The following is a 72,089-nucleotide window of genomic DNA, read 5'->3' as shown; positions in this document are numbered from 1 at the left end:
CCATGGAATATTTTTTTTTATAAGAAACTAAACTGCTTGTCTGCTCGTTCATACGGAATACAGACCGTCAGAGCCCCATCTAGTGGAGAAATGGTGGATATCATTCCAGTAGTGTTTCACTTTATGGATTTGGTTTCTGGTTTCTGGTTTGGATTGTCTAGCAACTGAAATTAAGACGTTGGCAATAATGGTCACAGAACTCCATGTATGGGCACCGCTCCATGTAGAACTCCATATTTGGGAGTAGTGATGATGCAAGGATCAAGGCAACTCAACTTAAAACCAGCTCGCGCTGCATTAATCAGTGAGTTCAAACCTAAGAGAGACCAGGTTTTTATCGCTGCAAACATGATCTTAGAAAAACTTAAAACTGTAATATTTTCACTCTGTGTGAGTTGCTTCATCTGGACACTGCTGGACATTAAGAGTTCTAACACTAGAACACTGGTTACGGCTTGCAACAACTTTTCTTTGTCTCTGTTCAAGCAACTGACGGAAAGTAACAGTGCCAATGTGTTCTACTCTCCTCTCAGCATCTCCTCCGCTCTGGCCATGGTATTGTTGGGAGCCCGCGGAAACACAGCCACCGAGATGACAGAGGTCCTGCACTTCCACAAGTCTGTGGACGACGTCCACCCGGACTTCTCTAAACTCATGAGTGACCTAAACAAGCCAGGGAAGTCCTATGATCTCAGCCTGGCCAACCGCCTGTATGGAGAGAGGACCTACCGGTTTGACAAGGAGTTCTTGAGTGAGACCAGAAAACACTATGATGCACAGCTGGAGTCTGTGGACTTCAAGCACAATGCAGCGGGAGCCAGGTTGAACATCAACGGCTGGGTGGAGAAGCAGACGCAAGGTAAAATCAAGGACTTGCTTGCCTCAGGTGTGTTGACTGCAGACACCAGAATGGTCTTGGTCAATGCCATCTACTTCAAAGCCAAGTGGCTCAAGTCATTCCATGAGGACAGCACGAGGAATAATCAGTTCAGACTCAATAGGATTGAAAGCAAGCCGATGAAGATGATGTACCAGACATCCAAGTTCCCTCTTGCTTTCATCCCTGAGGTCAACTGTAAGGTCCTGGAGCTGCCCTACGTGGGGAAAGACCTCAGCATGCTCATCTTTCTGCCCAATGAGATCGAGGATGATACGACGGGCCTGGAGAAGCTAGAAAAGGAGCTAACCTATGAAAAGTTTGTGGACTGGACCAATCCAGGCATGATGGATCAGACAGAGGTTGACCTGGGACTTCCTCGATTCAGGATGGAGGAAACGTACGACATGAACAAAGTCTTGATCAAGATGGGAATGGTGGACGCCTTTTCCAAAGGACAGAGTGACTTCTCTGGGATGTCTCCATCCAACGATCTCACGCTTTCCAAGGTGATGCACAAGGCTTTTGTGGATGTGAATGAAGAGGGCACTGAGGCAGCGGCTGTCACTGCTGTCTTTATTACCATGATTTCCAGCAATGCCAAGAACGACGCTGTTCATTTTGTGGCTGACCACCCCTTTCTCTTCTTCATCCGGCACAACCCCACCATGAGCATCCTCTTTGCAGGCCGATACTGTTCTCCTCCTTGAGCTGGCTCTCAAAACTCAACTCTGGAACTGGTTACATGGACCACGGTTAGTGTATCGTTTCGCTCATTGGCTCATTCAATATGTCGTATTATCGCTTTGGCCAAAAGACATAGACGTACCACCAACAAACACATTTACAGTACAGTACAGTACAGTACAGTACAGTACAGTACAGTACAGTACAGTACAGTACAGTACCACTCACTTCAGAAGGGTCTGAATTTTGTATTGATATATAAAAAATACAAAATCTCCTTCTGCAACAGTACTCATTGCTGATTCACGCATGCGCACTGCTGTTGACTTCCTTTTTTGCGGCTCGAAAAGAATCGCTCGTATCTCCTCATCTAGGAAACTCTCCATGGTTTTGACCAGATGGGCAATGTTCATTCTTCATTTCTGACTTAAGGATGCCTCTCGTTTTGAATATTAACACTGCTAGAGAGAAAAGGGTGAAACCGATGGGATTTATGCAGCCACAACAGACGGGGGAACCATGGTACAAGATAGCAGTTGACTTGATGGGTCCACTGCCAAGAAGTAAGAAATGAAACGAGTACTTGTTTGTTGTTGTGGACCAGTTCACCAAATGGGTGGAGCTTTTCCCACTCAGGACAGCGACGACAAAGACTGTTAGTCAAAAGTTGGAGGATGAAGTTTTCTGCAGGTGGGGAACGCCTAAGGTGGCCCTTTCGGACAATGGACCGCAGTTTGCTTCCCATGGGTGGAAGCTAATGTGCAAGCGCTGGGGAGTCCAGCCCAAGTACATATCTCCCTATCACCCACAGGCTAACTGGACGGAGTCAATGAACCGAAATGAAACTCATGATTCAGTCCTATGTCGAAGAGGACCATACCAAAATAATGGGATGAACACTTTCCCAAGTTTGCTTTTGCTCTGCGCTCTGCTGTACAGGATAGCACTGGACACAGCCCAGCGCAACTGAACTTTGGACGCAACATTGCCTTGCCTATTGACAGAATACTCAGCGACGAGGAGGGCAACATGGAGGAGGATCCTGAGGGTTACATGTAGGATCTTCAGGAGCGGCTGAGGAGGTTCTACGATGGGGCAAAAACGTCCATGGATAAAGCGCAACAGAAGCAAAAGAAATATCATGATGCCCGCAGGCGTGAGGTCCATTATGATGTGGGGGAGGAAGTGCTCTTACGGACGCATCCGATATCCTGTAAAGGCAACAAATTCTCTGCCAAGCTGGCCCAGAAGTGGGCCGGGCCCTACCGGATCTGCAAACGGATCAATGACCTTAACTATGAACTCGAGGATGAGGCTCAGGAAAGCCTGGGCGTTCAGCATATCCTGAACCTTCGCCCTTATCACCGTCTGGAGGGACTGGACCTGCTGGGGGATGGCGTACCCCCCACTCAGGAGGAAGAGGAGGCACTGCCGGGGAGCGTGGATGAACCCCATTACTACTTCCGGGATCGGAAAAGACCGCATGGGGCCTCCAAGCCTGGTCCTGCAGTCTAAGGACTGAAGGACTATATATCAGTGGCGGTCCGTGCTGAAATGAACTAGGCCTTCAACCCTTCAAGACTCGGCCACACACACTGTCAGCACGGACAACCACACGTCCTGAAGTCCACAACCATAGCCTATAAAACGATCAATCAATAAGCTGCGTCGCATCGCGATCGCATGTATATAAATATTATATAAACATCCTTACCATGGCTGCCTGCATCATACCAATGGTCTACCCTGCAAGCTTTTCTTGAAGTCCTTCCTTCTCGAAAAATGCTTTGACTGTAAATCCACCACTAAATCTATTTCTTCTCCTCCTTCAGCCGTTTTCCGCGTTTGTTTGTGAGTTAAATCTATTTAGCTCCTCAATCAACCCACAAATGGGAACTCGCGCAGAAAGTTTGAAACACCCAGTTCTCTTTTCTCATTTGACAATATTTCCCCCCAATGATGGGATCCAAGCAAGACGTTAACGTCACCAAAGGCCAGCTAGCTGGCGCTCGTACTTGAAAGAAAACACCCAGCAGGGCAAACTCGAAATCTGATTGGCTAAGGAACCTGTTAATCTCTATATTGATCCCATTCATTTCAACAGCAAGGGGATTCACTGGAGTTTCTGCAGGCCTCCCGGTAGAGAATTTTACCCGGAGACAACACAAGGAAATAATCTCATTGGTTAAAAAAAACCCAAGGGCTGTTGTACCTGCACAGAATGGAAGCAGAGCATCCAGCCTGTCTGAGTGAAAAACAGTGCAGTGGCAGCGAAATAAATATAATATTATATATAATATTATAGATAGATAGAAACTTATTATAAAATATAAATTTCTGCATCAGGCAAGTGGGCCAGCAGAGAAGGCCTTGCTGGCCCTGACGGCCCACCACTGCTATATATGTATATTGAAAAAGAAAAAGAAAAAAAGGGAGCTTTATTGTTGATGTGTGGCAGCCAGGGTGTTTTTTGGAAAACTTTGTATAATGTGTTGATAGGCCACCATTGTATTGTGACCTTAGTGGGGGGGATGTGTATAACACTAAGGTATATACAGGGGGATTGTTCCTTTTAACTGTGTTGGCGGGCTGAGGCTCGGACGAGGAGTATTATGGGATATCTTGTGTTTACTTTCTGTTCTGGTGGGAAGGGAAGCGGTCGCGCTATTCAGAGGAAGAGATATATGATTTTGTTTGTTTACTACTAAATAAGTGCAAAACATCTTTGCCAACAAATATTGACAAGACTACTGGCTCTGAGGAGATTGCTCAATTGTGGCAGAAACATTATTAAATATGAACTGTTTCAACTGTGTTCAAAGCAACGCCTTTATAGTGGGCAACATTGACAACAGTGAGGATGTTACCATTTCCCCACAAGAAATATATGATGCAGTCAGAGTCCTTAAAGATAACAAGGCATGTGGTATGGACAAAATATCGGCTGAGCATTTAAAGTTTGCAGGCAGAAAACTCTGCTTCACTGGGTTTTCAATACATGGTGTTTTACCAAGTTCTATTTTATCGGTTTTATTAGTGCCATGTTGTTTGTCGCTGACAACCAGTTCGGTTTTAAACCTAAACATGGTACTGATATGTGTATTTTTGTACTTCAGCATTAGTGCATTTTTTTCCCTCAAAAATGTTAACCTTGTTTGGGTATTGATTAAAGAGTTAATTAATATTCAAAAACAACACCATGGATCTAGACAGTTTAATAGATTCAAAATAATAAAAGCAGTGCCATTGATTTGATTGAAAATGTACTTCACAGTATGCAGAATGCATTTCAAACGAAAGTACAGCTACAAAAACTGTTACTTGAGGATAGAACTAGAAAAGGCACAAAGACTTGTTTACATAAGGGTCCTTCATTTTCAATTAATCAGAACATTTAATGGCGTACAAATGTACACTTCTATGAAAAAAAGGAAATCATACAGTTAAAAAAGGGAAAAAGATATGTGCAGGGATGCTGGGGGGGGGGGGGGGGTCTTTAACTTTTTTGAATTGATCACACCAAAGGACACAGGATTGAGATGGCAGACGTGAAATGAGGCCTCTTATAGTAATTGATTATTATTGGTATGATGGAAATGGGTGTGGCCTCATGATGGTATAGTGTCTGTTGAACACTGAACAGACGTCATCTCAGTTTTAATACCTGTGACATGATCGACAATAACAACAATAATAAACTGTATTTATAGAGCACCTTTCATGACAAAAATGAGGCGCAAAGTGCTCTGCAGAACAAATAAAGAAAGGCAAAAACATAAAACAACATTTAAGCTTGATCTTATATTTTCACATGGTCCAAATGTATACAGGGTTGAAGTTGTTAATGTATGTTTTGTAAAAAAAAAAAATACTCAAAATCTACAAAGTAACTTGTAACTACAGTTTTCAAATAATTGTAGTGGAGTAAAAGTACAATATTTGCCTCTGAGATGTAGTGGAGTAGAAGTAAAAGTACTGGCAATTGGAAATACTCAAGTAAAGTACAAATACCTCAAAATTGTACTTAAGTACTGTACATTTTAGTTACTTTCCACCACTGTCATTTACTGCCCTAAACGAAAAACATCCAGTCCATAAACTCAATTCCAAATTGAGTGCCATGGAAACACTATGATTATTGGACTGGATACATCATGGTTGTGTATAGGAATCCTGTGTTCAGAAAACACACACGCACACAGGCACACAAACGCAAACATGCGCGGGTGCACACAAACAGTGACTCTCTGTTAATCAGGATTTAGACAAGAAGTATATTGATCAGGAGCCGGTCTTGGAGGTCTTGGAGGACGGCTGTGATGTGGTCTTTGGATTATTTCCTCAGCTCCTCATGTTTGTACTGGAATTTCTGTAAATGAAAAGAAACCATGTAATTAATAATCTAATATATAGACCTTAACTCAAAGACCGCCATCTAGTGGTGGCTCAGAGCGGCACACTCGCCAAACACATAACTCAATGGGCGAGGCTCTTAGATTGACAGCCATTCTGGCCGACAATTCCGAGTCAGGAAGTAAAAATCAGATATTTAACGGCTGCCGCAAATGCCTTTTAATCCACCCTTAACATACTTTATGTAAACTATAGGATCATATTGTTTAGAGAAAGGAGCCAAAATCAAGTTTGTTTTTGGTCTAAAGAGAAGAATCCTTTATTGTGTATAGGTATGTTTATAGGTGTTTATGTATGTACATATGTTTTGTTTTCCATATCAGAAATGCTTTTTTTGAGTGGTGTAAACCACTCCTACAACTGGCTTTTTGAGTGGTGTAAACCACTCCTACAACTGGCTTTTGTGTGCAGAAAAAAATGAGCATGGTTGCTATGTTCAAAATAATTTCTGACGTAATTAAATCACACCCGGGTGAACTGGATGACCGTAGCAACCATGGTCATTTTCTCTGCACAAAAAAAGCCAGTTGTGAAATCACATCCAGGTGTGATTTCATTACGTCAGATCAGAGCTGATCAGGCTATATAATACCTTACCATATATAATACCTCACATCGGACAAAAACTCCAGCTGAATCAAGTTCATGGTCACAAATCATCACATCAGAAGACGAGTCTACCTAGCCAAAGATCTTTAACGTCAGACATTACGTCAGACCACAGCTGATCATGCTATATAAAACCTTACACCACTCAGTTCACACGGGTGTGATTTTTTTTATAATTGATTGTGATGTTTTTTGTATCTTGTTTTGTTTATTTGTTTGTTTGTTAAACATTCTTGAAATGCCTGTAGGCCTATACCAAAAATCCTAATAAACAAGAATCTGAGATATTTACTAGTTTTCTTTCCCCAGTGTTATGACCACGGTTAGTCGACACAGTTGATCACCATAATCAATTGATATTATAATATTTTTAATCAAAAGGCGATTTTTAAGATTAGTCTTATATTTATCAGTTATGGATCTCATCCTTACCTTCTCCTCGTTGCGCATCCATGCAATATAGGGAGCGATTCTGGAGAACACATTGGGAAAAGTGAACTTTCCTGAGCGTGTAGTGCAGCCCTTATTCACGAAGCTGGCAGCACCAAAGACATACGTTTTGCCCTTCCACGGGCAGGTAAAAGCTCCCCCAGAGTCGCCCTATAGAGAGAAAGAGACAAGTGGATTTTTAGCTCTTCCATGGACATGTGACTTGACCTTTGACCTTTTGCTTGTAAAGCACCTGGCAAATATACACACTTTACAAAAGTAAAAAATCATATATACATTTTTCATGGTTTTCATGTTTATGTCAGAATAAGCCTACTCACTTGACAGCCACTGTCTTGTGGATCGACCCTTAGAGCACAGATTGTGTTCTTGCTCAATGCCCAGTTCCAGTAGTCCTCTCTGGTACAGGTCCCGCGGTCAACCACAGACAACTCAAGTTCCTTCAGCTTGGGAGATATTGGACCGCCAGCTGATGAAACACAAAAAAAAGAAAAAGAAAAAAACACGTAAAAAGCCTTAAGTACAATAGAGAGGATTATGTACAAAAATCCATTTAATATTATGGACGTTTTAGGCCAAGTTAATGGCAAAATAAATGTGTATCATGACTTTATGTATGTAGTTGCTGCATCAGATGAACCATCAAAGGCACTTTTAAAATAATTATACACATATATAGTAGGCAGCTAGGCCCTATCCAACCCACAGTAAATCATCCCCCATCCAACCAAATAGCATTTGGTGTTGCGGGGTAGAATCATGTCAGCAGGAGGCAGGGGGGCCAGCTTGACGGAATCCGTCAGAATGGCATCTGAGCTGAGGTACAGCAGGGCAAGGTCCGCTCTAAAGGAAGACAAGCATATCCATTGTAGGTGTTGGGTTGAGTGTAATCAATGCACTATTTACGACTGATTTATACTAAGAAGTAGGCTATAAATCAATCTCAGACCATTTTTGTTCATTTCAAGCTTTTCTGTATTGGTTTCTTGTCTATAAAGAGAGGAGAATAAGCAAGCACTCAGCTGAGTATAGTTCAAAGTAATAATGCACGGTTCTGGTAGAAACAGTCCATAGAAAAGAATACCAGCTCTCACTTTACACTATATCCAATAGGATTCTTGTTTATTTCCATTTTTCCCCCAGCAGCAAACAAAAAACGGACATTTCGGCCCTAAGGCCTTAATTCCTCAGCGTGAATAACGACACTGGTGTCAAAACTGGAAATTAACAAGAATCATAATATTGTCTATAAATTTGAAATAAAGGAACAAATGATAAAGATTCAACCATGCAGACACGGAAAAATTATCAAATAATGCAAATAAGAGTGTTGAAGTCTATGATAAATGATCCACCCACCCGTTTTTGTAATTATTGTACATGTTGTAGTTGGGATGGATTGTGTAGTCGAGGACCGTGATGAACTGCTCCGTGTCAGATACTGTGTTCAGGTCATGCTCACCAAGGACCACAGCCCACCTTGTGAAAGCACTTAAAAAGATGCACACAGTATATTTTTCAAGCTTAAGCCAAACGTTTGCAGAAGGTGTGACAATATTGAACTCAAATTCATTCATAAGGTGAATAAGTGTAGGTTGGTTACTGTATAATCCATTTGGTACTTACTTGTCCCGGTCTAAACAGTGAGCAGCAGTGAGCACCGTTCTTTTCCCGACCAGGATTCCTCCACAATGGTGGTACCACCAAAACCACCATTTGTACTGAAGAGAGACCTGCGAGAAACAAATATACAGTTCTAGTGAAATAAATGACACGTGTGTGTCTCTCTCTCTCTCTGTGTGTGTGTGTGTGTGTGTGTGTGTGTGTGTGTGTGTGTGTGTGTGTGTGTGTGTGTGTGTGTGTGTGTGTGTGTGTGTGTGTGTGTGTGTGTGTGTGTGTGTGTGTGTGTGTGTGTGTGGGGTGTGGTGTGTGTGTGCGGTGTGTGTGCGTGCGTGCGTGCGTGCGTGCGTGCGTGCGTGCGTGGGTGCGTGCATGCATGTGTGGGGGGGTTACGATTAGGATTATTAGGCATTTAACAATCTGAGAGCCCATCAGCAAATAAAGGAAAAACAGAGCCCTCTTTTCCTTTGTTAAATGCCAAAATAGTGTAATGTTCATTTCATGTGCGATAATTAAAATGATGCCTTTTCAGTATAGGCCATCACCATTACACATTTAAGTTGGCGATTAATTATTAATAATTGCATTTAACGATTTCATTGTGTTTTCGGCATTGAACATTGGACATTTGATGTGGATCAAAATACATTTTCAGATTGCCTTTTAGTGTTCGTAATCACAAATTGCACAGAGACGATTTGACAAATAACTTAAAGATGTTAAAGATATGGGCCATATGCCATGGTTTTGTACTTGTTCTGTTTTGTATGTGTCCATGAAGTTAACATTACTCAACATTAATAGAACCCTGGGTGTGGTTATAATATTCAAACATGTCTTCGCTGTGTACTTTTGGTTTCTTCCATTTCTTCCTGACCGCTGAAAGCCTTTGAGTCAAAAGGCCAAATCGAAATACACCCCTTTAGTGACACACGGAAATCATCCTGTGGGAACGGCTTCAGTTGCGGCGGGTCAGTAGGCTATATTACATGTCTATTAATTTAAGAATTGAGGTTTATATGGTATTTACACTGTAAAAATAATCATCAGTAAATTGTTTAACTCTGACTAAATGTTACCGCGTAGGGCCAAGAGTTGGGGCGAGCCTCCTGACCTCCTACAATCCTGCTGGTCTGGTTCATGTTATGCTCAGCAGTGTCCTCATACCAAGGACGATTCACTGAGGAGGAGACATGGGGAGAACAGAGAAAACCAAGAGCTGAGAACAGATTCTACAAATGTCTTCTAAATGCTAACAGTTTTCTGAAAAACCTATGTTTCTATGTTAGTGGTTCTCAAACTATTTCATGTCAAGGAGCCCCAGAATGAATATGCATTTACCCGCAGACCCCCGTCTCAAAATAGGTTGTTCCAGGGACCCCCCCCCCCCCCCCCCCCCCCCCCAGAAGCAAATATTTGAGTTAAAAAACGTTCACTGTAAAATAATATATTCAAAGATTTGCACACATTTACACGATTTTTCAAAAATAGCAGATCTACAAGCTCATAATGCGGCACTCGGTGCCACGCTATGCGCTTGTAGATCTGCTATTTTTCAACAGCTAAAGTTTAAAATAATGCATAAAGTGGTTAAAAGCTATAAGGTAAAAAAAAAAAGAAGACAAAAAGGCTATACGGTGGCACAGACATGCACGTCCTCAGGTCTAAATGAGTTTAAAAAGGGCAGTGGTGGAAAAAGTTGTTACTTATGTAGAAATACTAATGTAATGTAATGTAATGTAATGTAATGTAATGTACTAGTTTAAACAATAATTCAATTCAAATGTTGTGTCATAAGTCAGTGGTTCCCAAATCCCAAATGTCTTCATGTCAAGGACCCCCAAATTGACACTAATTAGCCCACGGACCCCCCCATTTGAAAAAGTATGCCAGGACCCCCATAAGAGAAGGTTTTTACGGCTCTAGCAGTGACTCTCAACCCATTTAATTTCAAGGACCTCCAGTTTGACATGCATTAAATGGGGGGTCCGTAACCCCCCATTTAATGGCATTTCTATCTCTGGGACCTCCAATTTATATCGTAAAATCAATGTTATTTCAACTCTGAGAGTGTACAAATGGAACCAAATGGACCCGTTAGATCATACGTAGATATAAAACACTGCAGCAAAAAAAAACATTATTATGAAACTTACAGACACACACACACACACACACACACACACACACACACACACACACACACACACACACACACACACACACACACACACACACACACACACACACAGAGTGAGAAAAGGAGGGAGTTAGACCAGTTACAATATTTGAGCCTCTTGCTTAATAAGTTAAAAGGTTTTTGGTGATTTTCTTTTTATTTGATTTTTTTTTTACCAGTCTGCTTGCGTGCATCTGTTTCTCCGGCTGTAGTCGGAACATCAGCCACGGTTTCTTCCAGGAGTTTGACTGGAGTTTGAAGCTCAATGTTTTCAGCAGGCACAGCCATGCTGAAAGCTAGAGCCAAACATCAGTGTTCAAGGGAGGGCTCTCTCCCACAGACAGGCTGAGACAGATAAGGCTTACAGACACAGAGCAACTTGTGAGTTTGCCAAGTTTGCCAAAATATGAATTCCATTGCATGGTCTCAGGGTTCCACTTGGAACCCCGATCAAGGACCAGTGGTCCCCCCAGCTAAATGATGGAGAGTTGGTAACCAGAATAGATATTTAACTCTTTAGAAATGTGAAATGAAACCGAATGGACCCGTAGGGGGTCCATTCGGTTTCATTTTACACTCTGAAGAGTTAAATTATTGTTAAACTGAATTACTTAATTTACAAGAAGTCTACACTATAGAATGTAGAAGAATTGTTATTTTGAGCAACATTTCGGTCTGTTTTGTTTAGTTTTTTTCATTATTTTAGCTGCAGGGCCACCTTGTATCTATCCCAGTACAAAATAATAATAAAATAAAGGCAAAAGCCACAAAGAAAGCTCTACATTGTCATAATAGGACACACCATACAAATCATTGCTTCCTTCAATAAGTGCACAATAAAATGAAAACAGTTTTTTAGAACTCCCTTTCACACAAACAAAACATTCTGCCTTTTTCCCCAAGCTTTTCATAAGAAATCTGCTAAAACAAAAATACCTTTCCTAAAACAAAAGTTTTTCATAATCATCTAACCAGAAAAGGTTAACACAACTAGTTGTCATTTTACAAAATAACAAGTGTCTTAATTCATAATGGGCAGTAAAACTAAAAATGAATTTCATTTTCAATGTCTTTCAAATCACACCCTAAATATAGAATAAACACACACAGGGCCCCATCTTGCGCCACCCCTTAAACCTTATCCCTAAACTTATTTGCCATTTTTTACTATTTTGAAAATCATTTTAAAATAGTTCAACTACTAGCCGATCTACATCTACACGTTGTGAACTTGTAGATCAGCTATTTGAATTTTAAAAGGTTTTTTAAAATAGTAAAACATGGCAAATAAGTGGATTAAGGGGTTAAGGGGTGGCGCAAGATCTAGCCCACAGTATAGAGAGTGTATCTAGAGTAGTTCAGTAGAACAGGAGTCTCTCCATGTCTCTCCAGATCTAGCCCACAGTATAGAGAGTGTATCTAGAGTAGTTCAGTAGAACAGGAGTCTCTCCATGTCTCCAGATCTAGCCCACAGTATAGAGAGTGTATCTAGAGTAGTTCAGTATAACAGGAGTCTCTCCATGTCTCTCCAGATCTAGCCCACAGTATAGAGAGTGTATCTAGAGTAGTTCAGTATAACAGGAGTCTCTCCATGTCTCTCCAGATCTAGCCCACAGTATAGAGAGTGTATCTAGAGTAGTTCAGTATAACAGGAGTCTCTCCATGTCTCTCCAGATCTAGCCCACAGTATAGAGAGTGTATCTAGAGTAGTTCAGTATAACAGGAGTCTCTCCATGTCTCTCCAGCGTTTTATTAAACAGAAAATACATTTTCCCAATTTTATCCAATTAGAATAAAATTATAATCATCAATTCAAAGTCAAAGTCAAATCATCAATTCAAAGTCAAATGCAGAACCATACACAGCCAGCAGGGCCTGCGATATCTCGATATAATAAAATAAAAAATAAACTAATTGTAACTTACAGAGACGGAAGTTTCACCAGCGATTGAACATTTCTTCGTCCACCAGATTGTTCAGTGCACTATGGCTCGTCCAGATTACCGACCGACGAGTTAGACTCACTGAATTAAAAATTAGAAAATTGTATTTATTCCACTACTATGCAAAACCACACCCCCATCATTTTTATTGGTGGACTTTCATTATGCTCTCTCTCTCTCTCTCTCTCCCTCTGTGTGTGTGTGTGTGTGTGTGTGTGTGTGTGTGTGTGTGTGTGTGTGTGTGTGTGTGTGTGTGTGTGTGTGTGTGTGTGTGTGCGTGTGTGTGTGTGTGTAAATAGAGTATAGGCCTACATGGCAATAGAACGTTGGTGATACTGCAGGCCAGGGACGTGCAGAGTGTTAAAGAGGCAGGGGCTGAAATCCCGTGTAAGAGGGTACTTTTGGACAAAAATAGCAGATCTACAAGCTCTCAACGCGTCGCAGCTATTTTCGGGGGGGGGGGGGGGGGGGGGGGTGTATACAACATGGAAAAAGGGCAATTCTCCTGAATGCTGCCTTCCAGTATGGCATGGAAAGGAGAGGGAGGGGCATTTGCATTTCTTTCACCATAGTAAATGCTGCATTCGTGGTCTGGTTAGGGGCAGTTGTTTTACAGAAGGGGTAAAAGGGCAGGGGCCGAAGCCCACTTTGATGTCTATGTGTGCACGTGCCTGATGCAGGCCCTATAGGCCTATAGCCCCAGAAGACCATTGAATGCTTTACAAACCATGAGTAGAACTTTGAATTCTCTTCTATAATTATGAGAGACCGGGAGCCAGTGGAGAGTGAAGAGTCGTTATCTTGTTTTCTGCTTTGGGAGACGTGTGAGCACAGCTCTGCTGTGCTCACACGCCTTCATGTGGGGAATTACAGTAGTCTCCTCTAAACCGGGGGTTTCCAAACTTTGTAGCTCCAGAGTCCAGACCCAAAAGAGACATTTTGTTGTCTACCTGCTATACGGACAGTGTAGTGAAAATAGCCGATCTACAAGCTCACAACGCGTCCCACAAATGTGTCCAGGACCCCCAAATTGACACTAATTAGCCCGCGGACCCCCATTTGAAAAGACATGCCAAGGACCCCCATAAGAGAAGATTTTTACGGCTCTAGCAGTGATTCTCAACCCGTTTAATTTCAAGGACCTCCAGGTTTGACATGCATTAGTCTACGGACCCCCATTTAATATCATTTCTATCTCTGGGATAGAGATAGAATTATATTGTAAAATCAATATTAATTTAACTCTGAGAGTGTACGAATGGAACCAATACACTCTCCGAGTTACAGACCCATAATGGTCCATTTGGTTCCAAACTATCATTTAGCTGGGGACCCCATGGAACTCCCTCAAGGACCCCATGGGGGTCCCCAGACCACACTTTGGGAACCACTGGTCTACCTGCTACGGACAGTATAGTGAAAATAGCCGATCTACAAGCTCACAACGCGTCCCACAAATGGGTCCCGGCCCAGTGTTTGGGCACAGGTGCTCTAGTCTAGTCTAAACCAGTCTAAACCAATGGTTCACAAACTTTTTAGGCCGAAAAGAGAACTTTGAGGGCAAATTTAGGGCAAACGTTTGGGAACCACTGCTCTTTAGAATCTAAAACGACTGGCGATGAAAGCATGTCTACTTTTATTCTGCATCTGGGTTGTAACAGGAATAAGAGTCAGATAGGTAAGAAAACAAAAACACATACAATTACAAACAAAAAGACAAGAACAAAAACAAATCAAATAATAGTTATGATGTATCTCGCTATCCCTCCTGGCACTCCCTCATGGCACATACATATACGTTTGTTTGTTTTTAGAGCTTGTCAACCTGTGGAGCTGATAGTAGTCTCCTGTAGCGTCTTTAGTTCAGTTATATGTTTAATCATAGGGCCTCATACTTGGTCAAGTTTTCCTGGTGTTCCCCTCAAACTGAATTGAACTTTCTCCAAATTTAGATACATCATGAAGTCTTTAAGCCATACAGATGCTTTAGGGGCCAGTGTTGATTTCCACTCCAATAGAATCCTTCTTGCTAATAAAGAAATAAAAGATAGATTCAGTTTTTTGGGGGGTCGCCAAATTATTTTAGGGGGTCCCCAAATTATTAAAAAAAAAAAAATTTATCACGATTTTTCAAAAATAGCAGACCTACAAGCTCGTAGCGCGCCACTCGGTGACATGAGCTTGTAGATCTGCTATTTTTCAATAGCTAAATTATAACAATGCTTAAAACACCAAAAGGGGTTCCCGCCCAAAATGGTTTAAGGTTATTGTAGCAGTCAATTTATATTGGGGGTCGGGAGGGGGCAGGGCGGGGGTCCCGAGACGTTGCCAAAGCATTTTCGGGGGTCCCCGGCCAAAAACGTTGAGAACCCCTGATCTAGTACAACCTCAAACAACACCATCTCTGCACAACTCTATGTTCCAGGCTTCGGCAAGGTGTTTAAAGATAGCTGTTGTAAGCAGGGACCTGACCAGAACGTGTGTGTCATGTTCGCTGGGGACATAATATGACATCTGTTACAGGAATCTGTGATGTCGGGGTATATTTTAGAAATACTGTCGATAGAAATACTGTATATACTGTCGATTTTGCCAACAAATAAAAACTAAACTAAAATATTAGGAAGGGACTAGTGGACAAGAGATCCACTATAAGTCATTTTACACTTGGTTGCATGCTGAAAATAGCTGATCAGCTATTTTCAGCATAATGTAAAATCAGTAATTTCAAGTCATCAAGATGACTAAATCAACTGTAGATTTAGTTGACTAAAGTCTTATGACATTTAGTCGACTAAAACTAGACTAACACTAAATCATTCCAGGTGACTAAAATGTGACTAAAACTAAATAAAAACCATTCAAGGGACTATTATGACTAAAACTAAAATCTAAATTTGCTGCCAAAAACAACATTGTGTGACTATACATAAACTATTAGCATCCAGGAATAGTTCTTCTGACATCGTCCCCTTCATGCACATGGCTCATGGAAGATAAGAGTAAAGACACTTTCTTTGCATTGATACAATGAAGCTGTTCCCCTCGTAATGTCACATGCCTTGAACAATTCATCATTATATGTAGCTAGCAATTTTGTATTTAGTTTAAAGAAAGAAAAACACTTCCTAAATGTGTTAGTCTTCTCTGCTGCCCCTTTCTTGTCAACACATTGACTATGTGACTTTTCACCATGTGAACCCGTCATCTTTTTTTAAAATAAACAGCTCCATTCATTCATTCATTCATTCATTCATTCATTATGATCTATGCGAAATTATATTATCCTTATCCCTTAAATTAAATCAATTATTTCCATGGATCATTTTATTATTTGATTGCCTTGTTTCCCCTAAAATGATGAAATTCTAGGCCTAGTACCCAACCCAAAAATCATGCTACCAGTATATGGCACTAGCAGTGGTTCTTTTGCTTGTAATCATATAGTTTGGGGGGCTATGAAATACAGTACAGAGTGCTATAGCAACTTTGTCAAATGGTGCCACAGTATTGAACCATTAGGTTCAACCATTAGGTGTCTAAACTAAACAACCAGTAGCCTCCAAATGATACATACAGAATTCTTTATGGCAACAGTGCTATACCATTTGTGTGTGCGTGCGTGCGTGCGTGGCTGAGGTGCATGGCTGAGGTGCGTGTCGTGTGCAATCAATAGACATAGTGGACAGTTACACTGTGGACAGACTAGAACTAGACACACTGGTTATGCGTTGACTGGGTAGGATAAAGCCAGAGTTATTCCATGCTTCTCTGAATGCCCTGTTGTCATTTTAAGATTAAAACATTATCTTGCGTCAAAGTACCAAAACTCCAGTTTCTCTGTTTGACTGTTTCTCTCTGTGTCAAGCACAATGAACAATGAAAGATCTTATGTGTTGGATGAGAAGTATGCCTGCATGTGTCACACTCCTTGTCCTCCTGTGCAACATTCAAGGACGTGTAACTGTGTACAGTAAGTAGCCTTGGGAGCCACGGGTTCCATGCAGGGGCATGAAGGACAGGAGCCTATCTCCCGTTTCCTTGGAGCCAATCCAAGCCCTCCTGCTGAGTGCCAAGCAGGGACGTGCACACACAGACGTCAAAGGGGGCTTGAGCCCCTGCCCTATTACCCGTCTGAAAAACAACTGTCCTCTCCAGACCACGAATGCAGCGTTTACTATGGTGGAAGAATGCAAATGCCACTCCTTTCCATGCCATATTGGAAGGCAGCGTTCAGGAGAATTGCTTTTTTCCCCGAAGTCTCCTGAACTTTGAACACAGCATTTTGTGTTGAACTAATTTGTTTAGAAATCCATGTCGTTACACCGCATCTCCACTAGCTAAAGAGTGCTGGGTTGCACCCTGAAAATAGCCGATCTACAAGCTCTCAACGCGTCGCGCTGCGACGCGTTGTGAGCTTGTAGATCTGCTATTTTCGTCCAAAAGTGCCCTCTTACGGGATTTCAATCCCTGCCTGTCTAACACTCTCTGCACGTGCCTGGTGCCAAGTAGGGAGACATCGTCTGCTACCATTTCTAGAGTCTTTGGTCTGACTCGGCTGGGGATTGAAGCTCTATGAAGATTTGTATATTAATAACCATTCAGTTTATTAGTTAAAGGACCACTGACTTTTCAACCTATCTTCATAATTGGTCCTCTCTAATGTTCATTATAAAATAGTAGTACCATTTCTTTCTACCGAGTCTGTGTCTCATAGGAGGGCTGCTGCAGTTCAGAAACCCGTCCACCAGTGACACTATTTAGATTGTTATTATCATGAGAACGATGGCTTCCATTCTCACATGGATTCCCCATCGATTATGTCACTGGTGGACGGATTTCTGAACTGCCCAAAGCCCTCCCATGAGACACAGACTGCGTAGGAAAAATAATGTGTTATTTTATCATGATAATTTAGTGAGGACCAATTATATGAAGGTAGATTGAAAAGTGGTGAAGTGGTCCTTAAGATTATGCTAGACTTGGACTGGATGCCAAATATCACCCTTCAATTGAACTGAAATTCCCATAATTGGCCCAGAACACGTCCATGGTCAAATGTTTGTATTAGACATCAAATGGTCCTTTATTTAACAATGGCAGGTAGGCTAAACCTTGGTATCTTATTTGATGCCAGCCTTTTTTTTAAATCCTATATCATCTCTGTTGGGTGGAAAACTCATGTCCCAAACTGTTACTGTGACACATTACAACTAGTATGATCAAACAAGTATGGCATACAAAACCCACACAAAGTCAGAATATGGAGATATCCACAGGCCTATCTTCATCTGACCCTTCATCAGTTTCAGTGAAGTCCATGTCATACAGCACATGGATCACTCTCTCCATTCAGTACAATGTCCAACACATCCTTTGCAGTGAAGCGAGGCTCTGATCCTTGCTTGTGGCATTCTGAAATGAAAATCAGGTGATAATATAGTTTTGCTGAATATTATGAGTATATTATGTTATTGTGTGTCTATGCTTGAACACTTGACCCACATTGATACCACATGAAGCAGTTCATTCAATCAATGCGAACATGACTGTGGCTCAAGAGGTAGAGCAGGTCGTCCAATGATCCATGGGTCGGCGGTTCGAATCCCGGCTCCTCCTGTCTACATGTCGAAGTGTCCTTGGGCAAGACACTGAACCCCAAATTGCTCCCGATGTGCTGGTTGGTACCTTGCATGGCTTCCGCCGCAATCGGTGTATGAATGTGTGTGTGAATGGGTGAATGTAATGCACAATCTATGTAAAGCGCCTTGGATAAAGGTGCTATATAAATGCACCATTTATGAAGCCAGAAATGGTAACGGGTACGGTCGCCCATTTTCCATCTCGCCCCACTACTCTACCTAGCTGTAAATAACAATGTTGGTTATTATATAAAAGGTATTATCATATTAATTTATCATTGTTAAGTTCACTCTGTATATCCACGGGCATAATAGCATGATGATGCCATTACAAAACATGGGCTACATGGAAGAAATGTGTTTAATAAAACGTAATTAACTGCTAGAAGGTCCTAAATTAACTTAACTAGACCTGTACGTACCCGTTGGCCACCGGCCTACTTGAGAGTGATGCAACTTGAGAACCTTACCTAATAATACCCGCTGTCAACTTGTCATAGCACCCGTTTTAACTATCTGTCTGTGTCCCACATGGATCTGTAATTTGTCTGTCTGCCTGTGTGCACCGTGTGAAGAGTGGAGTGGTTAAGTAATCAATTTGCAGGTGTGGGGTTGCCATGGCAATCAATTGGTTGAGGCAGAGGCTGGAAATTGCACAGGTGAGGGGATTTAGGCTGATTAGGCCCATAGGTTTGGGGGGGGGGGGGGGGGGGGGTGAATGTGAAGTCGGTGGGGCAAACGGTACTCGAGTTACGTGCATTACAACCGTACACACAAACACGCACGCACGCAGACACACACACACAGACTCACAGAGACGTGGCGCATTAGACCTGTATACTTGGGAACGATGCAACTTGGGAACCTATTGATATACGTTGTCATAGCACCCGTTTTAACTGTCAGTCGGTGTCCCACTAGTCAGGGGATATTAATAAAACCTGGGAATAAATCTCTTACCAAGAATTTTCTTCACCAATGTGTTTGTAAAGGTGTCTACTAACATATCCCATATTGGTTTATATTCAACCACCCTAGGGGAATTATTGACAGATGCTGAAAGTAGGGGTACCATACAACCATTATAAGCCAAAATGTTCTAAATTCCATTATGCTTTAAGTAGGCCTACCATGTGACGTGTCAAACTAGGGGGGTTTCTTCATTCTGAATCCATTCCAAGCATTAGTTTTGCACGAAAAACACTCCTTTGGCTAAAAATGGCTATAGCCGTCATCACAAATGTGATGAAGTCAGCACATTTGGGCATATTTGGGCAAGTGGCTATGGCCAAACTAGGGGGTCTATGGCCAAACTAGGGGTCAAACTAGGGGGTTTTCATGATTCTGAATCCATTCCAAGCATTAGTTTAGCACGAAAAACACTCCTTGGGCTTAAAAAGGCCATAGACGTCATCACAAATGTGATGAGGTCAAGTGTCTATGGCCGTTTTTAGCCTAAGGAGTGTTTTTCATGCAAAACAAATGCTTGGAATGGATTCAGAATGATGAAACCCCCCTAGTTTGACACGTCACATGCTATTTAAAGCATAATGAAATTTAGGGGAGGCATATGGTCCGACGGAGCATTGGTTCGACATGCGTCCGCACCTCGGACTAGCGCCTGTTCCCGTGCTTGCGGTTATGGTTAGGTTAGGGTTTGAGGTGGGTTGTCGTGTTTCGGACCAATGACTCGTCGGACCAAACACATGCACTCGAAATTTAGAACATTTTGCCATATATTGGCTGTTGATGGTACCCCAACTTTCAGCAGTTGTCAAAAATTCCCCTCGGGTGGTTGAACATAAACCAATGTGGGATATGTTAGTAGACACCTTTACAAACACATTGGTGAAGAAAATTCTTGGTAAGAAATGTATTCCCAGATTTGACTGGTAATACTGATAATATTCCCTGACTACACAGGGTGCCTGTGTGTGCAGACTGCAAACTGAAAAGTGTACTTGGCAATCAATTCAGCCAACTGGCAGAGCCTGATTGGTTGAGCCTCAATTGGCTGAGGCAGAGGCTGGAAATTGCACAGGTGAAAGGAGTTGGCCTCATTAGGCCCACTGGCAGAGCCTGGCCCAGGTGAAAGGAGTTGGCCTCATTAGGCCCACTGGCAGAGCCTGACCAGAGCCTTTTGTGGTGGTTCTGGAGAACCGTGGGTCCGACCGACTCGATACCTGGCACTGTACTCCCTGTGGGGGTGTGGAACGCGTGTGTTGAATGTGAAGTCGGTGGGTGAAACTGTTCTCGAGTTACGTACATTACAACCGTACACAAACACGTACGCACGTCCACGGGCACTGTCCCCTAGTTATTTAAAAATCACACCTGAAGTGAAGTGAGGGGCGCGCTTATCATCGTACATCATCATGAATCATCTCATACTGGCCGATCATGCTCCTTATAATTATATGCAGATCTAGGTGATGATCCAGTCTTCTCGATGTATGGCTATCAGGGTTTGATGAGGTCAGTGTTGTGATCTTCATATATGGAGAAGGCGCCATATATGGAAATGTGATGTCACGAGGCGTGATGTCATGATGTCACGAGGCGATGAGCTGGTCAGTGTCGTAATTTTCATATATGGAGAAAGCCATATATGGAGACGTGATGTCACGAGCCATGATGGACTGATAACCATATATGGAGGCAATTCATAGTAATCTGCAACCTACGGTTATTATTATCATTAGTGGTGGAAGAAGTACTAAAAAGTACAAAAGTAGTGTATCAAAACAAACCATGTGTCAAACACTTTCGAAAATAGCCAGTGGTTTAATATCTAAATTTGTATGTGCAAAGAAAATAATTGAACATATTGGTTCAAGGTTCCACACACTGGATGATGCTCCTTGAATATTACATTACCACCAGTGATGCCTCACACACCACACCACACGCACGCACGCACACACGCCTCCTTGCATGGCAAACTCTCAGATCAGGCACTGGTACTACGCTGTAGTGTACCTACATTCAAATCTGGTAAAGGTGCATTTAGTCACCACCACCTAAAGAAGGTATTCAAATACAAAAGTAACTAGAAAAAGTGCCCTTCCGGGCACAGGTCTCCACCAGGAGGATAGGAGTGTGTGTGATGTTTGGCAAAATGTTTAGGAGGATGGTTTTTTTTATTTGTTTTTGCAATAATTTTCTGCATTTTGTTGAGGAAATGCAGAGCCAGATCACTCATAGCATCTCTAAGGATAGAATTCTGGATGAGCAGGACATTTTGTACAAAACTGGCCACTCCTGAAAACTTTGGAAGGCAATCTTAGCCAATCAGTGTACAATCTGAGAAATCCAACAGACTCGTCTTGATCACATGACTAGAGATCATGTGTACCGATTGCCATTTCTTCATACGCCTTTGATGGCAATTGGATGATTTGAGGCATTTTGTTCCAAAAATGTGTTTCGCAAAAATCAACCTGTTGGTGGCGCTATAACAGGCCAATGTGAAAAGGGTGGGATATATTCCTCAGCCTAGTAAGAAAATGTGTGAAAGATTTCACGTAAATTGCATGCTGCGTTCATGATTTGAGGCTTTCGTTCAAAACGGGGCATTCTTGCAAACTGTGAAAGCCAATTATAGCCAATTAGGATGGAATATGAAATATCGGACAGATCCAACTTGAGCACATGACCATAGAGATACTGTGTAACGATTTGTGAGATTTTTGGACAGAATCTGGAGGAGTAATATAAAAAAAATGTGTTTTACAAAAGTCGGCCTCCTGGTGGCGCTATAAAAGGCAGATGCGGAAAATACAGGTCAAAGGTTTGTCCTTGGCCTCTAGGGAGTGTGCATGCAACGTTTGACGCAGATCGGTGCAGTTTTAGGTAAAAATGTGAAAAGCTGCCTCATGGTGGCGCTATAACAGGCCGTTCTGGAAAATGTGGGGCAGAGGTTCATCGTTGGCATCCAGGGAGTGTGTGTGCAAAGTTTGGCATCGACCGGGTTAACGGTGCCGGAGATTAGCTGGTAACGGACGGACGGAAGGACACACGGACGGACACACACACACACGGAGTGCAAAACATACTCTCTCCCCATGCCTTCGGCCTGGTGGAGACAATAAATAGCTATACAGACTAGAGTAAAGTTCCAAATCAACTGTTTGAAAACCTGAAAAAGGGGTAGGCTATACAAACTATACATATATTTTTATATTTTTTTAGTTAAACAAAAGAGTAGACGTAATAAGCTTAGGCTTCAGTCTATACCTTTTTTTTTCCCAGACTACAAAAAATTGTGATGAATTAAGAATGAAAAAACAAAACAAAAAACGAATAAACTCAAATAAAGTAACTTGGGAGTAGTTGCATGTTGCAAGGAGCTGCGCGTTAGTTGCATTGGTGTGGTTTGGGCTCTACTGCTCTTGACCTAATTTTCCCAACCTTTGGTTGTATTAAATAGAAATTTCACGAAATACCTTTCGTTTATGAAACCTACCCATAAACGAAAAGGTATTTCGTTCAATTTATACAACCGTGGTTACTAAAGTAACCTTTAACGTTTTTCAGAAAACTTAGGATTTAGAAGACACTTTTTAATCGCCCGCAGGTCTACATTTAAGCATGTGAGGGCTAACTGTACAAGTGGATGGGTGAGGTTTATACAGCCTTTTGTGAGCGAGTGGGTAGCTATAGTCATTTGAATCTCAGGGGTAAGCATTATTTATTAACAAATATAGAAACAAGTTATTGGAACATTGCATTCCACATTCAACATTCTTGATACTCCAATACAAAGGTAGAGTTGCACCTGAAACTTTCATAAGGCACCTTTAGCTGCCCAGATAAAAATGATTCCGTTGCACAGTCTGCACACTGGCCACACACGGTGCACAGTCTGCACACTGGCCACACACAACTTATAGAAATCATTGGCACAAATCAATAACACCAAACTAGGCAGTTGTGCACATGGATGTCTTTGATATAGTCAGAAAATACAACAGTTTCATAATAATTAATTTTATATCAGCCACACTTGCATCTTGGGGGCGGGAGAGGGGGGCATGCCAGTCAACTTAAGGCCATTGAAAGATAGTCAAATCATGTGTCCATTTCGTCAAGTTTTAATCTAATGTTGGGAGTGGAATATTACTAATTTACTACTATTCATTTTGTGACAAGGGTGTCTTAATACTGTTCATACTGGTATTGATGTGTGATGAGAAGTTGACAGATTGATGCGTCTATATCCCTGGTTAAGGAATAGATTCATATAGGCATCGTACTCTGCCAAAACGGCTTCAGTTGTTGGTCATGCCTCCCCCCACCTGCAAGATGTGTATGTGGCCGTCATAAAAAAATCACACCCGTGTGAACTGAGTGGTGTAAGGTCTGTCTGACGTAATGAAATCATGTCTGACGTAATGAAATCACACCCGGGTGTGATTTCATTACCTGGCTTTGTTTGTGCAGAAAAAATGAGCATGGTTGCTATGTTCACCCTGTTCACCCGGGTGTGATTTCATTACGTCATTACAACAGGGTGAACATAGCAACCATGCTCATTTTTTCTGCACAAAAAAGCCAGTTGTAGGAGTGGTTTACACCACTCAAAAATAATAAAAGTTATTGGCCCGCCACCACTTTACTACTGCTTACAACAGCAGAGCAAATAGAAATCACACAAGTATCCACTTCATTAAGTCCTTCAGTTACATAGGAATGCCTGAATTCCCTCATCATGTCACCTTGCGCCTTCCTTTTAGCAGCCATTTTGGCCATAGCAAATTGCTGAAGCCCTACTGCACACCAGGCCAAATTACACCAGAATGGAGGTTGCAAATTTAATGTGCAAACACGCAATCATATTTAAAGGCACAGAGGTGAAATTCCAGGAGAAAAAATATCACACAGGCTCGCACACAACACACGCACATTTTCCTTTCTAGCCACAAACTCCAGATTTTCCAAGACAAAGATTTTGGAAGCCTCGTCGTCTTCTTTTAATCCGTCTTCAACCCACTTGTTCCGTTCTTCTGCGCCGCTCTGAGTTTCCTCCTGTTGAGGTAGCCGGTTCGCTGGAGACGGTTCATCCTCGCACCGAAGAAGTTGACGAGGTAGTCCGGAACCAGCCTGGTAGTCAACCAACCCTGAGGAGAGCATGTATACAGTTAGAGGAAGCTCGGAACCAGCCTTGGTAGTCAACCAACCCTGAGGAGAGCATTTATACAGTTAGAGGAAGCTCGGAACCAGCCTTGGTAGTCAACCAACCCTGAGGAGAGTGAGGTTATTCACAATGTAAGAACATCACAGTGGTTTTCAACTTTTTTCATATCAATTTGTTTCTGCATTTAGCTTAGCATTAGTTTTGCACGAAAAACACTCCTTGGGCTAAAAACGGCCTTAGCCATCATCACAAATGTGATGAGATCAGCACAAATGTGATGAGGTCAGCACATTTGGGTGTTTCCGGCAGAACAGGCCTCTCATTCTGTGGACCCTAATGACCAAATGAATAGGAAAAAAAATCACACCCGTGTGAAGTGAGGGGCGCTAATATATTAAAGTCTAACTCAAGTTGATTAGGTGATGTAAAACAAACGGTGCCAACACAAACATTAAACACCATTAACAATAAAGAGACAATATGACGTAATGAGTTACATTATGACGTAAATTCTCTCTTCATTGACAATGGCGTTTACAAAACAAACATTGAACTAAAGACAAACATTAAACCTGTGTATAGGAGGGGCTAGCGCCCCTCAAAAACAAATAAAAAGTGCGGCATGACATCACAGGTTAAACTCTATTCCTTGAGTTTTTGGGCCTGTGGCCCCCCCGGCTATAAGCACTAATAAGGTTGAAGACGTCTGAATACACAAATCCGATCTAATTACTTGCAAATAACAGCTTGGAAAGCCAGTGCCAAGATCAAGGGATTTGCCCGCAGTCTGAACGAAGCCATACATTATAGGCCTCAGTAACAGCAGCGGTGTAGCAATAATATCATTGCGCCTACCATGACGGCGTGAGGGAAATATCCGTTGGTCTGGCTCTGTAGGCCCACGGTGGCCAGCTCGGCAGCCACATAGCGCTCTGGGGTGGGCTTGTCCAGGGTGGGCTTCTTGATGCGGGTCATCTTAGTGACCACGAAGAAAGGCAGAACACTCTGCAGAGAGGAGGAGACAACAAACGGGCGTAGTCAACAAGCTGAACTCAAGAGATTAATGACATTTTAAATGACATCTTATGAGAGAATTGTTCGCCAGCGATTGAAGCCGTCGAGCCTACTGGTCAAAGCTGGCACTGCAGCCGGGCCCGTGCATATAGCACGAGGAAACCCCGCACAGCTGGGGTTTAACATTGAGCGCTCGTTTGCACTTCCGCATTTGCCAACAAATGCGGAGGTAGAGCGTTCTTCCAAGCGCTTCAAAACCCACTGAATGAATAGCAGGGGGGGGGGGGGGGGGGGGGGGGCAGGACATACCAGACATAATATAGTAAAATGCTCAATTTACAGTTATGTTAATGTTGTAGGCATCGTTTGGAGGCTGTCCAACATAGGCGGCGGGTGTGTAAGGCTAGGGAAGGCTTAGCCTTCCCAAAAATTATGCTGGGTATTTTTCAAAATCTATATAATTATGTGCGCAATCAGCGCGCTATATTATATTACAGCCCCCTGTTGTCCCTGACGATCAGGGACGCTAAGCGCGAGCCAAGGTGACTTCACTATCATAGGCGGTTGCTGGGTATTTTTTTAATATATATAATATATGTGCAGCATTATATAGAAGGCTATTGTGTGTGTGTGTGTGTGTGTGTGTGTTGTCGCTGCCCCCTGGTGATCGCTGATCGGGTCATATGATTGGCTACTTGGTAACCTTTCTGTAAACCTCTCCCTTCCAGTCGCTTTGTCCAAAACAGCAAAACGGATATAGCTTACGCCCTACGGTCTTTTTCAAGGCAAAGATAAAGTAATTCAGAACTAAGAAGAAGCTGTGAGTCGGCTCGGCTGTCAGCACTCAGCAGCACCACCAGTGACCGCACGGTTCACAGTTCACACCACTGCAGCAACACTGACACGTTCAGCGGAGAGGCTGCTGTCTGTGTGCCGTCTGTGAAGAGCCATGAGCCAGGAGGGGCAGCAACACTGACACGTTCAGCGGAGTGGCTGCTGTCTCTGTGCCGTCTGTGAAGAGCCATGAGCCGGGAGGAGGGGCAGCAACACCGCCGGGTAATCTCCACACTGACTCGAGACTTGAGAAAAAGACCCATATCGGCCAAAATATCCCAAAACAATGCCCGGGGAACTTTAATTAAAAGCTAGATGCAGTGTCTATACTTGGGTCAAGGGTGTTGCTTTCGTGAGCAATGGTGTACGAGATTTGTAATACATTGGTCAAAGTAACTCATTTTTAGACCATCTGGGGGAAATAAATAAATAACCCCCAACCACCCCCCCCCCCCCCCCCCCAACGCAAGTCTAGCCTACCCCTACCCAAAGGTAAAAGCCACCCGCCGCCTATGCTGTCCAATTGTCTCGATGGCAAATTACAATCTAGCTCACCCCAAGTCCAGATATTGAAACGTTATTCTTATGGCATGCAACAGCTAGTGTGGATATACCCAGTCTAACCAGCAGATGGGGGTCTTTTCCCATGGATGGTATCCAACTATCCATGTATGGTGCTGTATGCAAGTTCCAACTTGTTCCTCAAATCTATGCCTCAACAGTACACTATGGTGAAATTCATTAGTGTCCGCAAATAACTGTCCGCCTTCTGGAAACAAATCAGCTGGTTTAAGATTTAGAACAATTTTCCTTAATGACATCGTTTTAATAAATAATAATTGACATAGAGTGGTTAGTTCTAGTTTTCTCCCCCTGTTCATTGTGTTTTGTCCTTCTTCCTTTAAATAGACGTTGTAATCTCTAGCCTGCGACAGAGATATATTTACACAATATATTTTACTAAGTTGGAAACAATATATGAAACAATATATTTCACTAAATTGATTTGTATTAAGTGTATTCTGAATGTAATGGGTCGCACTCACTCACACAAAAAGTTGATTTAATGTGTATCCCGAGACATTTATTAAACCCTCAATACTTCCCCCTACATCCCCCATATGGATAATGGATGTAGGGTAAGTGGAAAAGAAAACATTTCTATCACACAAAGATTTAGCAGACCCCCTGTATACGTCCGAGGATCCCCGAGGGGTCCCTGGACCCTGCTCCTTACACCCAACGTAACAAAGCTGAAAGCTTTGAACTGTTTGAAAGCCTGTGCTCTCACTAGCAGAGCTAAAAAACAGTGTGCAGACTGACCTGGATAATGATGCCCCGACTTCTGTACTCCTCGTGCAGACCACGAGAGAAGAAATCCATAAAGGCCTGAAAACCGAGAGAAAAGACACATTAGAGTAAAATCCCACTAATAAGAAGGCCTACTTGGGCCACACACACACACACACACACACACACACACACACACACACACACACACACACACACACACACACACACACACACACACACACACACACACACACACACACACACACACACACACACACACACACACACACACACACACACACACACACACACACACACACACACACACACACACACACACACACACACACACACACACACACACACACACACACACACACACACACACACACACACCTTTGTAGAAGAGTACAGTGTCAGCAGGGCGACAGGGTACATGCCGCTGGCAGAAGAGATGTTGAGAATCACTCCTTTGGATCTATGGAAGAAAGTAAACCCTACACATTTAGGAGCATATCTATGGAATAAAGAAACCCCTACACATTTAAGAGCAGATCTAGAAATAATAATAATGTACTACACACAGTAGAGTAGAATATATAGTATGTGCATTACTGTGCAATGCTTGCATGTCTTCCTCAGCTCACACCAATGGACACATGTGTTGCACATGTGTCGTGTGTGTGTGTTGCCATGGCAGCCTGTTGCTGCAGTGATGTAGTGGAGTGACATGCCAGTCTCACACGGCACCAAATTTGCCCGCGCTCCCATTGGCCGGCGGGAAACACATGGGATCAATGCGGCCAATCGGGCAGGAGTGCACTTTGTGTGAATTGAAAGGTTGTCAGCAGTGTGAACAAAGGACGGAGAGAGAGAATTTTTCTCCCTTTTCTTTTTGAAGAGAGACCACCTTAACAGGTGTATGCTCACAGTTAATGTTCTTGGAAGAACAAGAGGCTTTTGGCATTCTCTGCTGCGTTCGATGGCAGTCGTGTTAAAACGTTGGGAGGAATCTCATTCACACTCACCTCTCTGTCATTCTGGGAAGCACCAAGCGAGTCATCTATAGTGACAGAGAAATATATAGGGGATTGAATAAAACAAGTTGGATTTTTACTGTCATGCAAAGCAGTAACATAATTCCACACCACAAAATCCACAAAAAGACTAATGAAGGGTCCATTTTTACACACCTGTGACCAGATTAAATTAACTTGTGCTTTTGCCGTGTAAGAGCAGAGACAGAATGAAAGAGACAAAAATAAAGATGCGAGAACAAAAGACAGGATGGAAAGACAGAGGAAAAGGATGAGACGGAAATAATTACACATTAAGGTTCCTCAGTGTTAAACAAACACTGAGGATTTAAATGTGTAGAGAAAACAGAATGAAAGACAGAACCACAGAGAGAGCGAGTGACAGGAATGAGAGACAGAATGCGAGTGCGTGGGAGGTGGGTTCAGACAGCGTTGGTGTAGCTCACTGTTGCTCTGGGAACCACCGACTGACTGCAGAGAGAGAGAGAGCGTGCAGCAGTGGAGACAGCAGAAGGAGAAAGAGGAGAGGAACGGAGAGGCAAGAAAGTATGGAGAGGTTGAGAAACGGACGGCAGCAGGTAGCAGTTAAAATCGTTTGTGTTAAAAAGAAACAACAAAATCTGATATTTTGGCCCGATCGTTCACACTGCATTTGCAAGTGACCAGATCGGTCACAGATCTGTGTTCAGACTGGCAGCCAAATCCAGTCTGCATCAGATCTGTGCCACACACAGATTGGAATGCGATTTGTTTAAAGAAGTCTACTCTAAACACAAACAAGTCACATGGAATCCTATTTAGATCAGATGGCCGCGTTCAGACTGAGACGGATCTCTTGAAAGCAGATTTGAAATCACATCTGAATGTGGCTCAAGTCGTATTTGTAAAAATCGGATTCCATGCGACTTGTGTTTAGACTTATTTAAACAAATCGGATTCCAATCTGGATGTGGCACCGACCTGATTCAGGCTGCCAGTGTAAATGGGGCCCCAAGAGAAAGATACACTGACGGGCAATGGGCATCACGTCTTTGTACAAGATGGTCATAAAGCAGGTGAGCAGTGAAACGCACCTGGCACACGGCGGTCATGTTGACGTTGATCATGTTTGTGATGAACTGAAAGGCAAAGAGAACGTGCAGATAGGTTGGTGTTAAACTGATCATGTTTGAGATGAACTGGAAGGCAAAGAGAACACACAGATGGGTTGTTGTCTAGATAGCCACATTTTGAGACAATAAGCCTTTTGCAGAACACCTACAATAGTAGTAGGGAAGCACACATTGAAAACAACTAATTCTTAACACTTAGACCGCTATCATTTATTGAAAAATTAGGATCTAATTCACGCCAGCATTTTTTTAAATTTGAGCTCTTATTTTGAAAATCCGCCATTTCCGGTCCACAACCGGTAGTCCTACGTTAGGAGTTTTCACACAGCTGGATGGGCCTTGTTTACAATGTGATCCAGGCCGGAGCTCCGGAGAGCTCTAGATTGTCAGCTCTGTGCCGTCAAAGAAACGCTGTTTTGACCAAAAATGCCATCTGGGACAAGGAATAGGAGTTACAGGCGATTGAAAGAAATGGATAGAATGGATGCTTATGGCGACGACGATCTAAGATGGGCGATCCAATGCTGTGCTAACAACACAGCTAGCTAACCGGCTAACGTGAGTAGCATTTTGGCTCGAGCAATCGAACGCGCTATAAAAGCTCAATTGCCGAAGGCCGTCGGCAATGGCGTTAAGCGCCAGTATCAAAATTAAGCTTCAATTGACTTTAATCGTCGGCAATGGCGCGGAAGCTGTTAAGCTCAATTTATACTTAATTTATTGTACGTTTTGCTGAGCCAGTCTACAAGCTCACAGCTTGTAGCTTGGTGTAGGACACTCATGTACAAACAATTATAAATAAGACTGTAATGGCATTATCAGGATCAGTTGTATCCGTGCCATAGCCTGGGTCTAGAATGACTGGCAATGGCCTAGCCCTGGTCCAGTGAGTTCTCTCCAACGTCCTGCCAGGAACACCTCTGCTTCACACCAACACGCCATGCGAGGGGTCCGACTTTAGTACTAAACTACTTTGCTACTCACCGAAACAAAGACTGTTTTGTGTTGTTTAAAGTCTATTCTCCAGGCCTCTCACACCACACCTTCTCTGTATAATATACTTTTTGGGCATTAATTTCATAAAATATTTTATATAGAGCAGTCTCAATGAATTGGATTGTGTAAAAGTTCATTTTTCCCCCTAATATAATTAAAGAAATCACACCTGTGTGAACTGAGTGGTGTAAGCATAGACATATATACATAGACGCCCCTTCCGGCTCTGAGGCGTGTGTCAAAATTGAAGGCACTATTTTCCCGACATTCCTTGCAAAGAATAGCGGAAGCAAAGCGGAAGCTTGTCAAGCTTCCGCGTGCGTAACATAAGTCCCGGAAAAGACGCGCTGTGATTGGCCAGTAGTCACTTGAGTGACAGCGAGAGACATGGAGGAGTCACATGAGTGATTGGGCAGCGACGCAGTCGCCTTCAGCAAATGCCTTCAGCACTTCTAAATAATAAAGCTGCGGAGAACTGTTGCTTTGTGTTCACTCTTTAATGTTTTCTGTTAGTAATCTAATCCCCCTGGCTCTGATGTTGTATTGTTAATAACTTGTTGTTGTTTGTTTGTTTGTATTGTAATGTATACGGTCATGACTGTTATAAAGATTTGTTTAAAAAAAAAAAAAAAGCCTTCAGCACTGCACTTCCGCCTTCATTGGGATACACGTCGCTCCAATGAACTGCAGCGGCAAATGAGGCATCTATTTCTTAATATCTATGGGTGTAAGGTCTTATATAGACTGATCAGCTGTGGTCTGACGTAATGTCTGACGTAATGAAATCACACCCGTGTGAACTGGGTGACCATAGCAACCGTGCTCATTTTTTGGTACGAACAGACAGACAGGTAAACTAACAAAGCCAGTTGTAGGAGTGGTTTACACCACTCAAAAAGTGAAACTCTCATATATTCTCAATTAATTGTGCATAAAGTACTTAAAACCTTTTTTTATTTTAATCTGGATGATTATGGCGTACAGCTCATGAAAATCCAAAAATCCTATCTCAAAATTAGAATATTTTACGAGACCACAAAAAAAAATTTAAACGAGAAATGTCGACCATCTGAAAAGTATATTATGTATGCAGTCAATACTTGGTCTGGGCTACTTTTGAACAAATTATTTCATCAATGTGGCGTGGCATGGAGGTGATCAGCCTTTGTCACTGTTGAGATGTTATGGAAGCCCACTTTTGCTTCCATAACTGTGCTGGTCAGTTAAGCACAGTAATACGAAGGTCAGTACACCAGTTACTAGTAGTTTTATACTTTTTCAGATGGTCGAAAAACAAAACATTTTTTTAGTGGTCTCGTAAAATATTCTAATTTTTAGATTTGTATGAGCAAGATTAAAACAAAAAAAAGGTTTTTAAATACTTCACTTTATGTACAATGAATTGAGAAGATATGAAAGTTTCACTTTTTGAATTATATTACAATATTCTATTTTTCATTTATTGAAATGGACCTGTATAAGGTGGGGTCCTGAGAGGCTTCCCAGCCTGGAGAAAAGACTAACAACACAAAACAGTCTTTGTTTCAGCGAGTAGCAAAGTAGTTTTGTTTACTAAAGTCGGACCCCTCGAACGGCAGTGGAATTTCTTCTTTGTGTGAAGCAGAGGCGTTTATGGAAGGGTGTTAGAGAGAACTGAACGCACTGGAACAGATCAAGTTAAAAAAAAAGAAATAGGTGAAAGGATTGTCTGTTATGCCTTAAAGCCATGTCACAAATTGGATTAACTTCAGTATGTGGAATGATGTTGGTCTATCGCTAATCCCACCCTCGGGTCAAAGATCTACGGTACATACGTAGACATTTGTACTAGGGGACTAGGTGTAATGCCAAATTTCAGAAATGGCCTATAAAATTTGGCATTAGACCTACAACAAATCTAGAGATCAAGTTAAGAGCTCATACAATAATTATGATAAAACTCACATTGTCCAAATCTGGGATGTGGAGATAGTATTCAGGATAGGGGTACGACACACCAACGTTGTTGACTGTTGAAAGACAAGATGTGTTATTATGATGAGATGCAATCGAGTAAAGTTTTTCTCTCCGATAGGTGGCAGCAAAACCTACAAGGCACAACCACGCCTTACAGCTCTTACAGTCTTTAACTGGTAATTCTAGCACAGTGAGTCTACCAATGTTGAATCCAGAATTTGCTGAACTCCCTTACAATAACTTAAGTACTATTGAAAAGTTTGTACTTTGCTACCCTGTCCGCATGCAGGTAACTGTGCTCGTCTGTGGGAGTACATTTCATAAACCTTTGTGGGTTACTTGAAACTCTTGTCAAATGGTAAATTGAAGAGGTCACGTTTTGGGTTGGGTCAGTCATTCACAATCAGGATCAAACATACTGTAATCACTCTCATCTCAAGAGTAAGAAAAGAGATGAGGCTCCCGCACCCCCCAAATAACTGTAGTGGAATAAAAGTATAATATTTGGATCTGAGATGTAAAAGTATTGGGTATTACGTAAAGTACAACTGCCTCAAAATTGTACTTCAGTACAGTGCTTAAGTAAATGTACTTCAGAAGCTGTTGAGGGCTGATTTCACCATTCTGCCCAGAAAATCAGCCACCAACTATATGACACCACTGCTCTTTCCAAACAGCAGCGTTGCAAAACCTTCCAAATTCCAGTTCTGGCCTTTGTGTCAACGCCATGTCACAGCCCATGACAGCTCGGAAGAAAAGCCAAGGTTAATAAAACTGTTATTTACACTGGTATGCAGGGTGTGGGCTTTCATGTGACGGGTACACTGTACATACCAGTCACACAAGAAATATCAGGCACCAAGAATCCATTGTTAAAGGTTCCCTCATATACACGTGGCAATTAAAGTGACTCAATTCACCACACACACACACACACACACACACACACACACACACACACACACACACACACACACACACACACACACACACACACACACACACACACACACACACACACACACACACACACACACACACACACACACACACACACACACACACACACACACACACACACACACACACACACACACACACACACACACACACACACACACACACTTTTTTTTTTGTCCTTCACATTCCCCACGTATTCCATGCATTTCCAATGTTATCCAGAAAACTACACCATATTAAATGTAAAAGGCAGGGCAAAAACACTTCTTACTTAAAATGCCAATCTCCAAGCCAGCCAGCCCAGCTTCAATCTTTTGGTAGATGTCTGTCCTGCCAAAGTCTACAGCGATGGTCTTCGTTGCGACATTGAACCGTTCCTCTGTGGATGAAGGAGAATGGAGTAAATCAGAAGATCAACAATATTTCCTCCAAATAGAGAAACCGATAAACATACGTTTTTGCATGGGCGGAGAAAAGAAACAGAAGTGGGTACAATTGTGCCATTAAATCATGTAAATTGTAAGAGACGGCTAATGCCTCTCACCTCCAAATCTCTTTGTGACCACTCATACTGTACTATGCATCATGTTATTGGTCATCACCTATACAACATACAAACAAGCACATTGCACCTACATCCCCGAAGAAAGTTTCCATTTATAGCTCAAAAGACTATTACCAAATACTACCAGGAGGGGGCATTATGGACCAAACAAGACCTGCCTGCTCAGTCCCCCCCTCCTTCCCTATGACGTGCATGCTGCAATTAGAATTTATTGTCCAAAGACTGATTTGTGTAATGGGCGGTAGAGGGGAGTTATGAGAGTAAAATTCTTGGGATGTGCCTCGGCTAGAAAAAAAATTGCAGTGTGTCAGTATTTACGCAGAACAGTACAGCAGATAAAGAGACATGTGTTTAAAAAAAATAAAAGAGCACCCGAGTGGGAGAAAGAAAGAAGGAAAGAGGGGAGGGGTATATTAGGACTATATGTGAACATCCAATTCATGAGTCTATATTTAGACATCAGTACCCCAAGAAAAGAAAAAAGGAGGCGAGGTGATGAGATTAAATTGCACACATGACTTTGGTTGTCAGATTGGTGATCAACTAATAAGGTTCATGTGGTCACGAACCAGCTAAATCGTGACTGTGACAAGACATCTCCACAAGTTCATAAGGAAATCAAAGGTTGCAACTGAAAGGTTTAACGTTTGGGTGGTTATAAGGTTGGGTACAACGACTAAAAGATTCAGATTAATTCCGGCAAAAGCTTTGACAAGATGCAAAAAAATTAAAGACTAATGTTCTTGCCATTTGGTGGGACAATCCTAACGACTTAGAACGACTGTTTTAATGACAGTTAATGATACAAGTGATCATAAACGACGATGTAACTTTGTCAAATTGTCACCTCTGTATGGTGGATCGACCTGTAAGGGAGGGCTAGGGCTAACAGTCAGTTTTGTCACGCTCACTGTGAGGGAGGAGTGCCAGGATTTTGGCACACTGCGCCCATGCTCGTGACTACCCATCAGCCCCCCCTCCCCAGACCTGAGGCACGACAGGCAAAAATTGCACTGTGGGAGCTCGTTGCCAGAGAAAACAAGAGGATGGGCGGGGGGAGGGGGTTGCTTCGTTTCAGCTGAGAGCAATCCCAACATGCATCTCTCCTGCTCAAACATTTTCATGTCAAGGACCCCTAAATTCATCATATGAATTTGGCCGCAGTGCCAGAAAAATGTGTGAAAAATCAAAGGGCTCTCTGACTGGAAACTGTTAAGATCCTAAAGATGCAGATTGCGTCATTTTGAGCAGAGAAATGACAAATAAGCGCGCGTGTGCATGTCGGATCCGTATAGGCTGTCTAACATGAGAGTAAAAGTTAAAATATTTTGAATTACTGGATTACATTAAAGAAAGACGGATTTTTACGTTCTGGCAGAGGCGGGTTGTGGAGATTAAAACTGATTCTCACGTCCGTGGCGTAGATTGGGTTAAAAAGGGAGAACATCTTTATAATATGTAAGCCGACTTCAAATAAAAACTCCCCTTTCTGAATCAAACTTCCCTCTTCCAACCTTTACCTATTTTGCTGTTATATTGTGGTTTCATATTGGAATTTTTATGCCACAGGGCCCTACAAGAAAGACTTGTAACGTCACAAGAGGAACACCCTGGAGGAGTCCGGGTTTAGCGCTGTCGCGGCAGGCATCCCGTTGGCTGTCTCAGCAAGTTGGATCACATGCCACCTTGGCACAGACCTCAGAGACGTCACGGATTTCAAGCCGTCTCACGACTCGTATGTCACCCCTCCCCGCACCGCCAACATTAGCTCTATCCTCCGTCCTTGCATGGCACAATTGCGCCTTAAAAATGATACATTAAACAGGCTAATGCAAGGGAAAAGTGTGCAGTGCAGTGCGACATCACCCTCACTTAGTATCCCCCTCAACCGTGAGATGTGTTCCACGACACCACACACACACACACACACACACACTTACCGAGTGACTTGGCCACGTCATCTAGCTTGTCCTGGGAGCGGCTGATCAACATCATGGCAAATCCTCGACGGGCCAGCTGCACACAAGAGAACACTGTTCAGTAACGGACACAGGTCACATGCTTGTGGCAGACAGACACAACAACCTTGGTGTCTACATTGGTTTGGTTTAACTTTATATAGCCTATATAGACACTAGACACCACAACGTCTTATGTACAATGATTTACCAGTGCCACATTCACATTTCTACAACTTTTGCCAAGTCAACATAGATGGGCTTTACCACAGAGCAGGTTTGTCAACCACTTGAACCCTAGCAAATTGCAGATCTGCAGGCTCACAACGTGCAAGCTTCGATCAGCCATTTCTGCCGAAGTGATATGGTGTAAAAGGAAACAAAAAGGACATCGATGTGGCCATACAATGCCATACAGTAGGAGTACGAGTACAGTATGTGACGGTCACTATAGTCTTTCAGAAACCCAGTTACTGGAATTCAAAATGTTCTTGAGTAAAAGTATTGGCATCAAAACGTACTTAAAGTACGAAAAGTACTCACTATAAAGAATGTCCCATTTCAAGTTTTCAAATATATTAAAATGTTTTGAAAATAGCAGATCTAACTTGTAGATCGGCCATTTTAAAAATCTATATAGGGCCGTTTTGTAATAATAAAAATCTACAAAGCAACGAGTAACTATATGTAGTGGAGTAGAAGTAAAAAGTACTGGAAATACTCAAGTACAAATACCTCAAACTTGTACTTATTTACAGTACTTAAGTAAATGTGCTAAAGTTACTTTCCACTATTGCACTGTAGGGTTTAAGTAATTAAAACAGTTGTGTGTATCATATATTGTGCATGTGTTGTGCTCGTTTGTGTGTGGGTGTGTGCACATGTATTGATTAGGTACATTGACGTACAGTGCCATGTGAAGCAAGTGCTGTGTGCGCGTGTGTGTGTACGTACGCACGCGCGTGCGTGTGTCAAAATCACTGAGCTTTTACATGATGGAAATAAATAATGAATAAATGAAAACGGGGTCTTGGTGGCTCACCTCCTCTGCGTAGGATTTCCCGATTCCATCTGTGGCTCCCGTTACAACTAGGGAGAGGGGGGAGAGGTGGAGGAGACAGCATTCTGTTAATGTATGTTCTCTTTTCAACACGTTTATATTTCAGTCACACATGCAAAAGTCCCATCATGTAATTTTCAACTCAGTCCACTGATGTTATAATGTCTTTAAAAAGGAGTTCAAGAGAGTTCATTGTGGAGGATCTCGCAAACAAGTGGAACGATGCATGAGAATAACCAGCAACGTTATAGAGTAAAGAAATCAGTAGTTTTGAAAGAACATGTTCTTGCATATCTGCAAGTATATAGACTGCTTAAGTGGTGCCGAATTTGCAGCTCAACAAAAGCCAATTCCTAGTGTATGACGGAGGACATTTCCACGATAAATTCAAATCTCCACGATACTATTATTGCGAGTGTTTATCACAATAACTAATAACGATTATATCGTCCCATCCATTCGATCAACCCTACGGACCAGAGATGGCATAGACAGATACCAATTCCACATGGAGAGATTAAATCGAGCTGGATTGTCACTACAAAAGGCGCAAACGGAGACAGGTATAGGAGATGAGATGGTGTGTAGATTAAGCTAGATCAGACGGTGTAGATTAGATGGAGTTAGAACAATGATGACAGTGAACAAAGACAGTGATAGTCTTCTAGGCTCAGACAGACTTCAGCATTCACAACGCACACCACAATACGTCATTAATACACCATCCACATGTATTCCAGTCATCGACTGCATTATATAAATCATTACGTTTGTGGCCGCTTTAAGGCTACAGATAGCTGATTGAATAAAACAACAATTAGAATGGGTTGGAAAAGATAAGTGTAGCTACCAGCTGAGCAAAGGGAGGAGAGACGTTCTTTTTAGAGAGAGATGTTCAAGAGAACCATTTTTAAACCAGAGCTGGTCGTCAACACCAGCCCTCTCACTCACTGACGGAGTGAGTGAACAGAATGACAGATGTTGGGTGGATAGAGATGCACGGTTGAAGAAAGGTGGAAAAGAGAATTGATGGAGAACAAGGGAAAGGGATTTGGGGGGGGGGGGGGGGGGGGGGGGGTACACATGCTTGCATGGAATGCATGCGAAATGCACAAGTTCATCACGTGCACAAGTGCATCACGCTCAATGAAAGATTAATATGGATGGGAGCCATTCTCCGGGAGAGAAGTGGAGAGGGAGGCGGCGGGGGTGGCAGAGAGATAGAAGGGGGGCCATGACGTACATGGAGGGGGATAGAGAGGGAGGGAGGCGGGTGGAGGAGGAGGGATCCTAAGGGCATCTAAAAATAGAACGGTAGTGAAGTGAGCGAATGTTCGAAGCAGAATGACAGTGGCTGTGGGAGAACGAGAGCATCTGCAGCACAAAGTCAAAAAGAAAAACAAATTGTGGTTATATTTAAACATCCCCCCCCCCCCCCCCCCGCCCCCGAGTTAAGAATGAAATGTTCTGTGCCACAAAAGACTCAATGGGAAGTGGGCTGTACCAAACCTGGCTCAGCCTGCAGATGGTGGGGCATAGTGGAGAGAGTGAAGCAGAGATTTCATTTAAGCTCCGGTCTCATAGGCATGACCATGCTTAACCACATGAACCCCTAGAGTCCCAAATCCGTGTCATAATTAGGCAAACGGTCATACAAAAATGTCAAAAATACAACAAACTCACTGTTGTTGTGAGCAATAGAACCCCAATGGAAACAAGACCACGACGACTTTTTCCTTTTCGAGTGACTACTTGTACGGTTTTGCATTTCTGTCTAACATATTCAATCAAGCATGTAAATCGACCATCTTCGGTCAGGAGATTTGGTGGTGGTGTAGTGGGAAAAAGGAGGGTGCTGCGTATAGACCCCAGGAGGACACCGGTCAACAGGGTTTAAGTGCTAAAAATAGAAATACAATGACCAAGTCAGTGTACGGCATCTATTCCGAGAAGTTACCATAGGCATCATCTCATTATATGCATAACAACGGTTACTGCTACCAAACTGTTCTCGTCAGCACACAATGTCATGTAATGGTGTATAAATTAAGCGATATTACACGAGAGGGTGTGCTCTACTGTCATTAACCCATTCAGCACGGGAACCCCTTTTGCTGTTTTAAGCATTAGGTTATACTTTAGCTGTTGAAAAATAGCAGTTCTAATTGTGAAAATGTGGCGCATATTCTTTCGGGGCGAACATTTTTAACTCATATCTTTGCTTCTGGGGGGTCCCTGGAACAACATATTTTCAGATGGGGGTCCACAGTCAAATACAGATAATTCTGGGGGTCCTTGACATGAAAAAGGTCGAGCACCACTGACATAGAAACATAGGTTTTTCAGAAAACCGTAATGGCGCGCCTGCGTTGCTGCGGGAACGAGCCGATAGGTGGCGTCCGTGGGCAGCGCAGAAGGCATAAGTGAATGCTTATGGCAATAAGTTTCAGTTGGGGACCCCAGTCTAGCCGTAGGCCCCAAGACCAATTCATTTGAATGATTTATGACAGCTCTGCAGGTTGGCCTGCATTCTTCCCAAACTGATGGAACAAAGTAAACTGAGAGACCGGCTGCACTGGACTGAGCACATTTCAGGCCATGATCCTGAACTACAAGTAAATATTATATTACCATATGCAAGACTTAACAAAAGAGAAAAAAGCATTCATATTTCAAAATAAACTTGTCTAATCGTTTCTTCCGATGTATAATTTTGGGCTGGTATATAAGTAAATAAGTCAGAGAGGATTGTCGGTATCAGATTGCTGAGGTTGAGCGCAGCACCTAGCATCAGCCCCCAGTACTTCCCGCACGACATCAAGCCGTGCTACTCATATGCCGATATGGTGGTGCCCGGGATCGAACCCATGACCTTGCGGTCGAAAAGAGAGTGCTCTGCTGAGCTACCCGGACACATGGACAAACACATACACACAGACACATGGACAAACACACACACACGGACAAACACACACAGACACATGGGCTGGGCCATGACTCCTTGATAGACTAGGGCTGAGACGTGATTAGATTTCACCAGGTTAGGCCAATTTATTTTAACACTTATGACGCCTAGGACGTCCACACATGTCCTATCAAATAAAACCACGGGGTGCCTACCTTGGAGTATATATTAATAGAGACGGCACCGGGAGGAAACCCTGACTCACTGATTACAGTGAGTCACAAAAACATGGTAGATCAAGTATATTTGGCATTATAATTATATAGGGCTTACATTTTACATTTACATTTTTAGGCAAAAAAGAAATCCTCAAAAAATGACTTGGGCCATTAGTTTAAGAAGGTGACGACATGCAAGTTAACAGTTCAATGGTAGTTGAGTACGTGGTGTTTACAGTTACACATGTACTTAACTAGCTCGAACAATGCACTATCATGTATTTGTGCAAACAACCTCCAAGAATGCATGTGCTCATGGGCAGACTCAGTAACTTCACAATTTGAAGCTGGATGAGAAGAATGTGGAGCTACTACATGCAAACATTTATAGGCTGCGTTTGCAAGCAGCTGGGCAAGTATGCACGTCATTCACAACTCATAGGCTACAGTAAGCTACACCATGGCCCCTTTTCCACCAAAAAAATACTTTGGTTCTAGAACTAGTTCCGTTCTAGATTCTTGGAACATTCCATGGTGCTTTCAGGGAACCGGCAGCCATTTTTTGGTTCCAGTTGCAAACCAACTTTTATGGTTTTGAACCAATTAATTTTCAGTGGAAACGCTCTGATCTGGTTCAATATTAGGCAGGAAAAGAATAACCGGACAGGTTCACCTCCGGTGGAAAAGGGGGCCCACTTGTGAACAGCAGCAAAAATAGCACTTAACAGGAGATGCCTGGTTAAAACAAGGAAAAAAAAGTGCAATAGGAAGAATTTTCAAAGGGGTGGAGTGAGAGGGTCTTAATGAATCGTCTCTTCAACTCTACTGTCCAATTGCCATTTAATTAATCTTTCAACCCCTACCCCCTCAAACACACACACACATCTGCATGATTTACTTATGAATGAATACTGACCATCTTCCCATTACGTAATGGCACCGTTTTCTCAATAACTTTAGAGTGGGAGGGAAGGAAGGGGGTGGGGCTTAGGGGATTTCAGATCACTGTGTACCAGTGTTCATTTAACACTGATGTAACCAAAACAGTTCACTTACCCTTTTTAATTGGGCAAGTTAAGTTGGGCAATTTAAGTTGGGAGAACTTGGGACATTCAATTTGAAATTGGTTGGTAGTTTGTAGGACACATTCTGATGCCAGGTCTGTTTGTTATAAAGGAATATGTATCCAGTCACATCTGACACTTAGCAACAGTGGCAATAAATGGAGGCGGAATGGGAAAAAAAAGGAATTCAAATCCCCCATTCAAGTTCCCCTGTAATGCACTCCAAAAGAACACCGTGTCCAAATATGCCCATTGTTAAAACAGACGCACGCACGCACGCACACACGCACGCACGCACACACACGTGCCCCAGCAGGATTTAATTCCCCTCACGTGAGCAGCGCATTATGTCTGTAAGACACACAGCCTGTAAAAAAAGAAGAAAAAAAAAGAGGCTACGCAAGCAAGCACATGAGAAACAGTACTGACGGTCCCGCACACTGACAATGAAAGGTGGAGGATGGTGCGCTAGACAGCGTACGATGTGCAAGTGCAAAAAACAAAAAAGAGAGAGAAGTTTAGGTGACTGTATAGATTATATTTTGCTGCATCTTTATGTAGTTTGTGTGGACGTGAGAATAACAGCCACTCTTTAGGCATTTCCATTCACTATTACCAGCCGTTTCTCTGGGTGAACACGATTCCCTTCATTTACAGCAGTTGAGTGACAATCTAGCCTTCTATGTTGGCTCTACAAATGGCCAGATGGGGGCGCATGTGTAACGTGCAGTGGATGCTACTTAGTAGTCTTCCCCCCCCCCTATTCTCTCTCCATCCCTCCCTAGCAGTAGAACAGTCCCTGCCTAGCTCACTATTCCAAAGGTCTAAAAAAAGCAGCAAGTGGAGTAAAAATAGCCGAGAGCCTGCACTGCATCGTCTGGGAGCTGCCTGCTTGCCGCAGCACCTGAATACCAACAAGCCCACCGCTAACACACACACACACACACACACACAGCGCATCACCACCACAACAGCGAACTTCTTGCTGCATCCTTCCTCACATCTCCACCTATATAAACCACAGACCAGGCAGAGCAAGGACACACACACACACACACAGTCCTCTCAGTCACTCTCCAATTAAGATTCTCAGTGAGGAGGGACTGCGGACCTTGCATGCCCCTCGCTCATTATGCACGGTTATGTAATCTGTCGCACCCCTCACTCCGCTGTCAACCAAGGGCCCCTCCCACCACAGAAAAAGAAACGCCAATACCCCCTCCCCGCCTACACACACACACACACACACACACACACACACACACACACACACACACACACACACACACACACACACACACACACACACACACACACACACACACACACACACACACACACACACACACACACACACACACACACACACACACACACACACACACACACACACACACACACACACACACACACACACACACACACACACACACACACACACACACACACCTACCTGGGGCGCAAAGTCGTATGGGCAAATTGAAAGTCGACAAAAATGCAGCTTGATGGGGTGAGGGGTCAAATTAGATGGAGAGAAAGGAGAGGGAGAGAGAGGTACTTAGGAACTGCCTAAAATAGAAGTAATCTATATTTGGGCACAGGGCAAAAAGAATTGCCTTGTTCAAGTCACATGCCTTGTTAAACAAAAAAGAAAAGGGAAAAATCAATGGTTTACATCACCTCAACTACTGGGGGGGGGGGGGGGGGGGGGGTATAAGGTGGGTTTTAAAGAGGACATTGAAGATGTGCAGCCATGTCCCTCTACCTTTCTTGGAGTCAGGCTTGTCAAGGCACAATTACAGTACATACTATACTACATAATACATAACACGCATCCCAGGGAACTTTTCATAATAGGAGCTAGAGTGCCACCTGCCACGCAGATTAGGCAGATTTTACTCTGAAAAGCCCCGCCTTCCATTACCCCCCAAAAGGGGGAGGCATAATTTTCCCTTAGTACCACACTCTCCCTTGTCTTATGTCTCTCTAGAAGCGTCAATATTCCAAACGAGGTGCTTGCTGAAGTCAGAAATGACCACAGAACATCGGCGTTAGAACTAAAAAACATTGCATGGATGCACCTGGGACGTATCCTCAGTGATGTATCCCAAGGTCCTCTGGGTTTCGGGTCTCTCGACATCATACAAGAAATGAAAAAAAATCGGCACACCAATTTCGGCTCCCAAGTTTCTTTACTTTATTTCCGGTAACGTTTCGGGCCGCAGCCCTTCCTCAGAAGGTCAGAAGGCCCGAAACGTTACCGGAAATAAAGTAAAGAAACTTGGGAGCCGAAATTGGTGTGCCTTTTCATTTCTTATATGACTTCATTTTGATCGAGCACCCAGCCAAAAGGTATAGATGCGCGTGTCTTTTTTGACTGTTTGTTCAGCCTCCTCCACTACTCTCAACATCATACCCCTCACTTGGGTGACCTAGCCGGGGTGATCAAGTCCTGACTTACGTCCCAGTAGCTACCCTCGATCAGTCCCATTATGGAAAAACCAGGGACACACAATCTGCTGCCGGTACTGGGCGGGCCATCCGGCGCGTGGAGGGACTAGGCACTGGGGGTTGACTCCTGGCCGGGCACCTCCTACGCCTCACCAGGTCCACTCCTGCTCTCACCAGGTTATAATCAAAACCATGGAGTGTGCAAGGCTAATATACACGTCATTAGCAGTGTTAAGTAGTGTTAAGTCAAGTGAGTTAAACTCAAATTTTATGAAGTGTGCTCAGACACAGCAACTGATTGATGCAGCCAAGTGTCTGTGTGACATCATCAGTGAATGGGATATACCTCTTGAACCCCAGCATCCCTGTGATTGGTGCGGAGGGACGCAGTCACCAAAAATAGACGATCTACAAGCTCACAATACATTGCACTGCAAGAATTTGCAACACATTGTGATCTTGCAGATCAGCAGAGTTTGGAGTAGATCGAAGAAACAGCACCAACTACAGTGCACCTCATTTGTTGAAAATGAGTTGAGGGTTTAAGTGGTTCAAACATTATCTTAGCTTCACATGAAAAAATATCATCCTAACAAACCACCCATATGCAGTTTCTCTGCAAATTACACCAGGTCAAGTATTGATTATTCTGAGTCCTTCAACAACAATAGGGGACATAGGGCCGGGCCATGCACCTCGGTCTCCCGCATGGAAAGCAAACATCTTAACCACTAATCAAAAGGCCATTGCCTATGGCTCGGGGGAGATATTACACTTTTGAGGCCATCAGACTAATAAATCACCGTTTACCGACGGTATGGCAGTATTGCGGTTATTGCACCCAGCTCTAGTTGTGGTACAAGACGACTCCGCTTTGCCGGACACTGCCACAGGTCATTTCGGATGTTCTTCTGCGGAGACTACCCTGCCCATCAAGAGGAACTACAAGACCACTCACATTTCCAGATGTTCCGAGTAGCGACAGGATTGACTGGGAATGAACTTGGTGTGGCAATGAGCAACAGAGACCAGTGGAAGCAGCTTGTGTCGCAGATTTCGAGGGCACTCGAACGATGAATAAAGTACAATAAAACAAACCTCTGATGGCTTTCTCACACTAGAAGACAAACTCAAAACACACCGACCACACACACACGTGGTGCACTGTGCATCTGGCTAAATGATTCTAAACGGATGCATGTTCGAGTCCCGTTCATGACGGCCTTTGCTGCATGTCTATCCCCTTCTCCATCTCCCTCTGTCCTGTCCGTCTTCACTGTAACTATCAATAAAAGGCACAAAAAAGGGAAAAGAAACACTGGACCCCCTTATGAAACCTTTAGGCACATGTGTCCATTACAAGAAAGCTATACAACCCGATACCTAAATGTAGGCTATGTGTCAGCAGATACCACTCACTGAACAAACAGCTTTTTGACTGACAAGTAGGACGACAACCAAGGGAAGAAGACGTCACTCACTTTAACGATGGATGGCTTTCCAAATATGTTGGCGACACGTGACTATGTGAAGTCAATGTGTTGTTACACCACCACCAGCGAGCCAACTACTTAACGACCGTCAGGGATTCCAGTGCAGACCTTTGACCTTTTTTTTCCTGGGGGAAGGGGGGGGCTTGGCTAAAATCTTTAGCCCCTAGGCAAACATGTCTGGTGAAAATGAAAGGACGCATTAGACCAACCACAAGCAATCATCTTTTTCATATAATTATGAACTTTGTTGCATCTTAGTTTGTAGCCTCATTACCCTGTATTATGAGGGTTTTACTACGAGAAGTAGTGCATATCCATATATATATCATATCCATATAAATAGGTTTTCAATTTAATGTGTCCCGGGTGGTCCCAGGGGTGGTCTTTTAGATGGGTCCCAGGGACGTTTTATAAGTCTACTTCAACAACGTTAAGAGTACAGTACCGAGTACAGTATTGCATCCCAGGACCCCCGGAGGGCGACATGATTTTGTCCTCTCAATTTAGTGAGTCTAAGGATGCAGGCTATTTGCATCACTTCATATAGAATGTACATTAGGACAGTGGTTCTCAATCTAGGACTGGGACCCATTTGAATGACCACCCGTGGGTCCCGGGACCCATTACATTGAAAACCTAGTTGCATCACTGTTCAAGGCAGCTCTAGCTGCAGATTCTTTCCTCTCCCTTTCTTCTTTACCCAGCATCCCTTGCTCTGGCACGTGTCCTAGAGCATGTTCATGACATGAAAGGCCTCAGAGTGTGAGAACACACATACACACGCCTAGAGAGAAGACCCTGCATTAATACACACAGAGCAACACGTTTCATTCACATGTCTGCATGTGGCTTTACCATGAATGAACTGCAGCGTCGATTCAAGAAAATAAGGGGGAGGGGGAAAAGCCACAAACAACAAAACTTGTGGGTTATCAAAATGCAATCAATCTACAGTATGTTTCAATGATAAAAATGCAGCAATGCTTCATGTTCAGTGAAATGCTTGCTTCTCTTATGCCTAACTTTAAGCTTTCTGCCTTCAGATGCGTTTGCAGGGAGGCTTTTTTTATTCTTTTAAGTCGTCAGTGTGCTATTCAACACTGGGGGATGCCGCCTTGACTCGTTGGAGTTCCAGTCTCCCCCACTAGGGGTCCCATGTATTGAGGGAAAGCCACTCTTATGGCAACAGGAGTTCCTCAGTAAATCCTGCAGCTGTAACTGCACACATCTACTCAGCAGCTCAACACCACACCACGCCGGTCTATTAAAAGGAGCACTTTGCCCATGTTCAACCTTGTCTTCACTCTTCAGTTCATATAATTGTTCCTCACTAAATACTCTGGGCTCAGGTGGATAGATCAGAAACATGCCAACCAATGATCGATGGAGATTCCAAGCCAATAGTCACGACAGTCCGTCTTAGCATGCTGAAATAAAAGCCATTATAAAAAGTTTAAATCTTGGTTGAAATGAATCACTGGTAAGCAGGTTTCCGAACTGTCCACTCTCCTGCTAAGAAGAGATACATCGTTCATCCTCATTTTATTTAACTCACGACCATGATCACATGGTATGGAGCACAGATTCATGAATAGTATACAATACAAAGTATACAATACAATACACAATATACATACAGGCCGATCTACACGTGTTGAGCAGTGGTGAAAAGTAATTAAGTAGAACAAGTAGTAAGTACTGTACTTAAGTACAATTTTGAGGTATTTGTACTTTACTTGAGTAATTCCAATTTTCTGTACTTTTACTTCTACTCAACTACATCTCGGATCCAAATAGTGTACTTTTAGGGTGCACTCACACGGTTAATGAAATTCTCTGTGCTCGTTGGATCAATGCTGTGTTGTGTCATGGCCGCCCAATGCATTTCCAATGGAGGTCACATGGTTTGACACAACATTGTGTTGTATGAGGGGGAGGGGCGCAGTCAAAACACAGTTGAGAGCCATACAACAGACCCCTCCCCCTATGTTGTGTCAAACCATGTGACCTCCATTGGAAATGCATTGGGCGGCCATGACACAACACAGCATTGATCCAACGAGCACAGAGAATTGCATTAACCGTGTGAGTGCACCCTTAGGCTGAGCTCACACCTTTCATGCAATTCTCTGTGCTCGTTGGGTGTTGTGTCATGGCCGCCCAGCGGCCCAATGCTTTCCAATGGAGGTCACATGGTTTGACCCAACATTGTGTTGTGTGAGGGGGAGGGGCGGACGACTGCGCCCCTCCCCCTCACACAACACAATGTTGGGTCAAACCATGTGACCTCCATTGGAAATACATTGGGCGGCCATGACACTACCCAACAAGCATCCAACGAGCACGAGAATTGCATGAAAGGTGTGAGCTCAGCCTTAGGCTGAGCTCACACCTTTCATGCAATTCTCGTGCTCGTTGGATGCTCGTTGGATGCATGTTGTGTTGTGTCATGGCCGCCCAATGTATTTCCAATGGAGGTCACATGGTTTGACCCAACATTGTGTTGTGTGAGGGGGAGGGGCGCATTCGCTGCTCCCCTCCCCCTCACACAACACAATGTTGGGTCAAACCATGTGACCTCCATTGGAAATGCATTGGGCCGCTGGGCGGCCATGACACAACACCCAACGAGCACAGAGAATTGCATGAACCGTGTGAGTGCACCCTTAGGCTGAGCTCACACCTTTCATGCAATTCTCTGTGCTCGTTGGGTGTTGTGTCATGGCCGCCCAGCGGCCCAATGCATTTCCAATGGAGGTCACATGGTTTGACCCAACATTGTGTTGTGTGAGGGGGAGGGGCGCAGTCGTGCGCCCCTCCCCCTCACACAACACAATGTTGGGTCAAACCATGTGACCTCCATTGGAAATGCATTGGGCGGCCATGACACTACACAACATGCATCCAACGAGCACGAGAATTGCATGAAAGGTGTGAGCTCAGCCTTAGGGTGCACTCACACGGTTAATGCAATGCTCTGTGCTCGTTGGATGCATTTTGTGTTGTGTCAAACCATGTGACCTCCATTGGAAATGCATTGGGCGGCCATGACACAACACAACATGCATCCAACGAGCACAGAACATTGCATTAACCATGTGAGTGCACCCTTAGGCTGAGCTCACACCTTTCATGCAATTCTCTGCTCGTTGGATGCTCGTTGGATGCATGTTGTGTTGTGTCATGGCCGCCCAATGTATTGCCAATGGAGGTCACATGGTTTGACCCAACATTGTGTTGTGTGAGGGGGAGGGGCGGACGACTGCGCCCCTCCCCCTCACACAACACAATGTTGGGTCAAACCATGTGACCTCCATTGGAAATGCATTGGGCCGCTGGGCGGCCATGACACAACACCCAACGAGCACAGAGCATTGCATGAACCGTGTGAGTGCACCCTTAGGCTGAGCTCACACCTTTCATGCAATTCTGTGCTCGTTGGATGCTCGTTGGATGCATGTTGTGTTGTGTCATGGCCGCCCAATGTATTGCCAATGGAGGTCACATGTTTTGACCCAACATTGTGTTGTGTGAGGGGGAGGGGCGGACGACTGCGCCCCTCCCCCTCACACAACACAATGTTGGGTCAAACCATGTGACCTCCATTGGAACTGCATTGGGCCGCTGGGCGGCCATGACACAACACCCAACGAGCACAGAGAATTGCATTAACCGTGTGAGTGCACCCTTAGGCTGAGCTCACACCTTTAATGCAATTCTGGTGCTCGTTGGATGCATGTTGTGTAGTGTCATGGCCGCCCAATGTATTTCCAATGGAGGTCACATGGTTTGACACAACATTGTGTTGTGTGAGGGGGAGGGGCGTTTCGACTGCGCCCCTCCCCCTCACATAACACAATGTTGGGTCAAACCATGTGACCTCCATTGGAAATGCATTGGGCCGCTGGGCGGCCATGACACAACACCCAACGAACACAGAGCATTGCATTAACCGTGTGAGTGCACCCATAGGCTGAGCTCACACCTTTCATGCAATTCTCGTGCTCGTTGGATGCTTGTTGTGTTGTGTCATGGCCGCCCAATGTATTTCCAATGGAGGTCACATGGTTTGACACAACATTGTGTTGTGTGAGGGGGAGGGGCGCAGTCGTGCGCCCCTCCCCCTCACACAACACAATGTTGGGTCAAACCATGTGACCTCCATTGGAAATGCATTGGGCCGCTGGGCGGCCATGACACAACACCCAACGAGCACAGAGAATTGCATGAAAGGTGTGAGCTCAGCCTTAGGCCTCACTCAGACCTTTGCAGCATTGCTGCATGCTTGTTGTATGAATGCTGTGTCATGGCCGCCCCAATTCATTTCCAATGGAAGTCACATGGTTTGAGGACTACATTTTGGACTACAAGCTGTTGTATGGCTTTCGGCTGTGTTTCGACTGCGCCCCTCCCCCTCATACAACACAAGTGTTGTGTCAGACCACGTGACTCCCATTGGAAATGCATTGGGGCAAGCTGTGTCACACCCTTTGTATACAGCAAGCATACAGCAATCTGTTGTAAAGGTCTGAGTGAGGCCTTAGTCCACTACATTTGCTCAGAATGCGTTGCATTGTCCTTGTAGATCTGCTGTTTTCAAAAGATTGAAGTTGAAATGGGACATGGTGCACAATTGAGTACATTTAGGCTACTTTTGGTAGTTTAAGTAGTAGTATTTTGATGCCAATACTTTTGCACTTTTCCTCAAGTACATTTTGAATTCGGGACTTTTACTTGTAACAGTACTTCTGCATTGCAGTATTGATACTTTTGCTTAAGTAAAACATTTGACTACTTTTTCCACCACTGCTTTTGAGCTTGTAGATCTGGGGGTTCCTTTTATTCGCCCAGGCCCGGCGCCACGAGGATGCCAGACTTGCCCCCTCAGTTTAAGTTTCATGTACAAATTGTTTTATTATATAAAAATGTGTCCCCTTGAAATTTTCAACTGCCCCCTCAGTCATTTCGTCCTGGAGCTGAGCCCGTGTTCGCCTATTATAACAGTCAAGTGGTTAACTTCAGGCAGGTGCCCGTGCATGCAGTGCCCACGGAAACACAAGTGGCAAGTCAGACCTGAAATGCCACTTCCAACTCCTGCAGGACACACTAAAACTCAATCAAGTAAACCATGTAGGGGCAGGGATAAGAGAAACGTGTCTTAAGGTAGGGGGGGGGGGGGGAATTTTGATGGCAGAAGATCCACCAAGGACAGCTCTTATGGACGTTTGAAAATCCTCCTTTCAACTGCTTTACACGGTGTTCACCTCCCTTTATACAGGCTGACTAAAAAGCTGAATAACTCGAAATCTACGGAGCTCTCCATGGTTTGGATAAAACGTGCGATGTTCGGAGGTCTTTGCTGATTATTCGGTGATCTATGGGAACATTGGCACTTTCTAGAGCAAGGATGGCTTCATTTTAGCTCGCTAGCATTGCCGCTATTTATTTAGCATCTAAGATGGCCGCCCAAACAGGATGTGAATCCAAGCTGTGTGGCTCTGCGTCCACCAGGTGACAGTAGATGGGTTAAAAGCCACCGTGGGACTCAACCCTATATATTTTTTATGAGACATCCCCGGGGTCCACACACACACACACACACACACACACACACACACACACACACACACACACACACACACACACACACACACACACACACACACACACACACACACACACACACACACACACACACACACACACACACACACACACACACACACACACACACACACACACACACACACACACACACACACACACACACACACACACACACACACACACACACACACACACACACACACACACACACACACACACACACACACACACACACACACACACACACACACACACACACACACACACACACACACACACACACACACACACACACACACACACACACACACACACACACACACACACACACACACACACACACACACACACACACACACACACACACACACACACACACGGGAAAGAAAGAATGAAAGTAATCAGTGGTATAGAGCAGGGTTTTCAACTGAAAATAATCTAAAACTAAGAATCAACCTGGGTACCACTGTTGTGTTGGGATATGGACTAAGATTAGTGCTTTCGCAACACTTGCTATGCATGCATACCATGTCCATTATGCATACCATGTCCATTAGTGATGCACGGGCTGGCTTTATTTCATAACCCGCCCGTCCCACCCCGCCCTGCAAAACAATATATTAATCAACGACCGGCCCACCCTGCAGCCCGCGAAAACAAAAAGTAGACCGGCTTTTCAACACCCAGCAAGTCCAGTCCATTCAATTGCTTTGGAGAGAGAGAGGGGAGGGAGGGGTCAGGGACGTGCAGAGAGAATTTGAAGGGCAGGGGCTGGAATTCGAAAAGGCACCTTTATTTTTCCACACAGATTTAGAGGAATATCTAATTTTAAACACTAGGAAATGGCCCAACCAGTCTGCCCTGTAGCCCAAATGACTGGTTATCAAAGTAAAGCTGTTAATAATTTTAAGGATCGCATAATTGCATTCCTGTCAAGTCAGAAAGGGTGTACAAGGAGTACAAGCTCACAACACGTCGCCTGTGACGCGTTGTGAGCGGGAATCGCCTCATATAAGAACAGTGTTTGAAAAATAAACATGTCATCCCGGCCGTTTCACTCATATGGATATGAAGAATCAACTGGCTGAGAGAAAACGCTAATGTTACTGCTGCTGAATTAGTTACATTTTCACTAGAAACAGACTATCATATATGAGTGACTGACTGTCGCAAACGATACAGAGACACCTCCCTGACAATAACGCTGAGACAGCTTGTTCATTTTTGGACCACTATGCTTATATAGATAGATAGATATATATGAGACGATTTTAAGATGACCCCAATCCCCATGTTATTCTCCATAGAGAAATTACTTCCGTGAACCAGGAATAACCAGGGGATGAGCGAGTGATGTCAGGACTTCAGCGCTCTATTCCAACTACCTTTTCTTCAAGCCATCCCAGTAACTGAGAACATTGACACACTTCCACAGAACAGTGCACAAAGGTTTAGTGCACTGTTATGTGGAAAAATATATAAAATTTACCAAATTGTCAAACATCTGGAAGATAGCCAATCTACAAGCGACACACACACACACACACACCACCCCCCCCCCCCCCCCCCCCCCCCCCCCCTTCGGAACCCTCGGTTAAGCTTTTCTGAAGTTCGGACGTCGCTTACCCCAGGGTCCCTGAGTGCTTATTCCACTCTCCATGGGAGGCAGATGTACATACCCTCCATTCACGCCGTGTGGCGCTCCGCTTGAGTGTTAGTGAGATGTTTCAAAGATGCATAAAGCGGCTATAGGAGACATCGGAAACGTGGGAGAAATCGCATTAAGCGCCGATGCCGTTAAGTATTTTTTAAAGTTTCGGCTGCTCTGAAATTCTCTCTTCCTCACTTCCCACGACACAGCAGCATTATAAACATCCTGCATGTACACGGTCGGCCAATCAGAGGCAGTAACTAGGACGTGCAGCTAGCCAGTCACCGCTCGGGAGGCGGTACAATGGGAAGTCAACAAGGAAGTGAGGAAGAGAGAATTTCAGAGCAGCCAAAACAAATACTTAGGGGAAAACCACCCATTTTCAACATTTTACTGTCATTAATATACCTTAGAGCTGTTGTGTGTAAATAATAAAAAAGTCCCCCCATTCTGTGTTTCCTAGAACTGTAATTATGAAAAAAATCATTAACATGGTGAAACACATCTTGATGACATCACATCACATCTTCACCATGTTAATGATTTTTTTCAGACCTCTAGTTCTAGGAAACACAGAATGGGGGGACTTTATTATACAGCGCTAAGGTATATTAATGACATAGTAAAATGTTGAAAATGAGTGGAATGCCCCTTTAACGGCATCGGCGCTTAAATGCGATTTCTCCCATGTTTCCGTTGTCTCCTATAGCCGCTTTATGCATCTTTGAAACTTCTCACCAACACTCAAGCGGAGCGCCTCGCGGCGTGAACGGAGGTTATGTACATCTGCCTCCCATGGAGAGTGGAATAAGCACTCAGGGACCCTGGGGTAAGTGACGGCCGAACTTTAGAAAAGCTTAACCGAGGGCTCCAAAAGGGGCTAAGTGCAGACCCAAATTGGACAGTACTGGGAGTCTGGGACTAAACTAAAACTATCAGATGAATAAATAAAAGGTCCATCTGATAGATCAAGATCATGGTCCATCATGTGTAGTTATAAAAGCATAGATTAGCAGCAAGCCAAATTCAAGTTTAGGTTATTAATACAATATTCGTCTAAACATCATAAATCAATGTGTTTCACTCTCCAGTCTCCACATGAAGTCACCGATGCCACCAAAGCGTATACGCGTGTGTGGTCGCGGCATTGCGCCATGCACCCGGCTAGACCTGCATATCAGGATAAACCAGAAGGGGTACCAAGTGAACCGAGACGGCCTCCTTGCCACATCTCTGCTCCCCGCCTCCCCCATGCATGCACCCGTCAGCCGGCCGCGGCCGCCACAAACGATACCTGTCGTTAGGCAACCGAATGAACAATTGAACACACCACACACATGAACAGCCCAGCACGAAGGACGAGACAAACCTGTTAACCAGCAAGACAGTCAAGTCACTTCAAGGAGTGGCCAATTCATTCCATCCACACACAAAGTTGAGTTCAAGTGCTCAAAAGAAACGTTTGCGCACGTGTTTAGAATAGACTATAGTCAGTTAACTTTTAACACAAAGACAAATAGGTGGCTTTGCCTTGACAATCTGCAGAGAAAATATCTCCTTTGAGGCGCTTATAGCCCAAGTTACCAATCTAGAAGGGAAGCAAGCATGGGGTTCATTCACAATTCCTGCTGCCTGTGACCAAAGGATGACTAAGTGATGAAGCAATGAGCAAAAGCGCATGACTCACTCACCGGTGTGCGTGCGTGCGTGCGCGCGCCTAAAAATCCCACACAGATACAAAAACCGAAAGAGTGAATAGGCTCATTTAACAATCATTGATATAGATTTACGTTTTTGCATATCAATGTAGTGAAGGATCATAAGGATGGCGATTTCAGCCAATTCGGATGATTGAGAATGATGCAAAAGGGGGAACGTGGAGGATTGCGCAGCAAGAAACTGAGCGCCTCTCCTCCACACGCAGACAGCAGGGCTAGCTAGATTCTCAGAGGAGAGGAGACCGGAGGAGAGAGAGAAGTGGGTCAAGCTTCACCAGGGCGACTCCGATCAGACAGACTTCTCAGAACATGCTGCTGGTAGCCAACAAGATTGAAGTGCCCCAAAATGTCTACATTTTATGACCCCATCAAAAACATTTGAGGCTTTGTCTGAGACAACTCTGAAAGACCCGGAAAATCTGAACAAATACCCCATTACCTCCACCCCTAACAAGACTTCAGAATGATGTTTCAGACTACTGAATATCACAAAGAAATGAAAGTGGCGTAAACTACAGTCGAATATGCTGCATTCGTGTGGAGGTGGAAAGCAGGAATTAAATCTAAATGTAGGTCACGTCTTAATTGGACATGCATGCAGGTTTGGCCCACATCAGACATCATGCGGCTGGGCTGATGTGGTTGGTTCAGTAACACATTAGGCTACTGCTCTTTTTAATTCAAAGTGCGCATAGCCTGCGCAATTTGGCTGACGGCTCCCCCCCTCCCTCCCTCCACAATATAGGGCATCAGTCCTACCAATAAAAAAAAATGTGGGTGAACAATATTCATTATTTGGAGCCAGTCCGGATTTTAAACACGAAACAAATCAAACTAATTGGGCTAATAAGGAGCCACTATCTCGCCAATCAGTCTGCTTACCTGTGACTATTACGTAAGACCGCCCCCACCACGAATGAAGACACAAAATGTTCCAGAAAGTCGCTTTTTTTGCCATTAACTTTTCCAATAAAAAAAGATTTTGACGTCTAGTAGTTTTTGAGCTCCCAGTCCTCCCCTCCCTCCTCGTTACATGAAATGCGGTGTGTGTGTGTGTGTGTGTGCGTGTGTGTGTGTGTGTCGCTGTTAAAACCAACTTACCTGCCCATTTGCCAAGCTTTGGGGTGAGAAGCTGCCCGTTTCCCAGGACCCAAATCCTAATGCCCGAGATTACTTTGTAGATGATAGACAACACCAGACAGGCCACGGTGACGGTTCCGACCCAGAAGAGTGGCGTCTCTGCCATGAGAAGCATGTCCCCAATGTTAAACGAATGCATGGCAGCTGGTGGAGCGTTGACTCTTGCGCGCGCGTGTGTGTGTGTAGACCTCCAAAATGTTAGGCTCTTCCAAAATGTTAGGCTCTAATTTCCAAGCCACAGTGTGAGAAAGTCCCTTTATAAAGGAGGTTGTAGCAGCATCACACACACAACGACTCCCCACCACAACTCACCCAACACTAGTCTGGCCTGTTTTTAAGGGCCCCGCCCACCTCCTACTCCTAGCAGCCGCCGAACGAACCCTCCCCCGCACGCCATTGGCTGCGATCCCCGTCCGTCATCGGATACCCCCTCCCGCCGTTTGGCGCATTGAGACGTCAGTCACAGACGGCTCCCCTCCCCTCATTCACTGGGTTTCTCTATGAAAAGAAGGGTGGGTCGGAACGGACTGAGTGACGATTGGTCCGTTGTTACGCGAGCTCCCATCCGGCACTAGCCATTGGCTCTCTTCTGAGCAGGTTAGTCGGTTTTTTGCTGTGAGATTACGAAACCTTGCGATACCCCCCAAAGAACTGCACCACTTTATGAATGAAAGAGTGCTCTCGTTGGTGGACACAGTGCATGTCGTCCCGCCCACTGGATGCAGCCTGTTGGCTAAAACGAGGTGTCAGTCATCGCCATCAGTAAGCTCCCACCTTGGCCATGACTCACTCCGCTATTTTAGGTATTCTGTCTGGAATCATGATATAATAGCCTACTAAAAGAGCACAAACATCCATGGTGGGGTGAAGAAGCACGCAAGGCAGACACCAAGTCCCACTCCCCAGTGTCATTGTTATTGTCCGTTAATTTGTTTCCATGCAATCACAGAGTCTATACAGACATTCATTGTACACACAGTACACTAAAAACGCACAAATGTTAAAAAGGCAACCAAACTACAAACCCCAGCAACCCTCCGCAGTGCGGAAAACTCGCGAGAAAACATTGAGCAGGGCGGTGCGTGCGAGTTACATAAAAGCAGAAAGCCATGTGATTTTCCAACCGTTTATTTCAGTACCAGTCAGAAACTAAACATGAAATTCAGAAAATCTGAAGCGTTCTTACTAAAAGTAAAGCCTGCCATATACTTGACAGGTTTCCCAGAGTATGAAACTGTTTTATGCCTCAGCATTGTCTGCAATTGCAGTTAAAGGAACACTTCACCACTTCTCAACCTATCTTCATAATAGGTTCTCAGTAATAATCATGATAAAATTGCACAATTTCTTTCTACTCAGTCTGTGTCTCATAGGAGGGCTGAGGCAGTTCAGAAACCTGTCCACCAGTGACATAATCGTTAGAAGGCAGATTTACAAAAATGTTTAGATTTTTATTATTGTGAGAACGATGGCTTCCATTTTCACATTGCACCTTTTCAGAACTAGAAAGCCTCCAGTTTCTTCAGCTTGGATTCCCCATCGATGATGTCACTGGTGGACGGGTTTCTGAACTGCCCACAGCCCTCCTATTAGCCCCTTTCGGAACCCTCAGTTACCTTTTCTGAAGTTTGGACGCGGTACCCTAGTCCCTAGGGTCCCTCGTAGCTTATTCCACCCTCCATAGGATGCAGATTTACCCACTGTCTGTTCACGGAGACCTGCTCGGTCGCTTGAGTGTTGGTGAGATGTTTCAAAGATGCATACAACAGCTTTAGGAGACCGCCGCAATGTGTGCGAAACGGCATTAACCACCGTTGCCGTTAAGTATTTTTAATCTTTTTTTGAGGTTTTGCTTTGCTGAAATTCTCTCTTCCTCACTTCCCATGTCCCGCCTCCCACGACACAACAGCATTATAAACATCCTGCATGTATGCGGTCGGCAAATCAGAGGCAGTAACTAGGACGTGCAGCTAGCCAGTCGCCGCTCGGGAGGCGGTACAATGCGAAGTCAACAAGGAAGTCAAGGAAGTAACAGCGCCTTCGCCATATTTGGCGGCTACCGATAGTATAAGAGATTGCACAGAATTTTGCAAGCCGTTTAGCTGCTTTTTTTGGCATCCCAAGTTGTTGGAAGCCTCTTACAACCAAACTATGTATACATGTCCAGGCTGCCGAAGATAAACACAAGTAGATTGCACCTGTAGCCTAGCTCTATGATGGTCTGAAGGAGCGGCTGGTATTTAATGACTTTGGTCAAAAAGGCTTCCTCTAAGATAGAATCTGATCTGTTCTCTGGTGTGTTAGCAGAGAGATGTGCAACAATTTCAGGGTTTTCAGTACAGAGTTGAAACATGGAAGGTTTGACACAGGAATGTTTGTACATTCTCACAGACAGTGAAAAATGTTTAGATATGTCCATTGGGCCTCATGCGCCAATAAGTTCCTAACTTTTCCTCTTACATTTCTTCCTAAGTGAATTCCTAAGAGAAGTCCAGTCAGATTCATGAAACGTTCTTAAGTAGGCAGAATTGTTCGTAAGCATGTTCTTACGATGATGAATCCAAATCCTCGTAATTTGAAGGGGTGTGCCAGTTCATTCAAATTATCATAGGTAGACGCCCCACATATCCTAATTAGCATCCTAATTACCATAGGGAACCGCCCCACCAATCCCATATAAGGCATTGGGAATTCACTTTCCTACCTGTGTTCACCCAGGTGGGTGTAGTTTTGCATGACTCCATGGCCTTGCCTGCAGTCACACCTGTGTGTGATTGCAGCTCACAGGACCTCACACATAGAAATAAAGTTGAGTGAAGTCAAGAATACCTAAACTAAAGTCTAAATATGGTGGAACACCAGACTCCAAACATTAAAAATCAAAAATACTGTGGAGGTACTGAAGTGAACAGAAATTTTCACATTTTCAATATTTTAATATTTTAATATTTTCAATATTCATGAATGTATTTTATTATTTATCTCACAATAGTCAACTGGGGGGGGGTGGGGGGTTTATGTGGTGGGTATGGTGCGTTTGTTTGGGTTGGGTTGTGAACTCTAAACCAGTGGTTCTCAAACATTTTCATGTCAAGGACCCCCAAATTGACATGGATTCTGCAGACCCCCATATGAAAATATTTTCTGCTAGGGTAATGTTTTGAAGATTTATCAAAATGTTTTGAAAATAGCCGATCTACAAGCTCAAAATGGGCAGTAATGGGACGCGTTTGTGAGCTTGTATATTGGCTATTTTCAAAGTATAAAATGGGATTAAAGTGGTAAAATATTCCATATTTTGCTGTGGACTGCCTGGAACTTCCTCAAGGACCCCTTGAGGTCCTCAGACCAAACTTTGAGCATCATGCAGATGGCGCTGTTTTCCCTTTATGTTTTCAGATTGCACTTAAGAACGAAAAAGGCACCCTCAGAGTGCTCCACAGTGTGCGTAGATTCTGTTCTTACCTACGAACAAATCACAGCTAAGAAAAGATTGAGGGATCCCAAAACCTTCTTAAAAACTTCCTAAGTGGGTCTAAGAACAAATTTCCTCTTAAGAACTTCTTAGGAACGGTTGGCGCATGAGGCCCATTGTTATGAGATCAACTATTCTGTCGTGGTGTGCTATGTAAAGCCCTTTTGCCATTCAGAACGTATAGGCTACGTAGGCTACTTGTGCACTAATTGTAACTTTAAAAGACTGACAGGCAGCAGAAAACTGTCACAAAACTGCACAAATTGTAAATCAATTGCTCGTTGAATTGTTTGATGATGTTGCTAGAGCGTAGCCTATACAAAGTTCACATTTCATCAGAGTCATAGGCGTAGGCCTACCAATTAAAGCCTATAAAAAGTGACCATAGCTACATAGATGCTCACACATCTTCTCTTGCAATATCGAAAAAATTATGAGAACGTAAAATGATAAAGGAAAAAGTGCCATAATTTCAGATTTTTTTTATTGAAAAAAGAGAGAACACCATGAACACCATCCTGCATGTGAAAGTTCATCATTTAATCTAAGTGAAAAAAAGAAAGTTCATCATTTAAACTCAAATTTTGCTTTACAGTTAATTTAACTCAGTGTATACATACGTAACCAAATGGACCCCATGGAGGGCTGCCCTGTAGGCCATGCGGCTGTATATCAATGCTGTGGTGTCACAGTGGATTCCTCTATTCCTCACCAGTGGTCCTTGAGGCGGTTCCAGGTGTACCCAGCTGAATGATGGAGAGTTGGTAACCAAATGGACCCTTATTAGATCTTAGTCTACAGAATAAGAGAATAACAGATTGTTATTTTGATCATTTGCCTGCTCCTATGGTACCACATTGTGGACAACAAGTTTGGGTCTGAGAGGCTAAATCTCATTAAACGGTGGTCCGTGGCTCAAATGCCAATTTAATAATAGGCTTTGATATGAAATGGGTTGAAAACCACTGCTCTATACATTATACACATTTGGTTACATTTGCAATGGAGTGAGAAATTAATAACTTAACACCAAGGATTTTATTGTGCACCTGCTATCACCATATTTATTGACAATTATATTGCTTCCCCGGTCCCCCGAGAAAAGAAAAGAAAAACAGCAACAACAACAAACACTGGTCTATCTGCATCTCTCAATATTGCTATGTCTAAGCATGATACATTGAAAATGTACCATATATTCAATTATTCAAATCCCCCTCTGTGGAACAGGTATAGCAATGTAAAACTAATTTTATTTGTCTAAAAAATACTCCATACATGCTAATTATGAGACCTTCCTTAAAGTTAGAGATAAGAAGTCTCCAAGAAGGACAAGATTTGTCTGTCACATGTAGACAAACATGATAATTATGCTTCAGGCATGTAGACAAACATGATAATTATGCTTCAGGTATTTTATGTATAGCATGTAAGCCACGTATGCCCTATACTACATTTAGTAAATGTGTTAAAGTGCATTCACAGAATGCAATGTGTTAAGTGAGTTACAGTGCATTTACCAGTGTGTGGCCTGCATGCTGTATTGGTTAGTGGTTTATGGATCAACACAGATGTTGTAGTCCTGTAACACAAAACAGAGACATGTTTTATTTTAAACGTGTGACTCGCTGACAAGCTACGACCCTCATCCAAACACACAGTGAAAGAACTAGTACGTAGCAACAGTGACATGTGACACTGACAGTGACACACGCAGACACACACGCACAAATGCACAAGAGACAGACACGCGCGCGCACGGACACGGGCAGGCACATGCACACGCACACGCACACGCACACACACACACACACACACACGCTCTAATAAAACACTATTTGGTTTCATTTTACACTCTTAAGAGTTAAAGATCTTTAAGGTTCCATTTGATTACCAACTCTCCATAATTTAGCTGGGGACCACCTGAAGCCCCCTCAATGACCCCTGGTGGTCCCTGCAGGGCCACTGGTTAGAATCCACTGGTATACTCCAAAAAGTCCGTTGCCCCTGCATGTACAGTATACACCCCTATCTGCCACCACAGAACTGTGTTTACAAAGTGGCCACCTAACCACCTAACCACATGAGGTATACCTTTACCTTTAGGAGTGTGTGTGATGTTTGGAAAAATGTGTGTGTGTGTGTGTGTGTGTGTGTGTGTGTGTGTGTGTGTGTGTGTGTGTGCGTGCGTGTGTGTGTGTGTGTGTGTGTGTGTGTGTGTGTGTGTGTGTGTGTGTGTGTGTGTGTGTGTGTGTGTGTGTGTGTGTGCGTGCGCGCGCGTGCGCATGCGCGTGCGTGTGTGTGCGTGTGTGTGTGTGTGTGTGTGGTGTGTGGTGTGTGGTGTGTGGTGTGTGTGTGTGTGTGTGTGTGTGTGTGTGTGTGTGTGTGTGTGTGTGTGTGTGTGCGCGCGCGTGCGCGTGTGTGGGTGTGTGTGTATAATTCAGGGGTATTCAACAGGTAGTCCGTGAAGGTATTGCATGTGGACCCTGACCATGCATCTAGTAATGTAGCAAAGTGAAGATTTTGTATTCCACGGAACAGTGCACTAAAGTGTGTGCACTGTTCCGTTCCGTACGTGTTTCAATGTTGTCAGTTACTGGGAAGTCTGAGGTTAAGAAATTCCACAGAAAAGGGAGTTAGAATCTCAAGAAGGTGTACGAGCTGGCCTGATTGAGTCATCATTATTAGGAAATGTGCCCTGGTGCCAATAATCATATATCATGTCTGCTCTATAGCCTACTCATGTATATCAGTAAACCTGAAGGTTGGATAAAGTAATTAAATGGAATAAGGGTAACCATAGGATAGGAATAGATCAGTGGTTCTCAAAAAAAAACTCTGGGCCACTCGTATATTTCAGTTAAATAATTGGGCTTGATATAAGTTGTGAAATAAAGCCCTTAACAGTCATGATTTAATTTCAATCTTTTTATTAGCTAATAATTCAAATATTTTCTTACATTTGATGGACTTTTGAAATACTGTATTATCGAAACATATTTTAATACATTTAAAGGACCACTTCACTTTTCAACCTACCTTTATATAATTGGTCCTGATATGTTCATGATAAAATTGCCACAATTTGTTTCTACTCAGTCTGTGTCTCATAGGAGGGCTGTGGGCAGTTCAGAAACCCGTCCACCTGCACTGACATTGATGGGGAATCCAAGCTAATAAAAACGGCAGGCTTTCTATTCCTGAAAAGTTTCAGCACAATAATGGAAGCCATCGTTCTCAAGTTTAAATCATGTTAAAAGAAGTCTGCCTAACGATGATGTCACTGCATGGACGGGTTTCTTAACTGCCTACACCCCTCCTACGAGACACAGACAAAGAATGTGGTATTTTATCATGAACATTAGTGAGGACCAATTATATGAAGATGTGTTGAAAAGTGAACTGTCCTTTAACAAAGGCATTTTATTCATAGTATGAATAAAATGCCTGGGTTGCATTGCATAGCAGGGTCCTGGTTCCTGGTTCACAATCAGTTCAAATCCCCTGAAATATAGATGTCCATTAACATAATGGACATCTAGTAGTATGTATGGGTCCTCATAGTATGAATGATTTGACAATGAATTAACAATGAAGGATAATTGGAAATTAATTTAACTGAACCGATGTCTGAAACGTTCTAAAATGTTCTAGTTAGTATACAGAGCATCCGAGTATCTTTGTTGACAGTAAGATACACACACACACACACACACACACACACACACACACACACACACACACACACACACACACACACACACACACACACACACACACACACACACACACACACACACACACACACACACACACACACACACACACACACACACACATGCAGAAGACACAATCACTTAAAACAATTTAGAACTTTACACCTGAGGAAAAGATATATTTTCATTTTCAATATTTTTACATTCAATTCAAATCTTAAACAAAACATTACCCCCCTTTTCTCTCCTTTTTTATCACACGCCTTGAGTTTGACTCACTGAATTAAGGCAGATTCCCGCAACCTTTACAGGGCTTGACATTTTTGACATTTTTGAGGCACTTGTCCTTCGGACAAGTACATTTCCCATTCACTTGTCCGGGCACAAAAGTCACTTGTCCGGAGAACATTAAAACATATAAAATATCGCCAAAAACATATCTTAATTACGTCACCATCAACAGCCAATTAACCACGTATACCATACATACAGTACATACCACTTCTGGTCCAGCCGACCACAATACTTGCACACTCTGCTTGCGCAAGTAATAATTACATTATGCATTTGGGATTAGGCTCAATCGTATTATCCCCCCCTGGCTAGCAACAGGGAAAGACGCACAACAAATTCACTTCCCATATTACTACAACCCAAAATACACAAATAATCCAAAAGTATTAGTGACCCACCACATTCTTAACAAAAATATCAGTAGTCAACAGCAACACAGAAAAACAATATCTTCCCTCAACAACAACCTTTTTTCACTGACAAAAACTAAATAAAAACTAAGCCACGATGTCAAAAACTAAGACTAGATATACTGACAATTTCTTCAACAAATAAAAACTAAACTAAAATGTTAGGGAGGGACTAGCCTCAGAAACCCAGACGTTTAGGGAGAGACTATAGAAGACAAGTCATTTCATGCTTGGTTGCACTCTGAAAATAGCCGATCTACAAGCTATTTTCAGAGTGTAACAAGGTGGAAACCCATTTTAGTTGACAGAATCAACTGTAGGTTTAGGCGACTAAAATATGATATTTAGTCGACTAAAACTAGACTAACACTAAAACATTTCAGATGACTAAAAGTTAACGTCAATAGGTGTGTGTTTCTGCATCTTTGAGTATGTGAGTCCGCACACACACACACACACACACACACACACACACACACACACACACACACACACACACACACACACACACACACACACACACACACACACACACACACACACACACACACACACACACACACACACACACACACACACACACACACACACACACACCTTTCTCCAGTCCTGAGAGAACGTAGCATAGGGAGAGGAGGGCCTTCATCTTCTAAACAATAGTCAGTGTAGATCTACTGTCAGTCCTGAGAGAGAAAGAGAAATAGGAGAAAGAGAGAGTGATTAGCAGAGTGATAAACAGAGAGCCATATTATCGGCAGTGAAACAGACAAGGAGGAGGGAAAAGTAGAGATGAGAGACACAGAGTGAGAGAGAGAGAGAGAGAGAGAGGGAGAGAGAGAGAGAGAGAGAGAGAGAGAGAGAGAGAGAGAGAGAGAGAGAGAATAATATTTCATTTCTATAACCTAAAGCAGGGTTCCCAAATTTGTTTTCCCCAGGGGCCAAATTATGTCTAGGGTGCTATGGTGAGGGCCACAAGGTTCATGTGCGCGCAGATCTGCAAGCCTATAATGCTGGAGCCGCTCTGAGTACCCTGTCTGGAGTTTTTTTTTAAAACACCACTTTAAAAGAAGTATACTGTATTCATCATAATAGACCTCATGAATTTATTTAGAATAGAAGGACTCAACGTTTCGAGTCGAAATGTCAAAACTTTCGACCCTTGAGACGAAGACCCGGAAGGGTCGAAATGTTGACAATGAACGGTGGTTCAATGGTTGAAGTGCAACCCTTGCAAAAACGTCTGTGTCCGTTTGATTGATTGAAGTATTTATTAACAGTTTGCAGAATTAGAGTACATTTCAAGCACAACTCACTACAAAAACTGTGAGTGGACGACACCATAAAGCATTACACTTGTTTACAAGAGGGTCCACCGTTTTCAATGCATCATAACATTTAGAGACGTACAAATATACACTACTATATAGCCAAAAACAGGAAATCATCATAAAGGAGGTAAAAAAGGGGACAATTAACATACAGTGAGGGGAAAAAGGGGTGGGTGGGGGATTCAGATTTTACGGGGGCCAGTTTCGAATTGTAGACCCTTTGCCCTTTGAGAGCGGTTTTGAAGGAGTCAAGGGATTCACCGTATAGGCTACGCTACATCCATACAAGTGCACTAATAAACCACACGCACGCACGCACGCACGCACGCACCGTTCACATACATAAAAGTAGGCCTACCGCTGCCAGCCAGCTTGTGTGCGTGTCTCCAACATTTTGGGGGCTAAAAATAAATAAGGGGCTGTGGAGAGGAGAGAGAGACAGGCATTGTATGTCGTGACTCACCAATGGGGGGCTGTGACCCCCCCCTCCCCCATCCCCATTCTTATCTCTTTTGAGGGCACGATATTTCGGCTACCTCCTCCAGCTGCTGCGCGCACACACACGCACACGCACATATACTTGCCTTGTCCGTGAAACATTTTTGATGTTCTGTTTTACACACCAGTATAATGTTCTTATTTTGATCATAAAACCCAATTTATACTGAATGCCAAGTCTCCAGGTTTTCTTCAGAATATGTATGACATTGCTACGACACTATGGCAAGGACCACCATAACCTTTTCGTTCCATTTGTACACTCCCCTTTCCTATGCACTTTTTTCACAAATAACAGATAAATAAATACCAACAGACACAAGACAACACCGTGCAAGGAAAGGAAGATAAATATAAAGAAGAAGGTACTTCCAGCTTCCCTGCGTTGGCTGATCAGAGTGCGCGGGAGGGTTTGTAGGGTTCGATGTTTGTTTTGTAAACACTATTGACAATGAATGTAACTCATAATGTAACTCATTACTTCATATTGTCTCTTTATTGTTAATGGTGTTTAATGTGGTGTTTGTGTTGGCACCGTTTGTTTTACATCACCATTACATCACTTTAATATATTAGCGCCCCTCACTTCACACGGGTGTGATTTTTTATATATCTAATAGTTGAAGTGCAGAAGCAGAGTGCAGCATGCACGAACGACAGGCTCTACTTAGTAGAGCCAGCTCAACAAGATCTACCCACCAAAAAAAAGATGATTCCATTGCTGAAACTAGTTTAACAAGGGGACCTCATGTAATTCCGACGGAGCATTAGTCTGACATGCGTCCGCATGTCGGACATGCGCTGCTCTCGTGCTTGCGGTTATGGTTAGGTTAGGGTTTGAGGTGGGTTTTCGTTTGTCGGACCAATGACTAGTCTGAACTCTGAACTACGTACTGCACCCGTTTAACAATGTACCTGAGGGGGCTTTGGAATAGCAATGCTGGCATTACATAGAAGACAAACACACTTGGAATGGGAAATAGAGGGGGGGAAATGGAATTGATAGTTATTTTTTTGTATATACTTTGTAATGCTACTGACATTTGTGTGCAACATTCTTGAAAACAACTTATTGCATTGCTGGTTTGCGCTGACAGGCCCTTTTGACGTTAATCAAGTCACCAATTGTTTTTTTTTATTAATTTTATACAATTTAAATTATATATATTTTTAGGGCCATGTCATGTGGTCTATCTGCACAGCCTTTGTGATCTACTGGTAGATCACGATCTACCTTTTGGGCAACCCCACAGCCCTGCATCCAAGCACGCACACACATAAGACCTTTGATCTCTTTGGTGAACTTGACCCTGTGAGACTCAAGTCTGTGAGAATGTGTGTATGCTTAGTCACAACACAAATGTGTGTATGCTTAGTCACAACACAAATGTGTGTATGCTTAGTCACAACACAAATGTGTGTATGCTTAGTCACAACACAAATGTGTGTATGCTTAGTCACAACACAAATGTGTGTATGCTTAGTCACAACACAAATGTGTGTATGCTTAGTCACAACACAAATGTGTGTATGCTTAGTCACAACACAAATGTGTATATTCTTAGTCACAACACAAATGTGTGTATGCTTAGTCACAACACAAATGTGTGTATGCTTAGTCACAACACAAATGTGTATATTCTTAGTCACAACACAAATGTGTATATTCTTAGTCACAACACAAATGTGTATATTCTTAGTCACAACACAAATGCGTATATTCTTAGTCACAACACAAATAGCACAGACATCCCAGACATAAATGACATCATGCTCAACACACAGGATACAAACATGCATTTATCCTTTTTGTCTCAACATTCCAGAATACCTCAGAGGAACATTGTTCTGTGAGGAAGTAGCAGGTTTACTGCGTGGTAACTATTAACTGCTGAAGACCCAATTAACTGGTAACTGTAATGTTATTAGAAGAAAAAGAACAACGAATGTTAGGTGGAAGTATTAGAGTCTATTGAATTATTAGGTAGTCGCCGCCAATTTAAAATTTGTTAGGTAAGACACCACTTTGAGAAAGAAAACAAGGATGTTGTCATATTTCCTGAAATGACATCTGGATTTTGTGACACTCTGTTTCAAATTAGACATTGTGTTTTTGGAGCTCTGGCTCATGGACTAAGAACCGGGCCGGTTCAACCGTGGTGGAAAAGGGGCCTTGAAGATAACCTCGTAGCCTCCTCTCTATGCAATTTTGTTATTTTCACCTATAGTATATACGTGTATACCGGTAGGTAAAAATGAAATGAATAGTTATTCATTCATTCAAGTTTTATTTATTCTCGAAAATGACACTGAGTAATTAAACTCATTTCAGTGTCATCGAGTAATACAATATCATATATAAAAACATCACAATACATCAGAAGAAGGAAAATGAAAGGTATACATGTGAATTACAGAGGTTACAAATAGAGGCTAAAAACAGTTACATATTTGTGGGGATCTGTATGCTCACCAGGGTGTTAAAACGACTCAGGACTACCAATGTGGTCAATTTTAATGTAGTTTGCAGGTCATTCCATGTATTAGACAGTACGCGTACATACATGTACAATCGTACATACACATGTACAGAGACGTGCTGCATTTACTGTAATATATTCTGGAGAGAAACTTGTCCTCAATGTGCATTGCTATTAGGAGTAAAATAAAGTTTGGGTATATGAAAAAGAAATTACTTTTTACCTTCTTTCCTGACATAAATGTATACGGGTAAATTTTGACCCGTAACACCACAGGTGTCACTATTTTTATAGAGACAAAAATTACCCTAACACAATGGAAGGGTTAAATTAAAAAATCACACCTGTGTGAAGTGAGGGGCGCTCTTGTCATCATAAAAATGTACGTCATATTTGGCGGACATTTTACCTACTTTCTCCTTTCAATGTCAATGGCAAATATTGAGACGTGTGGGGACAAAATTTACGTCATATTTGGTGGACATTTGACCAAAAACTGTATATAGGCCCCTCAAAAAGGGTAAAATGTATATATATTTTTTCTTCTTTATTTTTGAGTGGTGCAAACCACTCCAACAACCAGCTTTGTCTGTATGTGTCTATGTATGTGTGTACCTGTACGTGTGTACCTGTACGTGTGTGTACCTGTACATGGGACCCAAAAAAATTAACATGGTTACTATGGTCACTGACATTACGTCAGACCACAGCTGATCAGGCTATATAAGACCTTGTACCACTCAGTTCACACAGGTGTGATTTTTTACTGTAGCCTACTTCAGTATTTCCAATTGTACTCCATTACACCTCAGAGGCAAATATTGGACTTTTACTCCACTACAATTATTTTAAAACTTTAGTTACTACTAGTTACTTTGTGGATTTTGATAATTACATAAAAAAATGATTATTACATTAACCACTTCAGCCTATTTGTAAATAGCCGATCTACAAGCTCACAATGCATCTACAATAGTAGATCTACACTCTACAGTAGCTCCTTACACCAGTGGTTCCCAAAGTGGGGTCCGGGGACCCCCAGGGGTCCTTGAGGGAGTTCCAGGGGGTCCCCAGCTAAATGACAGTTTGGAACCAAATGGACCCTTATGGAACTGTAACTCTGAGAGTGTACAAATGGAAGCAAATGGACCCGTTAGGGTCCATTTGGTTTCATTTGTACACAAATGAGAGTGTACATTTGTACACTCTCAAATTAATTTCACAATATAAATTGGGGTCCCAGAGATAGAAATGCCATTAAATGTGGGTCTGTAGACTAATATGCATGTCAAACTGGGGGTCCTTGAAATTAAACGGGTTGAGAATCACTGGTCACTGGAATATCTTTTCAAATGAAGGTCTGTGGGCTAATGAGTGTCATTTTGGGGGTCCTTGACATGAAAACGGAACCACTGCCTTATACACCAATAATTAGGACCAATCCCCACTGGCTTGATATAGTATAGTAACCCATATATCACTGTGGAACTCTCCTGCACATGTCAGAGACTCTCCATCTGTATCAACTTTCAAAAAAGCTTTTTTTATCAGCTTGCAGAGCTGATCAATGATATAGCCCAGAGTATGTAGCGATGTAGTGGTGAGATTTTAATGATTGGCTGACCTCTAAGCTCTAAGCCAATGGGAGACTGGCCCTATACGGCCAATGGGACACTAAGCCCATTCTCTTCTCCCCCACCACACCATGACTACAGGGACGGCTCCATGGGGGGGATTTAGCCCCCCCTGGAGCCCCATGCACCCAATTGACTGACTTCAATGTAAACCAAACTTCATTAGCCCCCCTCTGAATAGCCAGCCCCCCAGTCCCCACAGTCACACATTTATGGAGCTGTCTAGTCATTGACTATAGAGACTGCAAAACGTGACTATACAGAAAGCCCACTAAGGTACAATATGCAAGAGAATGGAATACAAGCTGATTGTTGCGACCCGTGACCGTAGGACGCATTTACTATGAAAATCTGCATTTCTGTGTGTCACGTCACACCTCCATATATGGTCATGCCTCGTGACATCACGCCTCGTGACATCAAGCCTCCATATATGGTCACGCCTCGTGACACACGCCTCCATATATGGTCACGCCTTGTGACATCACGCCTATGGTCAAGCCTCATGACATCAAGTCTCGTGACACGTCATGCCACCATATATGGCCATCTCCATATATGAAGATCACAACACTGAAGATCACTAACCCTGGATAACCATACATGGAGAAGACTGGATCTATTCTGCATATATGGAGCCGGCCAGCAACTCTACATCTGATCTCAAACCTCAAACCCTTAGATCTCCATATATGGAGCCGACCTGTTCTGACATTACATATGTTGATCCACCCCACCCGTCCTTCCTGTTCTGACATTCCATATGTTGGTCTGACCTCATCAAACCCTGTACACTCAAGACACGCTCCATATATAGACTATAGTCCCCAAATGGAAAAACCCCTTCAGAAAATGACCCTGTAGGCATTCTTGCAGAAAAGTACTTAATGTGTTGTTTCTATATGATGTTTATGTGCTGAATCTATTTCTGCCGTATGCCGAGTGATACGATTCTCTGTTATTCAGAAATTGAGTAATTAGCATAATTAATCACTACAAAACTGGAAATGGCTATAATTCTGATAAATAATTGTGCTTAATGTGTTGTTTCTATATTATTTGTACAGTACAGTACAGTACAGTACAGTACAGTACAGTACAGTACAGTACAGTACAGTACGGTCTGCTACAGTACAGTACAGTACAGTACAGTACAGTACAGTACAGTACAGTACAGTACAGTACAGTACAGTACAGTACAGTACAGTACAGTCTGCAACAGTACAGTCTGCAACAGTACAGTACGGTACGGTACGGTACGGTACGGTATGGAACAATACAGTACAGTACAGTATGGAATAATATAGTACAGTACGCTACGGTACAGTACAGTATGGTACAGAACACTGGCCACCTGGATGGCGTGGCTCGGCGCTAGAGTTCTCGAATTCGAATTCTAGTATTCTCAATAATAAGAACTCAGAGTTAGTATCTGACTGATTGCCTGGGCTGTGCCATTTTTTACCCATATGTGTCATTACTTTGCCCATGATAGTATATTAATAGAATGTCGCTCCATTGACTTCAATGTGTTTGGGTCACCAGGGGCCTAATGTAACCTGACTCCGCCAGATGGGGCAGCAGAGAGTACACTGGGTCCCAGTGTACTCTCTGCTGCCCCATCTGGCGGAGTCAGGTTAGGCCTAATACTTTACTTTGCCCAGGATGTTTTGCCTAAAACATCACCATGATGTTGGAAGTTATTTCACCGGCATACAAGGGATTCTTATTTGGGGTACATTGAACTTTCAAAAAATGCTAAATTCTAAAGGCTAATTAGTAATTACTCAATTTCTGACAAAACGGTGACTCATATCACTCGGCATACGGCAGAAATGGATTCAGCACATACAAATAATGTAGAAACAACACATTAAGCACAATTATTTATCTGAATTAAAGCCCATTTCCAGTTTTTTGTTATTAATTATGCTAATTACTCAATGTCGGTGAAATCATATCACTCGGCATACGGCAGAAATGCAGAAATCCCTGAACTGCGATGGTATCTGTTCTGCAAACATAGGGTAGAAAGTGACAAGCTCCCTCCAACACCTGCAGCTGTAAAGCAGAACATCTTGAGAGTCAATGTCCCAACAAGGGCATGGGCACAAGCAGCCATTGCTCTGCAGGATCGACAGCTGGATCCACTGCAAAATGGGTATAGCCTACTTCAAACACTTGGATGGCATGCTGAAACCAACGACCACAGAGGTCCTCCCAGCCCAAAGGCCATCCTTGAGATGGTCCAATGCAAGTGTAAATCTGACTGTTCTTCCGGCAGATGTTCCTGCAAAGCTAAGGACTTAGCCTGTACTGACATATGTGTCAGTGCAGCAGCCAGGGCCAGAAGGATGACGATGCACCAAAGTGGTTTTGGTGATGATGATGATGATGATGATGATGATGATGATGATGATGATGATCATTATGATGATGCATAGATACTGTCTATGATTACACATGATAAGAAACATCCAAAGTTCACAGTTAAAAGACATCCTGCCACCCTAATTAAAACCCACTCACCCCGTTTATCCGGCTGCCTTTGTCCGCCTTCTCCTACCAAACCACACCGTTTGCCCACATCTCACCAAGCACAACACCACCGGCATGCCTGTCCAGACATAACGCACTACTTTGCATCCATGCAACTGTCATAATTA

At 43.2% G+C, this 72,089-nt stretch overlaps 3 protein-coding genes across 3 annotated transcripts; 1 reads left to right on the top strand and 2 right to left on the bottom strand.

Moving 5' to 3' along the window:
• Positions 1–348: 348 nt before the first annotated feature.
• Positions 349–1,587, top strand: LOC306924009 (leukocyte elastase inhibitor-like; the record flags this gene model as incomplete). The annotated part of the gene is made up of 1 exon (XM_079502352.1): positions 349–1,587. The coding sequence occupies one exon, from the start codon at positions 349–351 to the stop codon at positions 1,585–1,587; it is 1,239 nt and encodes a 412-aa protein (XP_079358478.1).
• A 4,129-nt stretch (positions 1,588–5,716) lies between these two features.
• Positions 5,717–11,123, bottom strand: LOC306924008 (elastase-1-like; the record flags this gene model as incomplete). The annotated part of the gene is made up of 8 exons (XM_079502351.1): positions 5,717–5,737; positions 7,019–7,186; positions 7,357–7,505; positions 7,743–7,879; positions 8,396–8,515; positions 8,663–8,769; positions 9,736–9,836; positions 11,012–11,123. The coding sequence occupies 8 exons, from the start codon at positions 11,121–11,123 to the stop codon at positions 5,717–5,719; spliced, it is 915 nt and encodes a 304-aa protein (XP_079358477.1).
• Positions 11,124–23,091: 11,968 nt separating this feature from the next.
• hsd17b12a (hydroxysteroid (17-beta) dehydrogenase 12a) lies at positions 23,092–55,920 on the bottom strand. The gene is made up of 11 exons (XM_079500824.1): positions 55,550–55,920; positions 37,324–37,370; positions 36,264–36,339; positions 34,030–34,137; positions 32,787–32,851; positions 29,808–29,852; positions 28,726–28,760; positions 28,094–28,175; positions 27,728–27,793; positions 25,412–25,561; positions 23,092–24,539 (listed from the first exon to the last, which is right to left on the bottom strand). Exons 1-11 carry the CDS (start codon positions 55,725–55,727, stop codon positions 24,393–24,395), a joined length of 999 nt encoding a protein of 332 aa, XP_079356950.1. The 5' UTR covers positions 55,728–55,920; the 3' UTR covers positions 23,092–24,392.
• Positions 55,921–72,089: the final 16,169 nt, after the last annotated feature.

The sequence above is a fragment of the Electrona antarctica genome, assembly GCF_951216825.1.
Source record: "Electrona antarctica genome assembly, chromosome: 5".
Lineage (NCBI taxonomy): Eukaryota > Metazoa > Chordata > Actinopteri > Myctophiformes > Myctophidae > Electrona > Electrona antarctica.
Note: the sequence above shows the minus strand (reverse complement) of the source record. Positions and strands in the feature narration are given on the sequence as shown.

Coding starts and splice junctions, on each gene's coding strand:
- hsd17b12a (XM_079500824.1), bottom strand. CDS start 55,727: ATGCATTCGTTTAACATTGGGGACATGCTTCTCATGGCAGAGACGCCA. Junction 28,761..29,807: donor ACATGACCGCCGTGTGCCAG/GTGCGTTTCACT, acceptor CTGTCACTATAG/ATGACTCGCTTGGTGCTTCC. Junction 28,176..28,725: donor CTTCCCAGAATGACAGAGAG/GTGAGTGTGAAT, acceptor TTTCTTCCATAG/ATCCAAAGGAGTGATTCTCA.